At 34.4% G+C, this 72,089-nt stretch overlaps 1 protein-coding gene and 1 pseudogene across 1 annotated transcript; one reads left to right on the plus strand and one right to left on the minus strand.

The window, feature by feature from the left end:
- Window positions 1-24,969: 24,969 nt before the first annotated feature.
- LOC132316567 (ribonucleoside-diphosphate reductase small chain-like) lies at window positions 24,970-25,699 on the minus strand (annotated as a pseudogene).
- A 30,428-nt stretch (window positions 25,700-56,127) lies between these two features.
- On the plus strand, window positions 56,128-60,450 carry LOC132267024 (AP2-like ethylene-responsive transcription factor ANT). The gene is made up of 9 exons (XM_059768055.1): window positions 56,128-56,802; window positions 57,179-57,875; window positions 58,274-58,356; window positions 58,513-58,521; window positions 58,690-58,778; window positions 58,864-58,937; window positions 59,026-59,076; window positions 59,175-59,251; window positions 59,634-60,450. The coding sequence occupies exons 1-9, from the start codon at window positions 56,469-56,471 to the stop codon at window positions 60,245-60,247; spliced, it is 2,028 nt and encodes a 675-aa protein (XP_059624038.1). The 5' UTR covers window positions 56,128-56,468; the 3' UTR covers window positions 60,248-60,450.
- Window positions 60,451-72,089: the final 11,639 nt, after the last annotated feature.

Below are 72,089 nucleotides of genomic sequence, written 5' to 3' on the forward strand. Positions count from 1 at the left end.
AGCATGCACAATAATAGGTAAAGAAATCCACACATAAATGAATTTAAATAAACTAAACTCTTTAATAAAATACGGGGTATTACATTCTCCCCCCCTAATAACGGAATTTCGTCCCCGAAATTCACTACATACCTGTAATAAAGAGCTCTGGATACTTGGCACGGATAATATCTTCCCGTTCCCAAGTAGACTCTGTAGCACTATGATGACTCCACTGTACACGTACTAATGGAATAGTCTTCGTGCGCAGTATCTGATTCCTACGATCGAGAATACAGTAAGGTTGTTCCAAATAGGTTGCATCAGGTTGCAACTCAATCTCACCCACATCAATGTGTTGATATCGATCTTCTTCCCGTAGAAATTTTCGCAGCATAGATACATGAAAAACATTATGTACCCTATGAAGATTATCTGGTAGAGCCAGACGATAAGCTACTGCCCCAATCCGATCTGTAATCATAAAAGGACCCACAAAACGAGGCGATAACTTACCCTTTGACCCAAACCGCATTACTCCCTTCATGGGAGAAACCTTAAGCAAAACCTGATCACCAACCTTAAACTCCAAAACACGAGTTCGACGGTCAGCATAACTTTTCTGTCTGCTTTGAGCTGTACGCATCCGATCCCTAATGATAGCGATCTTTTCTGACGTGTCCTTAATAAATTCAGGACCCAGAAAGCTGTTCTCACCAACTCCAAGCCAACAGACAGGGGACCTACACGGTCTACCGTACAAAGCCTCAAATGGTGCCATACCAATAGTTTTCTGATAACTATTGTTATAAGCAAACTCTGAAAGCGGCAAATATTCCTCCCAATTGCCCTTAAAATCAAGAACACATGCCCGCAACATGTCTTCTAAAATATGATTAACTCGCTCAGTCTGTCCATCTGTTTGAGGATGATAAGCAGTGCTAAGATAAAGTTCTGTACCCAAAGCCTGCTGAAAGCTCCTCCAAAATCCTGATACAAACTTCGGATCTCTATCTGATACGATGGACAATGGTACGCCATGAAGTTTCACCATTTCTGCAATATACAGCTTAGCATACTTTTCTGACGTAAAGTTTGACCGAACAGGCAGAAAGTGAGCGGACTTGGTCAATCTATCAACAATGACCCAAATAGAGTTGTGATTTTGCTGTGAAGTAGGTAATCCCTCTATGAAGTCCATGGAAATACTCTCCCATTTCCACTCTGGTATGGGAAGTGGCTGTAACGATCCTGGCGGTCTCTGATGATCAATCTTAATCATCTGACAGGTGCTACATTTAGAGACAAAGATAGCTATATCTCTTTTCATGCCGGCCCACCAAAACTGGCGTTTCATGTCCTGATACATCTTGTCTCCCCCTGGATGTACAGAGAACTGAGAAGTGTGTGTCTCTCTCATCACAACATTTCTCAAATTGTCAGCTGAAGGCACAATTAAACGTCCCTTGTACCTCAATCCTCCATCAGTCCCTATAGAATAAAAAGGAACATCTCCGGAGGCTAACTTCGAAACCCGATCAATACACTGTTGATCTGAGAGTTGCTCTTGAATGACCTGATGAATGATAGAAGGAGTTACTACCACACATGCTATAAAAGCGTCTGCTAACTCATCAATAGTCTTCAAAGTATCCCACTCTGTTGCAAACAAAGCCGAAAGGCTGACATAGGGTCGGCGGCTGAGTGCGTCTGCTACAACATTCGCTTTCCCTGGATGATACTGAATAGAGAAATGATAGTCTTTCACGAACTCCAACCATCTGCGCTGTCTCATATTCAGTTCCCTCTGTGTGAACAAATACTGTAGACTTTTATGATCGCTAAACAATCGAAAAGTCTCCCCCAAAAGATAATGTCTCCAAATACGCAAGGCAAAAACCACTGCTGCGAGCTCTAGATCGTGAGTCGGGTAATTAAGCTCATGAGGCTTAAGCTTCCTAGACCCATAAGAAACTGGTCGCTCTTCTTGCATTAACACACAACCCAAACCCTTCAGAGAAGCGTCAGTAAATACTAAATACTCGATTCCACTCTGAGGTGTGGCTAAGACAGGTGCAGAAGTTAACTTACTCTTCAATTCAGCAAAAGCAGTCTGACAAGAATCATCCCATACAAATGGTACATTCTTCTTAGTCAGATGAGTAAGTGGACCCGTAATTTTGGAAAATCCCTGGATGAACCTGCGATAATACCCCGCCAATCCCAGAAAACTGCGAATCTCTGTCGGTGAGGTAGGCTGTCCCCACTCCATAACGGCCGCAACCTTGGCTGGATCTACTGCTAACCCTTCTTCTGACACTACATGTCCCAGAAATTTGACCTCTTTCTGCCAAAATTCACACTTCTCAAACTTCGCAAACAACTGATGTTCTCGAAGTGTCTGCAATACTGTGCGTAAATGTCTGGCATGGTCCTTCTCTGACTTAGAGTAAACCAAAATATCATCAATGAAAACAATGACAAACTGATCTAAGTATTCTCTGAATACTCTATTCATCAAGTCCATAAAGACAGCTGGAGCGTTCGTTAAACCGAAGGGCATAACACGAAACTCATAAGATCCGTACCTTGTGAGAAATGCTGTCTTTGGAACATCTTGTTCTCTGACTCGTAGCTGATGATAACCAGACCTCAAATCAATCTTTGAGAAGTAAGTAGCTCCCTTCAACTGATCAAACAGGTCATCAATTCTGGGCAACGGGTACTTGTTGCGAATAGTGACCTTGTTCAGTTCTCTGTAATCAATACAAAGACGAAGAGATCCATCCTTCTTCTTTACAAACAGTACTGGTGCTCCCCATGGTGAAGTACTCCTGCGAATAAATCCCTGGCTGAGCAACTGCTGAATTTGATCCTTCAACTCTCGCATCTCCACTGGTGCCATTCTGTACGGCGCCTTAGCAATAGGCGTAGTGCCTGGAGCTAAATCAATGACGAAGTCTATCTCTTGACTCGGTGGCAAGCCTGGAATTTTCTGGAATACATCCTGGAATTCCTGTACTACCGGGATACTGTCCCGAGATACCGCAGCCGCTTCCTGTGAGTCCTCCTCAAGAACGAATAAATAAGTGCTAGGCCCTCTATCAGGTTGTGGTACAACAAGAAGATACATCTCCTGTCTTGGTATAGCAAATACAATAGACTTTTCGTAACAGTTAACCTGAGCATGATACTGAGATAACCAGTCCATCCCGAGTATAACATCATACGAATGCATATCTAACACTAACAAATTTGCAAGAAATCGAAGCCGGCCCATATCTATAAGGATATCACCGCTACGCTCTCGTAAAATTGCGCCAACTCCCAATGGTGTATAAATATTAAGAGGTTGGTCACATAACTGAGTCGTCATACCAGATAAGATAACAAAAGATCTAGACACAAAAGAATGTGATGCACCAGTGTCAAACAGTATACGAGCAGTTCTACCATGTATAGAAAACATACCCTCAATAGCCTGAGGAGCCTGCGCATTATGTGGCATGAAGTTATAAACTCTGCCGTGATGCAACTGCTGTGGAGGTTATCCCGGAGGAAATGGTGGTGCTGGAAGTGCCGGAAAATTCTGAACTTGCCCACGTGGCATCGGTGGGGCCGGTAGAGGTAACGGCTGATTAGGTCTCGGCTGCCCATACTGTCCCTGCTTAGCTTTGGGACACATCTTGGCCGGATGCCCAATTTCTCTACAGTGATAACAACGTCCCGTAAAAGGACCTGCCTGCCTCCTCTGTTGACTTCCCGACCACTATTCCTGTCCGGTCTGAGGTATCCCACCTTGTCTACCCTGATTAGGGACTCCATCCCTCTGCACATCTGGGTTTCCTTTGTTTTTCTTCCAAGGTTGATGTCCTTGAAATCTGCCCCGATCATTGGACTTGGTACCACTGCTGCTTCCTTTCTCCACTGTCTGGTAGTCTCGGTTAGCCCGCTTATCTCCCTTGGACTTCCGGTAATCACTCCTCATCTGGCAGTGCTGTAAGGCGGCATTAACCACCTGGATATAAGTAGTATATGCAGGACTACCTATGATCACCACTTTAATCGGCCATATCAACCCTTTCACAAAGCGGTCTCTCTTCTTTTCTTCCGTATTGACCTCCTCTGGTGCAAATAATGACAAATTAATGAACTTCTGTTCATACTCAGCCACAGTCATATCTTCCTGTTGCAGATCCAGAAATTCAGTCTTCATCGCTGATCTTACTGACATAGGAAAATACTTGTCGTCAAAGCGAGTCTGAAATTCAGCATAAGTCAATCTGGTCCTCTCTTCGACAGTAGTAATAGACTCCCACCACTGCAATGCATTGCCTATCAGCATAAACATAGCTAGCATCTGTTTCTGCACTTCGGTACAGATTACCATCCGAAGATGACGCTCGCTCTCCTGTTTCCACTGATATGCTAACAAGACATCTGTGGACCCCGCAAATGTCGGTGGATTCCCTCTGATAAACGAGTGACGAGTTTTGTCCCATGACATTGGATGTGCCACTGGTTCAGGAACAGGTACTATCGGAGGAGGTTTCTGGTTTCGTAGAGCAGATGCTACTACTGCTGCTACAGCTCGTGCAATAATATCAGCAACTTGAGGGGAAAATTCATGATTCTCATTTTGAGTTGGGGAAATACTGCGATGACGGTTCGCATTCCTTGTCCCACGCCAAGACATCCTTCTTTTGAATTCAAAAAAATCTAACGTCAGTACATTATAATGGACCGACTAAAAGAATACAAAGAACCCTAATACTTAGGCTCTAATTATCAGAATACACAACGCGGAAGTATAGTAATCACAGATCCCTAAGACACTCGAACCTGGAATGCTCTGATACCAACTGTAACACCCCCACATTTTCCACGCATAAGTTGATCAGGCTTATACATGAAAAACGAGGGATATCAAAAACAATTGGCAATATACAAGCATGGAATACAAAATGATGATAATAAAAGAATTTAGACAGGAAAGGAACACTAAATAATACAACATCCATCCATCCTTTATTTAAATACAGTACTCCATTACAACTTGGAAATCCTATGTCAAGGATCCCTAAATATAAACCTGAGAGTTCAACGTCAAAAGTAAATAAAACTGAAACTGAAGTAATACGTAAAACTTCTACCCTGAACTGGATTGTAAGAGTAGATGAGTTCGGATGGTGGTCCCTCACTGCTAACCTCAACCTTGCAACGGGTACTGACCGTATCCTGAAATAACAACAATGGTGGGTCAACCCCACGAGCAAGTCCTCTCTACTATGACCCAAATCAGAGAATCAAATAAATTAATCATTTATATCCGGATGAGTACTATATCTGTATACATCCTAAGGGAACCATCCAATGTATAACATGACCTCAACCAGAATAGACGGTGATCACTTAGACTCATACTAGGTGGTTAAGTGTCCCCTTTCCCTACCCGGGAAATCAGCTATTATACATGGTGCACGATACTGACAACACAGACTATAACGAACTACACAGTGATAACACCTCTCAAAGTACTGATGAATATACTGAGCATACAAATTAGGCAACACATGCCAATAATATTACTAAATATACTGAGCATGTCCATTAGGCAACACATGCCAATAATATTAAACCACATACCCCGACAGCCACACATCTGTCTATAGCAACGAATGCATAAGGTATAAATGAGTCTAAACTTATTAGCCAGCTCACATGGTTCTATATGGTAACACATCCATATAATATAAATGCGACATAATAAACAGTCCATTTATTCCCTGAAATGCACACAGCATAATAATCATGGTTGATATATGATTAACAGTATAAATATCCCATAATATAATGGATAATTTATATGACGATAACCGTGACATTATTATATTTGAACAGTAATAATGAATACCATTTAATAACATAATAATACCATCTATAGTAATGTGGTCAAATGAGTCACATTCATATACGTACGGTAAACGGGCCAATTAAGGTTTAGAAATATTAATCGGCCATAATAATACTTAACGGGTATTAAAATAATAATTTCGTGGCCCGTTAAACCCGTAAATACCAACGCAGTACCTAAAAATCCAAGTTTAAGGTTCTGGAATTTACAAAACAGGCCTTAGGGGTATTCTGGTAATTTCCAGCAGCTGTAGAGACCCCACACGCGCCCTCACGCGCCTCCCAGAGCCTCCCCACGCGCAGCCCAACCTTCCCCACTCTCCCACGCGCCTCCACGCGCGTCTGGCATCAGCCACGCGCGCGCACGCGCTCCCACGCGCGTCTGGAGAGTTCCACGCGCGCGCACGCGCTCCCACGCGCGCGTTGATGGCTTCCTGCTGACGTGGCGTCCTCCAGTTGGTTGGCTGCATCAGCTTTCCTACATGCGCGCCACACAGGATCAATCCACCTACCTTCCCTCCATCCAACGCTCACGGATCCGGGTGTACAGCGGTAACATGGACCGCGGTGCACCGGATCAATCGCTGCTGTTTAATGGTCCAGATGCGCGCGCATACCCTCCTATGGTGCGCCGCATCACACCGGATCACTCCGGTCATCTCCCCCATTGCCGGCGACCGGAAAACTCGCCGGAAGGTCGCCGGAAATTGCAGAAAAGCCCCGGAAAAATCTAAAAAATTCTAGAAAAATCCCTAAAGCTTTATTTATTTATTTTCGGCCATTATTAATTTCATAGGATATTAAATAAATATATACCATCCTATATAATTAAAATTTCATTAATTTAATAAGATAAAATTTATAATTTAATAATCTACTAACCTTGGCTCTATGCATACAAATAAACTAAACAATTAATTTATTAATTCAAAGGGGAAAAGTAGATAATAACTTGCCTTTTTGGATTTAAAATAAATCCGCCGGTTGCGCGTAGTCGGGTAAATTTCTCCTACACCGGTCCAAACTCCTTTCTTTCTCTCTCACCTTTCTTCTCTTTCTTTCCTCTAACAACAACTCTCTACTATTTTAAATTGGTTTCTAACTTACCTTCTCATCAAACTAACTAATATTTATACAAATTAAAATAATATAAATATTACAAATATCTAAATTTACATTAAACTCACCACATTCCCAACCATATGGCTTCAAGTCCTACCTATAAATATTAATGAAATCCTATCCTAATCTCTAATTTCATCATGACTTATGATTTAATACTATTATTATTATTATAACTATTAATAAACTATTATAATTAATATTATTATATTATTATTATTATTAATAACTATTATAATTATTATTATTATTACATAAGAATACATTATATCATCATAATACTTTATAACATAAATATAATATTTTAATTAACTAATAATGCTTAATTAAACATAATCAACAAATAAAATTATTAATAATAATACATGCACAATTAAATGAATAAATTTACTATTTTAACATATACAATTAATTTACATGCACCATTAAATGAACTTAATATAACAATGTAGCATGCACAATAATAGGTAAAGAAATCCACACATAAATGAATTTAAATAAACTAAACTCTTTAATAAAATACGGGGTATTACAGTAATGACCGGGCTTTCCACAGTGAAAGCAGGTTGGATTTTCCCTTTTGTTTTGTCCATTTAAGGATTCACCTTTTCTGATTGGATTATATTGTTGAAGTTTTCATGCTTAAAGGATTCTTTTAAATGCTTGGGTGATAAGAGCAATATCCTCTTCTTCCTTTTCAGTTGCTTCATCTGTATCGTCATAGTTTGACTGCTTGCAAAGCTAAATTCTTCTTTTGAGTGTGTTCACCTTCTCTGCTTTTCAAAGTTATTTCCCAGGTGAGTAAAGATCCTAGAAGTTCATCTATCCCAAGAGTGTTGAGATTATGTGCTTCTTTGATTACGATTGCCTTGGCATCCCATTTTGCAAGTAGATTTCAGAGAATTTTCCTTGCAATATCAGAGTTAAAGATATTTCTGCCAAGATGCTTCAGATTGTTAATAATATCAGTGAATCGAATAAACATATCATTAACAGATTCATTTTCTTTCATAAGAAATAATTTGTATTGATGCATCAGTAAGTCAATTCTAGATTCACAGACTTCGGAGGTACCTTCATAGGTGACCTCTAGTTTATTCCAAATTTCTTTGGCAGTGCTGCTCGTAGAAACTGTGTTGTATTCAATTGGACTAAGGGTACAATTTAGATTTACTTTTGCCCTAGCATTAATGGATATGAGTTTGTAATCAGCCTCGTTTCACTCACTCATTTCTTTAGGCTTGTTTACTTTGTCAACTTCTTTCATGGGTACATAGGGTCCATTCATGATGACATGCCAGATTTGATAGTCTACGACTTGAAGGAAATCCTTCATTCTATTTTTCCAACAATTGTAGTTAGTTCCATCAAACCAAGGAGGTCTGTGGTTGGACTAACCTTCCTGAAATGCAGTACCGTTAACATTTTCCATGATCGATTCTCTAAGATGATTAAATCTTTAGACTAGATATTAGGCACTGATACCAATTGTTACCCAATAAATGACTCTAGAGGGGGGTGAATAGAGTCTAAGTAGAACGATACCAAATAATTTGATCCAAAGATTATATAAGATAGACAATAAATGATTAATTGAAAACATGTCAATAGATAGGCAGCATAGGCAATAATATTTTAATAACAAAGTAAAAAAGGTAGAGAGAGAAAGCAAACTCAGAACACCAAGATTTAGTGAGGTTCGAAAACTCCTATTCCTCGACTCAAGATCCCTCTTGAGACTTCCCAAAAACCCAATAAGGCTTCTTCTTAAAGGTGGAGAGTAAACCGGTAAAAGAAGCACACCGCTTCTAAATCTTCTTGCTAAGAGAACAATCTTCTCTTAGACTTCTGCTGGGTTACACCAACCCTTACAAAGATGTTTGAACAATGGTAAAAGAAAACTCTCAGAAAAGATGCGCAAATCAAGGCTCACAACTTATAGCAAATATAGAATATAACACAAAGGTTAAAGCTCAAATGATATGAATGAAACAATGATCTATGTAAGTTCCTTTTTCGATCACAAGGCTTTTCTCTTTAGATATATATCGCTGTGTTAAAATGAAAACCTTGAAGATATTATATAGAGGTTTAAACAGCATTGAATTAGGTTTCAAAGCTTGCCAAAAATACTATTTCAACAAAAAACTATCCTGAATTTTTGCCCATCTGATTGAACATATGGTTCATATGTGCAGTCATTTAAAGTCAAGTGATCGAACACATGCTTCATCTGTTCGGACAGTTGGAGTATCTGACCGGTAATATTGACGATGTGATCGGTAGGATGAGATCCTAATTCCACGCACTTTTAAGATTTGAACCCATCTGACCCATTATATAAATGATCTGATCGGTCATATGAAAACTTTCAATTTTTCCAGACGTACTGTTTTCTTCATCTTATCGTTAATATGAAGTGATCTGTTCAATCACTTGAGATAATCTGATTGGTTATATGAACGAAGTGATCGGTTATATGATAATTTTTGAAAACTTCAAAACTCACTGTCATATGCATCTTATAGATAATATGAGGTTGTCTGTTCAGTCATATGAATCAATCTGATCGATCACATATCTGAAGTGTTCGTTCACATCGTATAAAATTTGTCATTTTAATAAGGTTATTTGATTGGTCATATTGAGCATCTGTTTGGTCAATTCAAATGACAAAAGTTATAGTTTATATGATGAATGAAATGCAATTTGAGCTTTGAACCAAAGTGCTATAATATATTTGTCTTACATTTAATCTACTCTCACCATTTCTAAGCTACCCTTGTTGATGGAAGAGAGGCTTTCCATTTTTCATCCATTCTTTGATGAGTCCATGCCATTGTTCTTTATTTGTGCTAGTTCTTAACTGCATCGCAAATGGAGATATGTTAAAAGTACTTATCATCTTTGTTTGTTATCATCAAAATAGTAAGAGGTGATTTAAGGCCATTTGTGCCAACAACCTTGACATAATGCTTAAGCCTTGGGACTTCTACTCAAGCTTTCTGAATTATGCTCGAGTCTTTTGGTCTCTGCTCAAGGTTTGGCAACATGGATCTTCCGAAACATTTTTTTATATTCCGAGGGAGTTTGTGTTCGATCCTTTTTGCATAGGCTCGAGCATCTTAAGTCTCTGCTCGAGCAGAAAGATCTATACTTGAGCTTTTTGGCCTTGATTGTTTTTCTTGCTTCAGTTGACTTTGTGCTTAAGCCAAGGAACTTGTGCTCGAGCTTGGGCAGTTGACCTTCTCCAAAATCACCATTTTGACTCCAAGCTTGCTTCAGATGATCGACGACAACTCTGTAAGCTTTGATATCAGTCTTTCCTCTGATTTTATCCATTTCTCTGAAAAAGTACCTACAAAAGCAAAGTAAACTCAAATCAGTCTAAAACTGGATAGAAGTGCAATGACACGGTCATTTTCCTTCCTTTCTTTATCGGTAATTTCTTTTTTCGTCGTTTTCCCTATTTTGTCTTTTTCCCGTTATCGTTTTTCCTTACATAACCTCACTTTTCGTGCTCGGATTTGATTCGGCTTTGCATGCATCCATGATATTTGATTTCTATGATATATTTATTTTTATTTTAGTAGAAAAACATGTTAGTTGCTTACTTTTTTCGTAAAGGGCATGGATGCATACTTTCTTAGAAACATTCTTGATTTTGGGGTTTTAGTGTAATTATATAAAATAATTATTTTTTATCTTAGGGACCATCTTGCAATTTAATTTGGAAGATATTTTTAAAAAGGACATTTTTGTAATTTTTAGAAAGTGTGACAAGTGTCATACTCTCATGGAGCCACTTATCGGCATTGGGGTGGAGTCACTTGGAAGCATTATCTTGTGACATGTGGAGGGTGGAGATTCACCCACTTGTTGGCCTAGGATTGGTGCACTTGTTGGCTTGGATGGTTGACAAGTGTAGGCTTAGGATTAAGCCTAGGAAGGAGCCATGGATTGGTGACAAATGTAGGCACCTAATTGAGTCTTGCATTGTGTGTGTGTGTGAGGTAGTGTAAGAACACCTACTGAGTGGAGGAATACTAGATCCTCTACCCACCACTTTTCATTTTATCTCATCTTCATTCCCTTTGCTCTCATCCGAACCTAGCCTCCATTGGAGGAAAAGCTTGGCTTAGAGATTTTGACTTCATTTTGGCCTCCTTCCACTCACCTTAGACCATAAAGCTTAGAATACAAAAGTTTTGCCTCACCTTCCTCTTCAAAACCCTAGTTTGGTTTTCCATTTTAAGTTTGGTTGCTTTGGATTATAGAGATTCAATTCTCTATTGAGGTAGTGGTAGTTGAATGTTTATCCTCTTTGGGTTTTATAAATATTGGAGCTATATATATATTGATTACATGCTTCTTCAATTCTTGTAATTGCATATAAATAGAGATTTGATATGTTTAACTTTGGATTTGTAGCTTTAAAACATGTATTTGACTATTAAGTTCTATATGTAGATTATTGTTTAATGATTTGCCTAATACTTGTGATCTTATTGAGGGTTTATAATGAATATCTTGGAACTGTACATATGTTATTAAGTAATATAGATTTAAATGAAGGTTTCATGCATTGAGATGAGATAAATGTCATGGACTTGTTGATTTTCAAAAGCTTGTAAGGATATGAAATGTTTGATGGCTAAGGTTTTGCTCTAATACGGAGGATAAGAATTCTCATAAGTCATAGTGCGCACTAGGTAGTACCTTGTGGGTCGTAATTATGAAATAATTTGTATGGTCTCGTGGCCACATATCCTAGTCTTTCCATTACTTGATTTCGCATTATATTCCAAGTTGAAAATCATGGATGTCTTGTAGCTTGTGATTTGGTGATTTTAGTTTCAATGTCGGTTAGTGTACTTGTTTATATATACTTGGATGTTATGTATTTATCATTTCAAATATTTGTATAGCTTGAGATGATCCTTTAGAGTACCATGAGAACATAGACGTTAGGTGGAATGCACCCTTGTGATGATCTATGTTTAGTTCGCATTATACTTGAAAATATAAGGTATACGTATGCACCACATCCTACAAGTAACTTGATTACTCACCCCAGTTGTTTGGGTTATTTTGCAGGTAAAGAAACTTTATTTTGGGATGCATCACATCCCTAAGTTGCTTTAATACCTTGAAGTATTTTGTTGCATTTTGGAAGACATGCAAGTGTTAGCATGCAGCAACATTTTTGTGTAAAATACTATTTTGCCTAGAAATATGTAATGTGCACTTAAGTGCACCTTTTGTCACTCATTGGATGTGTATGTAATGAGACCATGGGCCAAAGACGTTTATATAACATGTATGCTAATTTACTTTCATAGTTGTTTATGGAATTTCATGCAAAACTCATGCATTGGATTTAGATTTAAAGTTTCCTCTTGATTTAGCATGTTGTGTATGCTTGAATGAGGCAAGGAAATTTTTTTAAACTTGTTTCGGATCATTGGGAATGCATGTATAGCCTTAGGTTGGACCAAAAACTTCCCCAAGCATTGCTTACAGCAACAGCTTCTAATGCATTCTGTTTTGACGTTCAGCAGATTTTTTTTGCATTCTGTTTTGTCATTCGGCAGTCAGAATGCTTGACCATGTAGGTCAAAATGCCTGAACGCCTAACTATGTAGGTCAGAATGCGTGACCATATAGGTCAGAATGACCGACCCTATAAGAGTGCTCTCAAAGTGGAAGAGCGCCGAACACGCTCTCAATGTCGAAAACCGCCGAACGCGTGCTCAATGTGGAAGAGCACTGAACGTGCTCTCAATGTGAAAGAGCGCCGAACGCGTGCTCTATGTGGAAGAGTGTCGAGCGGGCACTCGGTGCTTTGGCTTTGGACAAACGCTCGTCCCTGCCTCAGAACCTTTCTTTTCTTTTACTTTGATCATCTTTCGCTTCCGCATTTCGGATCCATTTTTGGGTCATCTTTTGGTCATCACTGACACACCAGGTTTAGAAAACTTGGGCCTAGGGGTGCACAAAAAAACCCAAACCGTGGAACCGGAACCGTTTTTTCTGGTTCTTATGGTTCCGATTCCAGCCCGTGCGAACCGGTAAGAACCGGAACCGTATATATATATATATATAATTAGTTATTCTAAACTAAAGGCCTAGAAGTAACCACGTGGGTGAAGACTCATCTAAGCATCTAAACCACTCGCCTCCATCTCTATTCTCTCAACTCTGAAACAGACTCAAAATCTTACTTTTATATAATTATTTTTGTTTATCTATACCTTTTAATTCATGAGGTATGCTTAAGAATTCATGTTGGTTCCACTAGTTGCCGATCCATACCCTGCAATTTTGATGATTAGTGATACACTCACATCTATGTCTTGTTGATCTATTTTAATAAATGTTATTTTGGAGCGAGCAGTCAAAGTTGGTCTGACCACGCCGTCGCTGTCACCGGAGGAGCAAACCGTTGAAATTAGATGCAAAGCTTCTCGCTGGGCTTTTGGACGTCTCTCTTCACTGGACAAAGGCTTGGTCGGAATCATGAAGTGGGTCTCATCACCGTTGGAACCGCAGCATTGAACCTCTCTCTATTTTCGTTCTCAGATTTGAACTTCCCTCTCTCTTTCTCTTTCTGCAACTGCAAACACCAAAATCTACAAGAATCAGAAGTTCAAAACCCTTATATTTCAGATCCAAGAATCAAAAGTTTGAAACCTATATCGGCATATCATTTCAGATTGTTCAAAAAATCAAGACCCATATCTTTCAGTTTCCATTGCTGCTTTTCCAGTTCGGTCCAATGCTTCAGCTGCTGTCTCTCAACTCGTGGTTAACGGTTCTCATGGAACCAACGGTTCGGTTTCGGTTCGGTTCCATACTATACGGTTCCGGTTCCAGTTCCATTTTCAAGGAACCATCGTGAATAGTTCTGGTTCCGGTTCCGACCAGAACCACGAGAACCAGGACTATGTGCACCCTTACTTGGGCCGTCACTAGTGGTATCAGAGCTCCTAGGTTCGAAAATATTAGGACGACGGGTTTTAGGTGCATAACATACTTATGTTGCCATGCTCTATGTGCTTAGTTGCTTCTTGATAACATATTTACGTGCTTATGTGGGCGTATGTTTAGAAGTTTACTTTAATTATCTCAGCATGATATTTGTGCTTGTTTATTTTAGTATATTGTATATGCTTGTAGGCCTTAGCATGTGTAGATGCTTGTCTGGCGTTAGCATGTCATATATGCTTGTATATTTTAGCATAACTGTATGTTGCATACATTTCTTGCTTCCATTATATGCTACTTGTTTTGTGCATTCATGGCGTGAGTTGCATTAGGTCCTAACGACTTGCGTTGTTGTTGACCTTGTCCTTTGTATGTGTAGCACCATGGTTTTGACTCGCAGAGAGTCTTCGAGTCACGTCCGAGTGGATGAGCAGGTCGAGGACACAGAGCTTGTCGGGGATTTTCCTAGTAGGGTCAGTGTGACGGCCCAAGTTTTGCAACCTAATGCCTCAGTGATGACCCAAAAGATGACCCGTTGACGGATCCGAAATGCGGAAGCGAAAGTGATCAAAGCAGAAAAAAAAAAAAAAAGGAAAGGTTCTGAGGCATGGACGAGCACTTGTCCAAAGCCAAAGCACCGAGCGCCCGTTCAGCACTCTTCAGTGCCGAGCACTCGTTCGGCACTCATCAAGGCTGAGCACTGGTTCAGCACTCATCAAGGCTGAGCACCAGTTCGGCACTCATAAAGGCTAAGCACCTGTTCAGCACTCATCAATGTTAAAGGTTCAAGCACTCATCAAGGCTCATGCATTCTATTTTGACGTTTGGCTGATTTTTTTTGCATTCTGTTTCGTCGTTCGACAGTCAGAACGCTTGACCATGTAGGTCAGAACGCCTGAACGCCTAACTGTGTAGGTCAGAATGCCTGACCATGTAGGTCAGAACGACCGACCTTGTAAGAGCGCTCTCAATGTGGAAGAGCGCCGAACACGCTCTCAATGTGGAAGAGCTCTGAACGCGCGCTTAATATAGAAGAGTGTCGACGCGCTCTCAATGTGGAAGAGCACCGAACGCACGCTCAATGTGGAAGAGCGCCGAACGGGCGCTCGGCGCTTTGGCTTTGGACAAGCGCTCGTCAATGCCTCAGAACCTTTCTTTTCTTTTGCTTTGATCATCTTTCGCTTCCGCATTTTGGATCTGTTTTCGGGTCATCTTTTGGTCATCACTAACGCACCGGGTTTAGAAAACTTGGGCCGTTACAAGAAGTACTACTTAAAGTCTTGACATGCGCACGTTTAGGGGCTCGAATATGCAATATTCAGCACCTATTACACCCCCAAACTTACATATTGCTAGTCCCTTAACAATACAGAACAAAAAAGCTGCTTTCATGAAAATCACGGTTGCATTTAGGTTATGCAACAAGCCTTTAAACCCCTAGGTAACCCCTAGTACACAAGTTATAGTCTCGTGAGGGTTCCAGTGATGGTACCCACAAACATCTCAAATCAGTGCCTTACTTGCACAATAAGCTCATTCAAACCTGTTTTCACATCATAATATCCCAGCAATGCATCAATAGTCAAATACGACAAGTATAACGAACTATATTACTCAAAAAAATTCTCAAACTCTCGATATCATATCAGCAGCCGTGGTCCCCACATGTCAGTCTAATCACATATTCAACAATCCTAATCCCTAAAATCCTTTTTATAAGTGAACCTATAGTTTTAAACATTTGGCTTCTTATCCATACTCATATATGTTCCATGCTATCCCTCAACTCACAAGTAAACTTTTCAAATCCCGATTCCCAAGGTATTTTTCTTATTTTGACAGGTATGCTTTTATTTCATTCATCACTCATTTTTTTCAATTTTTTTTTCAAACAGGGTACTATGTAATGCTCGAATCTCTTAAACTCTCTAAATCACTTGTATAACGAGTTTTTAGCTAATGACTCTCAAACCAGATGGTTTTAGGGCACTAGGTATTGAAATACCCCTAAGGACTTAATTGTTCTAGCAATCTAAGCTACAGACCCAAAATTGACCCTTTGTTTCCTTTTATTTTTTCTCTTTCACTTTTCTGTGTGAGTCTTCAATGCTTAATGAGGCAAGAGTCCCAATTACTCAGTGAAAAAACTCTTTTCATTTTTATTACATACATACCAAATTTTATTTTTTTATACCTCGGTTCTCAGAATTATCAAATTCACCTACTCATCTCAGTTTAACACAAAACAAAATAAGATTTCAAGTTTATACCCCACAGAATGCACGTAAGTGTGACCATATGTAAAGTGAAGTATTCGAGGAATCAAAATAATCATACCGCAACTATCCTGACAAAGTGGACCACAGGCCACCAACTGATATAAAAAAAATTTCAAAAATTCTCATTTAAGATGAATTCAGCATACAAGCCATCTTTAACCAATATCAGTATGACTCCCCAAATTCTAAGAACTAGTGCATCAACTGAAAAACCAAAACCCGACTCGACATTAAGTCCGAAACGCGGAAATAGGAAATGAAATGAGGTCTCTAGAGATGGAAACTACCTCTAAGACAACAAAGTGACCTTCTAAGAAGTTAGCCTCAAATAGAATATGAATGCAGAAGCTAAGGTTGAAAAGAGACAAAAACAAGAATATGGGTAAAATGGTCATTTTACCTAAAGAGAAGGAAATTTAACTCCCAACAAGTCAAATGAGATCAAATGAATCCAATGTAATCCCTTGGTAACCTTATTAGAAGTCCTAAGGCCATTAGAAGTGATGTCCCACGGAAACCCTATTCCGATGCAAAAGAAGTTCCGACAATGTCCCACTAAAATGGTACATTGATTCGGGAGATACCTTTCGATTCCTCTATCACTGCTTAAAAAAAAATAAAAAATAAAAAAAAAAAAAAAAATGGTTTCATTTATTTTGAAACTCCACACTTTTTTTTCAGTAACTACCAAAATGGACATGTGCAATGCAAGTAACTAAAAATTAAAACTTAATTTTAAATCTACTATTTAAGCTAAACACACTTAGTAACTATATACTACATTCATATATCTATACTACACATAAAAAATGTCCAAAATTATGAAACTCTTCACTTCATTTATCTTATAAAATTTCTCCTTGTTAGGACCCCACCAAAGCAAACGCATATGTAGTTCTGATTAGGACCGACCCAGAATATTGAGTGACAGGGACCAAAAGTGATTTTTTTTTATATATAGTTTCAGAGAGGGGCAATGGTAAAATTTTAAAGGTATATAACTGAAAATAAGAAAAATTACAACTACTTAATGCTAAAAAAAAAAAAAAAATTAATTAAAGGGGCAATTGCACTCCTCATTCCTCTTTAGGTCCATCCCACAATGAAGTAATAAATAAAACACTTAAAAAAAAAAATAAAAAAAGGAAGCAACAACAACACGATATTATACACTGACTGTGGGGCCGGGTCGAATAACTGAGAATTTACTTGGTAGCTACAAGTCGAAAGGACTGGACAAATAATAATTAAAGGTCATTTTTTTTCCCGTTTCGTCACTTTCTGAAGAAAAAATATTAAGGCAGTAAAACAACACAAAATATAAAGGAAAATAAACTACAAAAGGTTACAATCAGTAAAATAACTATTGGAGATGCATAGAATCTTAATTGAATATGACGTGACATGCATGGGGAATGGGACATTTCATGGAGAGAAAAAAAAAAAGTTAAAGAGATCGAAGTAGGAGTTGCAGAAAACAAGCCAGAAAGAGTTTTGAACAAGGGGGAACTAATGCACGTCAAGATTTATGATTTTCTCGCCCTCTCCAAGAAAAAAAAGAAGTCAATCTAAGAAAAGGAAAGAGTTTAAAGACATTTTGGGCTCATGTGTAAGATTGTTTATTAATTGTATGGCCCACATGATTTGAACATGTGATATATTTCATTAATTAGTGGTGAAGTAAATAGATATCAGATTAACATTTTATTATTTGGTCAACTTATTAAATTACCTTTTTGGTAATTAATTATTGGAAAAGTGTTTTTCTATTTATTCCTTATTTTGATAGAAAGTGGAATTAAAGTTACTAAAAAGAAAATTGGTCCTCTTTCTGCCTTTATAAAAGTGCATATTCCCATTAATTATGTACGCGAATGAAAACAACACGTATAATGTTTATGTGCGCAAAAGGTCAAGAAAGAGAAATCAGTTTCCACACGTTTTGGCTATTGTTTGTACTTACAGTTTATCACGTTGTTCTTCCACACAAAGGATCTCAATATTTGGCTTGATCTAAACAAGATTTGCAATTATAGATTGTGGTATTTATATCTAACTATTTATTTATACATTATAGGTATATGAAAATAATGAAGTTCTAAATTTGGGATTCATGTTTATTTATGATTAATGCTTAACACGAATTAATTAAAGTTTACACGTGGTATCAAAGCTTAAGGTTTAGGGACTCATTATTTTTCTTTAACATTGCATAAATAATATTTAATATATAATGATGATTGCATGATTGAATAATGTATTGTTTTAAATCCGTATTGTGGATATGTTTTGATCGGTATTTTCCGTGGGTTTGTTTGGATCAAGTTTTGTGCGCTAATTTTGGTTTTCATACATAGATTTCCAAATTTTATGTAATTGCATGAAAGTCAATTACAAAAGTGGCCCAATCACAATGATTGATGAATATTAATTCTTATAGTAGACATAATTAATCATAAGTTTTTTACTAACTAATTTAATATTCATATTATGTAAAGGTTGGTAGCAACCAAAATGGCTCAACTATAATGGTTGATGGATATTAATTTTAGTAGTAAATATAATTGCAATATTTCATGAATTATGATGCTTATGATTTTTTTGTGATATTCATGAATATTGAGTTTATTTAATTGTGAGAAATAATTTCCCAAAGGGAATTGATTTTCAAATGACTAAATGAAAATTAAGGGATTGCGTGTATTTTTTAATTAGGTAGATATAGAATATTCAAAGGTATCTTATCTATTTAATTAAATAATGCATCACCAATAAAAGTATATATATATATACAAATAAGCATCATTATTAGTATTTTATAGTTGTCACCCAAATGGGTACTATAGTTATACATTGTATTTAAATTTTAAGTTATATATACGTGTTATGAACTCAAAGCATTATTGTTGTGAGTATTTTATCTTATTATATTTGTTTTATTACATCCCTTAATTCGCATGCTACATATGTTCTGCTTCTCACTATGACTAACTTCTCATAATGGAATGAGTAAGTTGAGTTCAAAATTTAGGAGAGATCGAATAGATTAAGCATTATAGTTATGCGAATAATTATTTCCCATAGTGATAGTGCTAAGAAATATTTGACTAGAAGAATGTTTTCATATTGTAGATAAATATCTAAAACGAAAATTATTAATTTATATCACTACTATGCAATTTTGTTGGTACTCTTACCATGTATGGGTATGTTCTTAAGATGACTAATGTTGTTACAAAATTGAGAACCTTAAGAATGATTGTGGATGAGAAATTTCTCATTAAATTTATTCTCAATTTCTTGTCCACTCAATATAGGTCGTTTCGAATTAAGACAAGCGGAAGTGAATAAATTGATCATTATGTTAATTTAGGAGGAAACAAGGCTTAAGCAGCAAGGTAATCATTATGTTCATCTGATGACTTAAGAAGTTAGAAATAAATTTAAGAATAAACCTGAAAAAGCACTAAGTGAGTAACACTCAAAATTAAAAAATTTAGGTCAACTACTAAAAGAAAGGAATGTAATAATATAAAAGTGTCATTTATGTATTGAACACTTTTAGAAAATTTATATGAAACATAAAGAATGATTCGAAAAAGAATAGTAAACCTTTGGTTTTTATATATTTCAAATTACTTATTGAAATTCTTTCTAATACAAGATAGGTTGACTTAAGTACTAATGTTTATATTTCTAATAGATGCAAGGATTACTTATAGCTTAAATCACAAATTCAAATGAGAATTTCTTATTTATGAGAATTGGGAAAAAGTTTTGTTGAAACCATTGAGATATTTTGCTTGGTCTTAGATAATGGATTTTATTTAAATTGTTTTAAACTCTTTATATTTCTTTAATTTCCCATAATTTGATTTTATTTCAAAACTTTATGTTAATGGTTTTTCATTTAAATTTAATAATGAAGTTTATTTAAGAAATTCTAATTTGTGAGTTATAGTATTGTTGTTAATGATTTCTGCAAATTCAAACTTGATAGTTTATTTATTAAAAACCTTTTGATCTTGAATCATAATGTTAGAATTAAATATAGAAAATTTAAAATTTATCTTTCTTGTGGCATAAAAAACTAGGTCAATGCCTGGTGAAGGTTAGAAAAATTAGTAAATGATGTGATTCTTCTGAATCTAAATTTTATTGATTTTGGTGTGTATATGGATTGTATTAAAGGTAAACAAACCAAACACACAAAAAAATAAGCCGCAATAAGTACATAGCTTCTTGAAATTATTCATCCAGACATTTGTAAACCTTTTGATGTTCTATCTTTTGGAGGAGAAAATTATTTTATCGTCTTTATAGTTGATTTTTCACGTTATGGATATATTTATTTGGTGCATGAAAAATCTCAAGCAATGGGTACTTTTGAAGTATGCATAAATGAGGTTGAAAAACAACTGGATAAAAAAGTGAAAATCATAAGGTCATATAAAGGTGATGAATATTATGGAAAGTATGATAAAACGGGCTAATACTTTAACCATTTGCTAAACTCCCTAAAATGTATAACATTTGTGCTCAATACACTATATCAGGCATGCCACAACAGAAGTGTGTAGCTGAAAGGCGTAATCGTACTCTTACAGATACAGTTAGGAGTATGTTAAGTAATTTCTTGTTACCTATAACGTTGTGGATGTTAAGTAATCTAAAGAGTACAAGTTTTACTATGCTAAACATAGTACGAGAATTGTTGAAACCGAAAATGTCAGATTCATTGAGAATGGTGAAATCAGTGGGAGTGATAAAAATAAAAATTTGATCATTCCAGAAGTTAGGGTACAAATCTTTTTACTTATAACTTATAAGGAAATAATTATTCATTCAGTTGTTAAACCGTATAATAATGAAGAACAATTGAATGATTAACAACTCCATAATGAGATTGTCACCAATGAATAGATTATAGAAGAATCATAAGGAATAATATTAAGACGATCTCAAAGAGAAAGGAGATCTGCCATTCCGGATGACTATGTGAAATATTTGCAAGAATTTGATTTTGATATATAGTGAGATATATACGGATCCAGTTACATATTCACAAGCCATTAACAGTAATAATTTTACTAAATGGATTAGTGTCATAAATAAAGAGATTATAAAGCAACCTTCTCTCCAATATCTAAGAAGAAATCTTTTAAAATATCATGGTATTAGTAGCTTATTATAATTTAGAATTTTATGAATAGGAATTTATAAGAGAGAGTCCATATAAAACAACCTGAAGGCTTCACATTAGAAGGTATAGAATTCATGGTCTGTAAACTTAAAATGTCAATATATAGATTTAAATAAGCTTCCTAACAATGGTATATTAAGTTTAATGATACTATTATTTCTTTTGGTTTTAAGAAAAACACTGTTGATCAATGTATATACTAGAAGGTTAGTGGGAGTAAGTTTATACTTCTGATTCTATATATTGATGATATTTTGTTTGCTAGTAGTAATCTCAGTTTATTATATGAAAGTAAAAGTTATTTATAAGAACTTTGAAATAAAATATATGAATGAGGCATCCTACGTGATAGGAATAGAAATATTCCATGATATATCACGTGAATTTTTAAGATTGTCTCAGAAAATATATATTGAAAGAGTTCTAGAAAGATTTAGTATGGAAAATTCTTCAACCAATATTGTTCTATACATAAAAGGGGATAAATTCAGCCTAATTCAATCCCAAAGAATGAGTTAGCCAGAAGGTAAAGAAACGAAAAGTATTCCTTTTGCATGTATTATAGAGTTTGATGTATATATATATAAGTTGGTATGGGATAAAAGATTATATGCTCATACGTAGGAAGACATTTTTTAATTGGTTATTTGTTCCTTTTGCCTAGAGGAACAATATTATGAAAAAAGTGTAAAGTAATTTATTATTACTTTATCTATTATGAATTTTTTTAATTTGTAGCATGGTTTAAGGTTCCAATTTATGGTTGCAGAATTTATTTCAGGATATAAAGTTATGGATACCATTTTTTTCAGATTGTTGAAAATTTATGCTACAATTGTTGATCTTCTTGTATTAAAAATAATAAGTATCATAAAGTTAAAATACTTTATCATTAAAGAAGATATTTAGAAATAATGAATGTCTATCGAACATATAAGCACACAACTTATGATTGAAATCCATTAACGAATGGACTACCACCCAAGACATTTATAGGACATGTTGAAAGAATGGGTTTTGAATGTAGTCAATGTTGATTATTTTTTAATTGTGGATTTCTTAACAGTTCTTATATATATTTGACATTTTGTGCTTATTAAATATGTTTCTGATATTTCCTATTAATTAATGTATATGTACGTATTGTTTTAATAACTAGTAATATGAATAGTCTTGGAAAAGACATTATTGTTAGATCATCATTAATACTTCTCATTTATAGATTATATTGAATATGTTACTAGTGTTGTGGTACATGGAAGGGACTGTATCATTTAGTGATATATAACCATGATGACCAACTTAAGGACTCAATCTGATTTATGGTGCACACTGATGACTATTTTACTAAACGACTATAAAAGTTATCATATGGGCCAAGTGGGAGAATGTATGATTATTTATTAATTGTGTGACCCACATGATTTGGACATGTGATATATTTCATACATTAGTGGTTGAGTAAATAGATATCATATTAACATTTTACTATTTGGTCAACTTATTAAATTACCTTTTTGGTAATTAATTATTGAAGAAGTGTTTTCCTATTTATTCCTTACTTTGATGGAAAGTGGAATTAAAGTTACTAAAAGGAAACCTGGTCCTCTCTCTGCCTTTATAAAAGTGCATATTCCTATCAATTATGTACGCGAATGAAAACAATATGTATAATGTTTATGTGTGCAAAAGGCCAAGAGAGAGAAATCAGTTTCTACACGTTTTGGCTATTGTTTGTACTTACAGTTTATCACTTTTTTCTTTCGCAAAAAGGATCTTGATATTTGGCTTAATCTCAATAAGATTTACAATTACATATCGAGATATTTATATCTAACTATTTATTTATACATTATAGATATGTGAAAATCATGAAGTTTTGGAATTCATGTTTATTTATAATTAATGCTTAACACGAATTAATTAAAGTTTACATTATGGACATAGATGAAGAAACCCTCTTTCTTCCAGTTGAATTGCTATTTGTAAATAGGCAGCAAGTTGGGCAGTCCCAACCCAGCCCACTCCCAACCCAATCTCAATCCAAAATCGGATTAAGTTGGGCCAGTCCGAATTCTACTTAAAATGGGTTATATCTAAAACCCAACTCGAATATTTTGAATGGATCGAACCGGTTTCACAAGTCAATTTTTTATTTTTTTTAAAAATATGCAAATTAAAAATAGTAAAATAATAATAATATAAGAAGAAAAATAGTAAATAATAATAATAATAATAATAATAATAAAAAGTTTAATTACAATAGGAAAAGGAAAAAGAACATTTGTTATGTTTCAAAACCACATTATCATAATTTCATTTCTTTAGACCATCTCAAATGCAAATTGCCATTTCGGGTTGCCAAATCTATATTTTAGGAGGAGTTACAGTATCAAAATGCTATATTTTAACAATTCTGCTCCAATGGTACATTTCATCCAAAATGCTATATTTTAGAAATTCTCAGCCTCCATTGAACTAAGCCCAACCCACTTCTAGTTTCCCCAATCCTACTTTAACTTTAACTCTTGAGTACCGTTGATTTCGAAATTACCTTTCCATCTTAACCATTCATTGCATTCTGTCCCACATAATATTTTTAGGGCAAATCATTTCAGCCTCCCCAATCGCCTCCATCTTTATTCTCATTCTCGACTCTGAACTTGCCCTCTCTCTCTCTCTGCAACTGCAAACTACAAAATCTACAAGAATGAGAAGTTCAAAGCCCATATATTTCAGTTTATCTATCTGTTTGCAAGAATCAAAAGTTCAAAACCCATATCGACATATCATTTCAAATTGTTCAAAAAATCAAAACCCATATTTTTCAATTTCCATTGCCCACTGTTCCAGTTCAGGTTCACCGTTCACAAGCTTCAGCCGCTATCTCTTAACTCTCAAGCTTGCCTCCCTCTCTCTCTGCAACTGCTAACTTGTATGTATGGGTTTTTTAAAATAATTTTGAGGTAATCACCGTAATCTAATTTTGAAAATTGTGAATAATTAAGATACATATACATATATTGTATACATAACAACACCTACATGACTGATTTCAAATTGAGGGTTTCAAGAAATGGGAAATTCAAGGATTGAAGAAAACTAGATTTGTAAATGCCATCTTCGACCATTGAGAAATTGGCAGGTGGAACTAGAAAGACGTCGTCTCGTTCTTCTTCTTCATCAACAATCAAACCCATTTGGGTTTGGTGCTCTGTTTTCTAGAGAGGTTTCGATTAGTGCAGGGAGGGTCAAGAAAAACAATAAGACATTGTGGTGCTAGGTACAAAAATAGGGCTTTGTATTGAGAGTTAGATACACAAACATATATATATAGAGAGAGAGAGATTGAAGTTAGATTTTGGAAATAGTAACAAACTTGTCGTTGCAGATGAGAGGGAGAGAGAGACGACAGGGTAACGCAATGAAAGGAACAAAGATAAAATGGAACGAAAGGTAGAGGAGAGACGGATATTGAGGGAGATAGAGATGACAGAGGAATTAAGAGACTTGTCAAAAAAATTGACAGCTGCTAGATTTGAGAGTGGATTTGAAAATCTCAAATTTTGAGAGTTCAAATGAAAACCCATTGGAGTTGCTCTTAATAGGTTTAAAAAATATTACAAATAAGTACTGGTTAAAACAATACACAAACATTAAAAAAAAAAAAATCAAAATCTTTATCAAGCTTGAACATATGGGAGTCTCCACCATCCACATTCAAACTACTCATCACAAAAGCCATACTCTCCAACCCTCTTCTCAAAGAAATTAGTCTTCCCCTAAAGACTGATCAGCTCCATCCAATCAAATGGGTTGTGAGCATTGTACATCTTGCCGGTACCCTAGCGCACCCAACAGCCTATCAGCCACATACTTGATGTACTGGCTCACCAGATCACCGTTCATTCCCACCAGGGCGCATGGCAACGCGTTGCACACGAACTCCCTCTCTATCTCCACCACGTCCGACAGAATTCCCTTGACTCGCTCCTCACTCAGCTTCTGAGCCCCTCGTACAGCAACACGTGAAGTCACAGTGCAGCCCCTCGTCTCGGGAGATCAACTCGTTCGAGAAGGTGAGTCCCGACATCAACCCGCACTTTTTCAGCCAGAAGATAGCGCAGAAGCTGCCGGAGAAGAAGATCCCCTCGACGCACATAAAAGCGACGATTATCTCGGCGAACGATTCCGAGCCGTCGATCCATTTGAGGAGAGAGAGGAGAGAGAAGGGAGACAAAAAAAAAAAAAAAAAAAAAAAAAAAATTTGGGTTCGGTTCGGTTCGGGTTGACCCGGTTGTTATATAGCCTTTGTTGCGATCTTATGAGTACATTTTGTTGGATTTTTTGTTTTCATGTGAAATATCAAACTAATTCCTTATTCAATTAGGTGCATTTATGTTTGTTTAATGCATTAGTAAAAGAGCTGGGCTATTTGCATTCTTGATTGTCACAATTGCACAATATCAGCCGTTAGATCTTGTGAGATTCACACTAAAACCTATAGATTCAATGACCGACAATGTGCCATCGTGATTGCACTTGGCATTTTCATCGGCAATGTTAGACCAAGCGGCTGTAGGAAAAACAGGGGAAATGTGTTTAAGGGTATAGGGGAGAATTTTGTAATGGGAGGAGTCCAAATGATTGAATCCTCTGTGTTGGGGAAAATGGGCGATAGGGATTGGGGAGTATTGAGCTGCGGAATGAGTCTGAGTAAAGAGGATGGAAAGCTCCAATTGGATTCCTCAATGAAAGAGTATTATAGCATTATGTGAGTAGACTTGCATTGCAGGACGGCTGATTCTCGCTGCTCTAGAGGACCCGATGGCTGCCAAGAATCAAACCAAAACATTGTAGATGTCATGATGTTTCCGATTAACGGGCGATTGTGTTGCATTAATGATTATTTTATAGATGTGGTGGGAGAAAGAAAAGTTTGGAAATGTTCTAATTACATATGTTGCCCCTAATTTCTAATTTGTAGGGAAGGAGTGAATTCGTGTTTTGTTAGATTCACTTAACAAATCAACAACTGGAGGCACATAACAGTAAAATATTTCAGGTTTGGAATAAAGAATAAAAAGTAATACTCCATTTGAAATTCTAAATGTTAAAACGTGTAAAGTTTTTTATTTTATATATATATATATATATATATATATATATATATATATATATTGTTGGGAAACGTGCTAGTTTTAAAAACTTTTTGAGGGATTTAAATTTATAGATCTTGATTCATTACATAGAGACAAGTTTTATGCAAAAATAAAACATGATGTGTCATTCAATTAAAAGATTGAATACTTACATTAAGGTTTGAGTAAACCTTAGATCTCTCCTCTAAAGTGAATGTTCTCACTTATTGTAAATCCCTTAGTAAGATGCATTCTTCTTGGATCTCCTTCTTCTTGATAATTGTTTTGCCTTTAGGAATCACTCATATGCCTCCATGAATGACCTTAGAAAACTAGGCTTGTGGGAGCCTCCATTAGATGAGAACATAAATCCTAATTTTCTAGAGAGAAAAAATAAATTTCTTTTTCCTTCTCATTAAAAATCATCCCCTAAAATATACATAGACCATGTATATTTATAGGCAACATAAAAATAAAGAAAAGGAAACAACAAATCCTTCTCCATCTCTAATTCATATGTCTCAAATCTAATATGATATCAATATCAAGTTGGGTTATGAGTGAGAATCCATTGGGCCTATTATTTTATTGGCTACAATGAATTAATAATTGGCCCGATCCATGGACCCAATTCAATTAATTCATAAATTAATTTCTACTCCACTAAAAGAAATTAATTGAACTCCAATGAAATAATAAATAACCTCTAAGTCAATATTGCACTTTGACCCCTCTATGCATAATTAGTTATCGGATAAATAAAGCCATCAATCCGACTACTTAATTAATATATATATTTTGGTACCTCTGATTATTTCTGGCTCGATCACAATAAAACATTTGTTTGACAAAAATAATAATTTAAATAACTAAATATATAATAAATCATTTTGTCTAAAAACACACGAAGGCCTTCGAATTTACTTTGTGATCAATCATAATCAATACAAAATAAATACAAGTAGCAATGATGCAAATATTGAAAATATAACCCTCTAACTATTAATTACATAACTACCCAAAGTGTCGGTCTAAGGATTCCGAAGAATCCGCCGAACAAATCAAAGTAATTATTAATTAATAAAAGAGTCTATATTTTTCTCATGCTTAAGAGTCAAATGCCATGACGGTGATAGGGAGTAATTGCATACGACGGCTCTCGCAATATATCTCAACCTAACGCGGATCCAGTTCAAGTCTTAATTAATTATGAGTCCATCCATAATTACCGACTATGAACAATTTATAATTACTATTTATATATCATGCATTGATTGCCATCACATACATATATATAAATATTTCTTGTAATTACATGGACACTATCAATTTCATAGTAAATCGAAACATAATACATTGAATTCACCAATTATATAAATCATAAATATTTCAGATATGTCAGGAACATATATCATTATAATCCAGATAGGAATTTGCTATGCCAGGGCATATAAATCCCAACAGCTCCCACTTGCCCTCATAGCCAATTCAAATTGCACCTAACTCCAATGTTATCCAGATGATGATCAAAATTATTGATCAATGACACCTTTGATAATGGATCAACAAAGTTGTGTTCCAATGCAATGTTCTAACTACAAGTGCATTTTCTTGCCGGACAATATCATGTAGAACATGATACTTCCTCTAAGTGTATCTTGTTCCTCTATGGAACCTTGGGTCATTGGTTTGGACTACTTCTGCACTATTGTCACAACATAGCTCAATAGGCAGGCTAGTATACTCCACAACCTCTAAATCAGTGAGATCAAACTAATAGGCTTCCTTTGCCGCCTTTAAGGCTGCAATATATTCCACCTGCAGGTTTGAGTCAGCAGTTGAAATCTGCTTAACAATCTACCAACTGATCTCCCTTCCATTAAGTGAACATACACTAAGTCATGAACCTCATAGTATCTACTTCTGATTGAATATCAGAACTAGCATACCTGACTAGGACCATATCATCGCATCCATAAATGAATATGATATCATTGGTTCTCCTTAGGTACTTAATGATATTTTTCACAATAAACCAGTTGTCCAGTCCAGTATTGGACTGATCTCTACTGATTATCCCTACTATATAGCGGATGTCCTGTTTGGTATAGACCATGGCATATATGAGACTCTCATATGCCGAAACATATTATTCCAGTCTCATTTGCTCAATCTCCTTTGATAATCTTGAAAAACTACTTACTAGAGAGAGTCATCCATATCAATAAAGCAAGAACTCATTCTTTGAGTTATGCATACCAAACCTGGTCAAAACTTTATCAATGTAGGATTATTAAGATAAGCCTATTTCCTTTTAACCTGATCTTGCAAAAGCTTGATCCTAGGAATCTAGCTTACATCCTGAAAATCCTTCATTTAAAAGTAATTGAACAACTACCTATTTATTGATGACAAAACTTCCACATCATTCTAAATGAGTAGGATGTCATCAATATATATAGAATTAGAAAAATAATGACATTCCCTTGTACACTCATGATTTATTCACTAAGAAATCTTCTGGTATCTTTTTGTAGATTAACTTGCCTTCCATAGGAATCACCCTACTAGAAAGTTCTACAAGATCCCAGAATTTATTAGAATACATAGATTCCAACTCTGATTTCATAGTAACTCACCAAAACGATCTGTATCTACATCGGTTCACGCTTCCGTGTAGCTTACTGGGTCCAACTCATGTTTAACAGGGATGTCCATAATGGTCTCACCTAAAAACATGATTCTGTCGAATTGGATGATAATCCTCCCACTACATCAATGTACCGATGCAAGAATCTGTGTAGTAGATGATGCTAACGCATCAATAGGGAATTCATATATTATTCTCAATCTCTATAATAAGTGTGTTCACATGTGGTACATCTGGTACTCATACCAAATTCTCTAACATTATGCTACTAGGTATGTGATTCATAATATGATTCTCCTATAGATAAACATTGAGTGAAAACAATCAACTTTTATCTTTGAGATCATAAAATAATCCATCCTAGTGACATTTAGAGTAGCTATCAAATCTAGCATGCCTATGATCTGCTTCCAACTTACTTGTCCATATCAAGCGCACATGTGCAAGACTACCCCATATGTGCATATGATTCAAACTAATATTTAGTAAAACAACACAGCTCAACGGTATCCTTGAGACATACTAAGATGGAATGCAGTTCATAATGCGCATCGATGTTATTAACGCTAAACTCTTAAATGAAAGAGATAATGTAGCATAGCTGATCATAGATCTAACTATGTTAAGTGGAATTCTGTTATTCCTATTTGACACCTAAATACATTTAGCGTCAATTGCGGAAAACTGGTACATAATACCCTCATTGACCATATAGTCTTTGCACTATCCCAAGAAATACTCATATCCTCGATCAGATCGAAGTGTCTTGATACGTTTACCTAATATGTGTTCCACATCAGTCTTAACCTTCTCAGAAAATACCAAGAGTTTAAGACTTGTGTTGCATCAGATAAACTTATCCAAAACGTGAGTAATCTTGCTTGGATGTTCATAAGACCACACGTGTCAGTGTGTACCCTTCAATTGTCCTTTATGTCTATTTCATCTGGCTGATTAAGCCCTAAGAGTTATCTATCCTTCAAAACAGGGTTCACAAGTTTGGTTTAGGCTCCCCTGCCTCACTAGGTAATTAACCTTCTTTGACCAATCTTTGAATCTTATTTTAATTGATAACAACCCAAAAATAGACATTAAAAATACAATGAGTCAAGAATAACAATTTTTCTCTTAACATTCAATCTAGAAGATGCAACATTAGTTTCTACATCCTGCAAATCTTAAGAGTTTGTGATTATAGTATATTAACCATCTTTCAATGCACCAGAAGCAATCGTATATCTATTCAATTTTATAAAACCAGTTTTACAAAATAACAACACAGTTTTTATAAACCAAAAGTGAAATAAGAATGAGATTGTGTTTCACTTCTGTGCATAAAGATAGTTCTCTAATACTAATATCCTCATACTCTCTAATTTCAGATGTAATACTCCCACTGACTTAACTACAACATTGGCATCAGGTCAAAAGATAAATATATATCCATATCATCAAGGCTTCTGGATTCCTGAAATCCTTACAATAAATTGCAAACATGTTTAGTGGCTCCAGAATCTATCCATCAGGAATTAATAGACACAACCACATAACATGGCTCAATGATTAAATATATATTTTCCTATGCCACGTCATTGCTTAAACAGTTCGTCCTTTAGTGTTTTAGTTAGCGACAAAAGAAACAGTTTTCTTCGCCCTCAACATACACTGCCTTATTCCCTTTAACCTTTTTGAATACCCATGTTTTGTGCTAGTCTAGTCCTATTATCATCCTTCTTCTGTGCTTTGCCCTTCCACTTGGGCCTAGAAGAAGATGGTATGAACTAGGTTAGATTGATAGGAACGCCCATACTCTTGATTATCCCTTCATCTGTTACCAATTCTATAAGAATATCAGCGAGTGTGAACTCAAACTGATTCCTTATTTAGTTCACTCTAAAAGAGTCGAACGAGTTTGGTAACAAGGCAATAATCATGTCAACTTGAAACTTACCACCCAAGTCAGCTCTATTGATCTCCAACTAATTTTTAAATAATAAACAATCATTTTTCAAAATTCGATTTCATACTGGAGTTCCTTAGGCTATCTTGATGGTGTTCAAGTCTGACATAATACGCAGGCATACGCCCTATCTAATCTCACCAAAACATCATATTGACATTTAACATGATGCTTAAAGAAAATAAAATAATGTAAATGTTAGCTTTGGAGCGTATTCGAGATAAACTCTAGAATATTGCACCAAGTCATCTCATTTGCCTTATTTCACTTATTCAAAGCATTAATGTTCTCTTGGGTATCTTAAAGTAAAAGGATTAGGTTTAGGAGTAGTAAATACGTTTGTACCCTTACGTTGTGAATAAAATATCTAAATTCCTTTCCCAGTCAATATTAATGAGGTCCAGTTACATTGAATATGTAAGCAAGCAGATAAACTGGATTAGACATAATTAAATTGAATATAAATGCATTCATACAATATGCAAGGTGAACTGTCATGCATATTTAAAATTAAAATGAGCTTGTTAACCACATAATACAATAAATCTCAATCGAACAAGAGAACATTATCATTATTGGTAAAAAATCCCTTTTAATTAATGTGGGTCCCTCACCTCTGTAGCATAATAAATCAACCAATCAATATGTCAATAACTTATCCTGTTGGAGGAGTTCATTATTATTATTATTGAGATTCATTTGCTATTAGGCGAGCACTTCCATTAAAATAATAATATGTGGGTCCCTTAACCACTGCATGAAAAATCGAATAACCAATACGCCAATAATTTATTCGGTTGGCGAAATTCATTATTACTATTGGCAGGCAAATCCCATCATTTCCATATCTCTTAAGACAATGCCTTGTCTATCTATATGAAATGATTTCTGATTATGTTTAGCCTTTCTAAAATCACCTAGTATAGACCACTCCGTTGGGGAGCTAACACTATTGATTTTAGATTGAGTGTATAACGTTATTAATATTCTAATGAAAAATAAAATATTAAATATCTTGTCATTATAATCTAGACTCTTTAAATCATGCGTAGGGCCTTATTTTTAAATATCTAATTACAATGAACATTTAATATTATTATTTTTATGAGATAACCATTCTTGTAATATTAAGACTCTTCAAATCATGCGTGGGGCCTTATTTTTGAAGATCTAATTACAATGGTATTAATAACGAAGGCCATGGGGCAATGTATAAAAATCCCCGCTCCCACTCAATTTTTTAATCATTCATAATTAGGGTTTTCATTTTATTCATTTACATGATATAATGCATGCAAAACGTCTTAATTTTAATCCAATTAAATTTAGAAAATATTTGGACTTTAAACGATTCACTAATATTTAATTTGAAGCACACTTAAAAACAAATAATTTACAAAATATAATTTTGCGTTTCCCAATAAGTGCCCTCAAATTAACTAGTAATCAGATCCAATTAATTTTCATAACTTAATTAATATAAATCAAGTCATTTAATTAAATATCATGGATCCAATGCATGAATAATAATAATAAACAATTAATTATTCCATGCATCAGTTAAATAAATAAATAACAGACAGAAGTAATTTAAATGGCCAATGGATTCAGCTTTTAACATTTATCTGCTCTAAGTAATGCGCGAGGGTCTATCATTAGCCGCGTCACATGGGATTATTTCCCATCAATTCCTCTTGATCTCCGGCCAAGACCTTGCCGCCGACAACTCTCCGGTCGCCGGAAAATCGCCGAAAAATTCCAGAAATTAAATAAAAATTCCAGAAATTAAATTAGGCCTTAAAAAATTCCAGAAAATTCCTGAAGCCTAATTTAACCCTCTTGGACCTTCTTGAAGCTTCATAGCATCCTTGAACGAAGATTACATGGCTTTAAAAATATTTACAATTTGAAATACAATGGAAAAAATTAAATTACATCACTGAACTTTCAAACGGCTAAATCAAAGCCTTAATTACATTCATCCAAAGATAAAATTACATTAATTTAACCTATAAGCTTCATCCATGGCCCAACCATACATCATCATTCATTCACAATTATTCATACATCATCATGTATCAATATATATCAACATATTAAATCATACATCAACATACATCAATAAAAATATATATGAATATAATTTTGGATCCATGAATGATGATTTTCATAAAATCATGATCTCTAGTAATGAATCAAACCATGCTCTGATACCACTGTTGGGAAACGTGCTAGTTTTAAAAACTTTTTGAGGGATTTAAATTTATAGATCTTGATTCATTACATAGAGACAAGTTTTATGCAAAAATAAAACATGATGTGTCATTCAATTAAAAGATTGAATACTTACATTAAGGTTTGAGTAAACCTTAGATCTCTCCTCTAAAGTGAATGTTCTCACTTATTGTAGATCCCTTAGTAAGATGCATTCTTCTTGGATCTCCTTCTTCTTGATAATTGTTTTGCCTTTAGGAATCACTCATATGCCTCCATGAATGACCTTAGAAAACTAGGCTTGTGGGAGCCTCCATTAGATGAGAACATAAATCCTAATTTTCTAGAGAGAAAAAATAAATTTCTTTTTCCTTCTCATTAAAAATCATCCCCTAAAATATACATAGACCATGTATATTTATAGGCAACATAAAAATAAAGAAAAGGAAACAACAAATCCTTCTCCATCTCTAATTCATATGTCTCAAATCTAATATGATATCAATATCAAGTTGGGCTATGAGTGAGAATCCATTGGGCCTATTATTTTATTGGCTACAATGAATTAATAATTGGCCCGATCCATGGACCCAATTCAATTAATTCATAAATTAATTTCTACTCCACTAAAAGAAATTAATTGAACTCCAATGAAATAATAAATAACCTCTAAGTCAATATTGCACTTTGACCCCTCTATGCATAATTAGTTATCGGATAAATAAAGCCATCAATCCGACTACTTAATAAATATATATATTTTGGTACCTCTGATTATTTCTGGCTCGATCACAATAAAACATTTGTTTGACAAAAATAATAATTTAAATAAATAAATATATAATAAATCATTTTGTCTAAAAACACACGAAGGCCTTCGAATTTACTTTGTGATCAATCATAATCAATACAAAATAAATACAAGTAGCAATGATGCAAATATTGAAAATATAACCCTCTAACTATTAATTACATAACTACCCAAAGTGTCGGTCTAAGGATTCCGAAGAATCCGCCGAACAAATCAAAGTAATTATTAATTAATAAAAGAGTCTATATTTTTCTCATGCTTAAGAGTCAAATGCCATGACGGTGATAGGGAGTAATTGCATACGACGGCTCTCGCAATATATCTCAACCTAACGCGGATCCAGTTCAAGTCTTAATTAATTATGAGTCCATCCATAATTACCGACTATGAACAATTTATAATTACTATTTATATATCATGCATTGATTGCCATCACATACATATATATAAATATTTCTTGTAATTACATGGACACTATCAATTTCATAGTAAATCGAAACATAATACATTGAATTCACCAATTATATAAATCATAAATATTTCAGATATGTCAGGAACATATATCATTATAATCCAGATAGGAATTTGCTATGCCAGGGCATATAAATCCCAACATATATACCATTCAAAAAAATAATAATAGAATCAGATACTAGACTAATTTTGATAAAGTAACATTTGATTTGGCCTCCTATGTCCTGTTCGTCTCTATCTCAGTTGTAAGGTGAGCGACTCATCAATAGTTCTTGGATCCCTTGAATGAATTCACCAGTGAGCATTCTAAGCCTTCTGATAGAAGGTCAGCAGCTTTCAACCTCTTTCTTTATGAATGTCAGCCAGCTAATGGAACTGGGTCTTTGACCCCTAGCCCCAGAGGAATATCCGTTTTACTCCGCAACCTTACTCGTTGCCCCCGAAGGGTAATAATAAGCCTTCTTCCCTGTCAGTAATTCAAGTTGATCGGAATTGAATTCTTGATCCTTCCGAAGACTAGCTGTCCCGCTCCAACCTTATTATAGAAGAGAAAACGCAAGCTCATCCAAGCATTTTCACTCATTTGACCCCTATAAGAGAATGAAGTTTTTCTAAAAGAGACCTCGGCTAAAGGCAGAAATGGTCTGTAAGCCAAAAATGCGGGTTTTTCAAACAATTTCCATTTTCGAGCCCTCAACTAGAGCTAAAACCTAGTCAATGCTCCTTTCTGCCGCTGGAATTCGTCAGCTTCAGAGAAAAGCCAAGAGCGTGGCGACCTAAGACAGAGCCGGAGGCAGGGGACTCGCTGAAGTAGCCCCCCGTTTGTCAGGAATAGGCTAAGCAACAGAAAATGAAGCGGTCCCATTTCGTTCGGGCGTTTAAGCTATAGGACCACAATCTTGAATAAGGGGTGAGTGCCTGACCTAGGAATGAGCGTAGCTCCGTCACCTTGGAGGGTGGCTCCTATTCTTGAATGGCCCTCACCTTTGCCTCGTCCATCATCCGCTTCCCATCCCGTATCTTATGCCCTAAGAATAACACCTCCTCTTTGGCAAAGGAGCATTTCTCTTCGATAGAAAGTAGTCTGTTCACTCCTATTAGAATCTCTTTGATATTCCACTAAACGAGAAGCGAGACCCGCTTTGATAGTCAACTGGATCTCCTAGGCTATTGACTTTCTTTCTTTTTCTTAATCTCTCCTTTGCCCCAAAAGATGGATTTACGGAAGTTTGTCCCCTTGTACCACATCCATTCCATTCATATTTGAGTGAGAGGGGTTTAACAGAATTGAGCAAATGAGGTTTGCTAGGTGGACAGAAGACGGGAAAACTGGACTTTTGCGAGCATTGTGTCTTTTGCAAGCAGAATAGATTCAAGTTCAGTACAGCTGTTCACAAAACCAAGTGCAGCCCGGACTGCTGCTCCTTTTTTCCTTCTTTTCTGTTCTATAGACCTGGTTCGAAATACATATGAAAAAGCTTATACCATACCTAGAAAGAAAGTTTGAACTTCTGCGTCCCACCTTACCGACGTCCAAAGCAAGCAAGCCTATAATAATGATGAAACTTTCTGTCGGGAAATGCAAAGAAAGAGCTTTGGAAAACATAGGTTTGCTCTGGTTGTACGTTTGAGATGATCTTCTGAAGCCAGCTTCCTTGAACCTTGCATCTCCCACTCCCCCTTCATTTGTTCGATAAGGAATGAAAAGTAGGCACTTAGAAAATAGGGGGCTGACTTCAGGTTCCAGTGGGTGGTGAAGATAGGGTAGTCATCTATCGGTTACTTTGAGCACGAAGCAAGTCTTTCTTTTCATTGCATATTTGACTTGGTTAACAATGAGGCTTGGTTCTTTGTACTCGAAAGATGAAGCCGGACTAAGGTCAAGCAATTATTTAACCTTCGTCCATACAAGGCACAACCTCATACACAGTTCAGTTAGGAATCTCCTATTATAGTATTAGGATGTTGAACATCTCTCCCAGCCTAGCCTCCCTTTCTGTAGTTGTAGCCTAGCCCGAATAGGCTGTAGTAGTAAGGAGTGGGACAAAAGAAGTCCGAGGAGACTTCGCTTAAGAAAGCAGGGGCGGAAAGCGCAAAGACCCATTACATTAGGAAGTGACGGCGGGACAGAGAAAACCGCAGCTCTTGGATCCCACGCAAGCCTTGGGAAAAGGTAAGCTCTGAGCTAGCTTGTGCAATCCACCATAAAAAAAGGTAGCTTGGGTGATCAAATAGAATCTGCCACATTTACGGCTCGAGATAACACCTCTTAAAGAACCTCTATCAAAGTTCCACCCACCTCTCTTCACCTGATGTAACAATCGCATATGTAACGTGAGTGATGGATTTGGTTGAGAAAGAGATGGTTAAATCAAAATAATTTCGTTTAAAGTTTGATTTCTGTCAGAGGGTAATATGAATGCTCTATCAACACACTAAAAGGTTTATACGATATATCCGGTGTGGAAGTAAGCCAACATTTCTATTAGAAAATAGGGGGTTTCCAAGTTCATGGCCAAGTACTTATTACTTCTTGGGTTGTAATGGTTATCTTATTAGGTTCAGCCACTATAGCTGTTTGGAACCTACAAAGTTCGGACTCACAAGCTTAGTTCGCTCAGGAGTCGCTCGGTAAGTCTTGGGGATTGATCTTCTATGCCCCCTTTCCTTTAGTTGTAAGGCCTGTTATACCCTTCTCACTAGTGATTCCCTATAGATGATGTTCAAATCGGTTTTGCTCTATTGCAACCTGATCAAAGAAGCGAAGTTGGAGCCGCTTTAAAAGCTGGCTCTGACCGAACCCATGTTGCCGATCCGTAATGGGAACTGCTTATCTGGCAATTCTGGCTGTATGGTAGCTTAAATCTTTTGTGGGCTTGGTTGATGGAAGCGAGAAGGGTTGAAGTTGGGCTAAAAACCCTGTCAAATCGGCTTAACTTGTGTGATACCCCTCGGATCCAAGACACGGGTTGATCAGGCCCAGGCCCAGGCCCAAACCTGAGGGATATCAGACAATTAATATTTAACGAACACAGATTACAAAACGAATTAAGAAAATAAATAAATAAAAGCGGAAAGAATTCTAAAATAAAATCCTTAACCATATAATGATTAAAATTCATTAGTCCAAAACCACTGAAAGTTTAAACAACTCGGGAATCCATCTCTAGTGGACCCCTAGTAAGAATAACCAAACTGAAATGTTAACTACAGAAATCCCTATCTAAATCATGAAGAGAGATCCTACGTCGTCGGAAGAATGAGTGACCGTCTCTACTCAGCACGAATAAGCTCTAGCCTGTAACTAACGTACACCTGAAAAATAGAAGTGGATCAGGCCCACGAACAAGTTCTATCCTACTACAATCCAAGCAGAGACTCGATACGCATATACATGCTAAACAACTCAACAATAACTAAATAGTCTGTAGATATATATATATATATATATATATATATATATTCACACTACAGGACTTTCGCTGGACTATAAGCCCGTCTCTACCTGACTAGTAGGCACCATGCAAAGTGCACCTGAGGTGGGCTTGACTACCTAGACCTAACAGGGTACACATCCAACCATCATAGCCAGCTATGCATCCCAATGCATAAATGCTCCCTAACCAACGATTCTGAGACTCAGGCTCATATCGTGGTACCTTAAAAATATATTTAAAATCCTATCATATCCATCCATAAGAAATCCAGTTGGCCATTCAGCTTGTGCAGATTCTTTGACTCAACATAAATAACAAGTAATCCAGCTAGTCATTCAGCTTGTGCAGCTTCTTTGACTTAGCATAAATATAAGTAGAATTTATTTATAATCCATTCCCTTATTCCAATACAGGCTGGATTTAGTATTTTGAAACTAAACCATTCCTGGTATGTCACCGTCTCATACCGGTGCATATAATCCAATCCATCCAGCAGTTGATAGAATAAATACAAATTATAACTATCAACTAATCCATACAATCCACAATTGATAATAAAACATTAAGTACAAACATCAATTGTTCCAAATTAAGCATGATAAAAAGATTGTCAGTTAACAGGCTTAATCCATACTACTCTGTAATGTCCAATAATTGATACAACAGGTCATATATGTAAACCAATTATTTCAAAACAACCATAATAGAATATAGACGTTCACAGCCTTATTTTTATAACACTGGAACTTAATTTAAAACAAATCAACCATGAGAATTGCTATCATAAAAGTAAGCAATATAAAATCATTTCTTTCCGGAAACCGTAAACCAACTATGTTCCAAATAAGCATACTATATTATATATATCCACATGCTTATTTTTATAACACTGGGATAGATTTAACTGTAAATTTTATTACTAAGAATTACTATCCTAAATTTTAAGCAATTCGAAATCCTTCCATCCAGAAAAGTAAATTAATTTACTTAGCCTTTGCTTACCGTTGCATTAAACAAAGTCGCTCTATTTTACATAAATCTTCTCTCAAGGATTTTAATCAAGCTTAGACCACCTCTAAACACCTCAATATAGCTTCCAACAGAAACTGAAAATTCCAAAATCCAAGTTCCGTAGCCCATACAGTCGCAGAAAAACTGAAAAACGCACACCCAAGGGAAGAGCCTACTCTACCAAAAGAAGAGCCTGCTTTTCCCATCTTAGAGCTGGTTCTACTAGAAGAAGAGCCTGCTCCGAGACCCCTAGAGCTGGCTCTACTTAAAAGAAAAGCCTGTTCTTTGTCCGGAAGAGCCTGCTCTTTGTCCGGAAGAGCCTGCTCTATTAAATCTTGAGCCGTCTCTTCTCTGTTCTTCATCTCTTTCACGTCCGACGTGTTTCTAATGAACTGTCTTTCTATCCTAGGGTTCTTAGATGTGTAAACTAAGTTTTAACATGTTCTAAAATCCATTATATTCATTTTTCAACTTCCGGCATCGATTAAAACATGGATTATTGCAAGAAGATTTCAAGAAGAGCAAGTTAAAAAATCAGGAACATCACTGTTTCAAGTAAATTCACCATGCCAGACAGATTAATTTTTAATTGTTCCCAATGTGTTTTAGATCTAATAAACTCTTCATACACCAATTTACATGAATTTAAAACACAAGATACGCAAGGAAACATTAAAACAAGCAGTACACAACGTTACAACTACAATCAGTTTTAAATCAATAGAGGTACAAAAAATCCAGTTTAATTTTAATCTTTAATGGCTCCCTGGAGTTGTGTTAGACATGCAAAGAACACAAGGCAAAGGGAAGGAGTTAGGATTAGAACTTGCATTTAGGTCTTAGTTTGAAACCTTGCACCGTCACTTCCTAAATTCTCCGGCGAACTCCGACTAGTGGAAACCTTCCTCTGCTCTCTCTCTCTCTGCCTCCACAGACATGTTTAGGTTCTAAAAACCCTAGGTAGAACCTTTTTACATATTTCATAGGTTTATATAAAACCTAAATTCAATCGAAACCCTACAATGAATCCTAATCGGCCCAAGAAAACCTAAGTTATACTTTCCGTCGGCTACCAATACGTGACTTCAAAACCAACCCTAAGTAATGAACGTATTTTAAAACTTATTAAACTTAACTACCTAATTAAACAATTATTATCATAAACCACGTAAAAACATACAATCACACAATTTAATTAAACAAAACAATTAAATAGACAAATAAACAATTAAATAAATTTTAATCAAGTAATACACAATTAAGTCAACTATCAGGCAAATAAACAATAAACTCAAATATTCATATAAACAAGTAATTTAAAATATTAAAAATGCAATTAAATAATTAACCAAAATATCAGGACTATCCTTTTAAAATTAGGGGTATTATAACTTGCCTTTGTCAAGGCTAAGGTGAGGGCCATTTCGTTTTTCCAGTTGTTTGTGACTTCGATCTAGAGAAAAACAAGGTTCGACTCTCATGTGTTAAGCATTGCGATGGACATATTTACGAGAGAGTATAGAAGCACAGGATCGGACTGATATAGAAGAGCTTTTCGGATTGATAGCGCGAGAATAGAATCAAATAACTTGGAAAACTTGAACACTAACTCGATTCCTCTTTGGAACATGAAATTCGTGGGGTGAGGCGTGTAAAGGGGGAATGGAATCTCACTGACTTACCAAGGAGAAAAAAGAAATTTGGTTTTTATTTCTTGAAGAATTGCACAAGATCGGATGTTGCTAGTTTGGTTTTTTTTTATTTTATCATTGTACACACAAATTTTGTAGTCTACAATAAAAACAAAACAGGGGCAAATAAAATAATTTTATTAAATTGGAAAAATAATTGGAGTACAATCCTTTGTAATATCTTTTACTAAAAGAAAGGTCCTCTGATTCGATCTCCTTTTTTTTGTTGGTTGGATTCAAGGGCTGCACGAGCTTGATCTTGAATCACCGTGAAATTTGATGAAGAACGGCACGATTTGATGTACTTGTTGTTCTTTGATTTTGGATTTGGATGTTGGGGATGAGATTTCTCTCTAGAATTCTAGATTTCTGAATTTGAGGATTTCTGAGTCTCTGAATTTCTGAACCTTCTGGATTTCTGAATTTGTGGATTCTGAATTCTGAATTTGTGTCTGAATTTTTGAACCCTCTAAATTTCTAACTTTTTGAATTTCTGGACTCTGAATTTGTGTATCTGACTTCTGAGTCTTTGGATTTCTGGACCTCTAAATTCTGAATTTGTGTCCGAATTTCTTGACCTTCTGGATTTCTAAATTTCTGAGTCTCTAGATTTCTGGACTTCTGAATTATGAATTTGTGTCCTCTGGATTTCTGAGTCTACTTCTTTTGGATTTTTGAGTCTCTAGATTTCTAGACTTCTGAATTCTGTATTTGTGTCCTCTGGATTTCTAAGTCTCTGGATTTCTGGACTCTGAATTTTTGTCTCTTCTTCCTCCAAACCTCTATTTATAAGCTTCTTAGGTTGATAGGATGATGACACGTGTCATCTCCTGATAAGAATAAAATTATAACTAGACCGAGCCGGTTATATTATAATAATTATCCTTAAAAATAATTATTTTAAATATATTTTATTAAGAATAATTATCTGTTTATTTAATCATCTGGCTGAGCTAATTAAATAATTTAAGTGGACCAAGTTTGAGCCAATTAAATAACTTAATTAAACATTAGGCTCATATTTAATGGGTCCATTTGTCAAAACCAAAGCCCACTAAAATTTTAGTGTCTACAATCATTTTTTATTATTTACACCATTCTAAATATTCTAGAATTTTAGTACAAAATTAGTGGCATGCAAATTTTTAGAAGAATTAAGGTCTTTATAAAAGATCTATATTTCTCATATCTTCTCCAGTAGGAATATTCTAGGATAATGTATCAAATTTCAGCACTCCACCTTGTAGATGCCACTAACCTTAGCCTTTTCAATACACGCCTTAAAATTGCTTTTGTTTTAAAAACTTACATTAAAATAAAGCTTTTAAATAAAGTTAAAATTCTTAAAATTGCATTGTGGTAGAAGTTCTATATTTGAGGTGATTATTTTTCCTAAACTTAACTTTTTATTTTATATAAAGACAATTTCACTTGACTTGTTATTAATTTTAAAGAAAACTTCTCATGTCTTTTTTTTTTTTAGGTTGATTTTTTTTGTCTTTTCCTTGTGCTAGTGGTGTATTGTTTTCCCCTCAAGTTTCTTCATATTCGTTTCTACTAATATATATTTCATATTTTTAATATTATATATACTTAATAGGAATTCACATAAATTGTAAATAAACTTGTTATTTATTTATTTTGTGAGAATGAGATGAAGATGGTTTTGTAAAAAAGGGAGAGAGTTATCTATATCTATATACACACATTCGTAAAGAGTCTTTGACTAATAGAAAAAAAAAAAGAAAAAAAAAAAAAAGAAAAAGGGAAAAAGAAAAATGGAACCGAAAATAATGGAAGAAACTAGAAAATAATACATATGGAAAGATTTAGCTATATATATGTACACAGTACACACAGAGAAGCATGTGATCCAAATAAGAGAAGTATATAAGATATAAAATTGGATAATTTTCTCTCAAAAGATTAAATATTTAATGTTGCATAAAAATAGAAAACAATGTAATTAATTATTATAATGAATGAAAACAGCGTGAATGGACCGTCGTCTTAGCGACTGCCCTTAGCACTCTTCATTTCTAAAACATATTGATACAGTCGCCTAATAACTATCCTTAGCACTCTTCATTTTTTAAACTTATTGATTTTATACCAAATACCCCACAATGATGTATTGAATATTGATTTCAATACTTTAGAAAGAGTTGGGAGTAAAAAGCCTTATGCTGATCAGCGTATTGGTTTTCAAAAGTGGAATGATTTTATTTTATTTTTTATTTATTTCTTAGATAAAAAGCACATTCACAATTTCGGATATTCACTTTTGTCCTCATGAGGCTTCAACTCTTACGTGTTTATATTTTAAAACGTGTGTAAGTACCATTTGGTCACAACCATTGGTGGTGGAAGAATCTATTTATCAAATTAGTTCATGAATTGAAAGATAGTTATTCCTTTTATATAATTCATCATTAAAGAAAAAGAATAGTATAAAGAATATAAAAAATAAAAAAATTTATTTACAAATTCCTCCTTACTTCCCAAATAGAATGAAATGAAAAATTGGAATGTGATAAGTAATATTAATATTTTTGACATAAAAGTCGGAAACGCATATAAAAATAAAAATTAAATTAAATTACCGACATTTATATAAAAGTATGTAGATTGGTTAATAATAGTTATACTGTAATTTAAATAATTGATTTAGAATATGAAAAACATGTTTTTAAATTATTTGAACAAGCTTTATTGATTAAATTTTATTTATTTATTAGACACATTGTGGTTATTAAAGTAATTAATAATCATTTCTTTATTGATAGCAATGTGTTTATTCATCTTAATTGGTCTTAATAACTAAGCAAAATTCATTTAGGTGATCTTCGGATTAAAATATGCTTACAAGTACATTTTAGAGAATCCAGTGACCAAAAAAACCCTCCACCAACTTCATCATCCCTGTTTTCCCTCCCTAATTTCCTTTCTTTTTCTTTTTCTTTTTCTTTCCTTCGTTCATTCTTTTCATTTTTTATTATAGATGCTCATTACACAGTGATGTCCACCACATAGCAGCACACAAAAACACCAGGTCCTTCAACATTAATAACTAATTCACACCACCATCACCACAAAATTAATAATTAAATTTATTTATTTTTCATCTAAAAATTAATTTTTTTAGTTATGCTCCGTTCGGTAAGAAAGAAAAAAATTAAATGGAAGGAAGAGAATAAATGATGACTGAGACATCCCTAGGGAATAGATTAAGCATTTTCCTCTTTTTGTTCGGTTGGATAGAAGATAATGGAAAAAACTGACAATTTAAATTGATCGGTAGGATAAAAGGAAAAATAAATTTTTAAGTTATTTTTACAATTAAACTGATAAATTTTTAAGTTATTTTTACAATTAAACCTATCCCTTACTTTATTTATGAAATTTATTAAATATTTATAAAGGGTGATATAGTAATTTAAAACTTCTATAATAGGTTTATTTGTCTTCTCTCCTATCTCCCGCCCAGAGTTGATGAAAATTTGTGAGGGAGGAAGGATGACTCATCCTTCATATTATCCCTTCTTTCCTTGTATTATTTCTAGCAAATGAAGAAAATTTGTTCCTTTTGAACCATTGGGTTTTTGCAACTTATCTCCTAAGTTTTAGATTGCTGCAATTACCTCCCTTCCGTCATATATCTGTTAAATGAATGACACAAAATGTTGTACATGACATATAAGAAGCACAATATGACGATTTTACCATTAATCAACTTTAACCTATATGCTAACATTTTTATGAAGTACTAGATTAAACTAACCCTTACATAACTAAGGCTTAGATACATACAACATTCAAAAAAAATTAGGGTTATAAATTTTCATTCACAATGAAGATATATTGGATCTTCGAGAAAATTAGTATAATCACATTTTGCATTTCTAGCTAATAAGGACATTTTAGTAATTTTATGTGTCTTGAACGGTATTGACAAATTGACCTTATTTGTTGATTTCTAGTTGAATAATAAGGATGTCGAACAAACTCTCATATTTCTTGGAATATCATAGCGAATGAATAAGAGCATTTTTAATGGCATTGTCAAATTTTGACAATCCAACAAATCCACGTAAGCATTTTTCAAAGATTTGCATTTTTAATAAAGTCTAGAGTCAGCATCAATTTTTTTTAAGAGCCACGTCAGCATTTTGGATGGTTCAAATTTTAGTTATTACATATGTTCCAATAGTGCATTTTAGCTTTCCAAATATTTTAGTATTTTTAAAAATTTTAATAAATTGTTTTTTTTAACGGTTCAATTTCTAAAGGCTATAATATACAAAAAATAATAATAATAATAAAAATCAATTTTCTCCTCTCTTTTTTTAACTTGTTTTGTCCATAAAAATCTTAAGGCATCAGTCAAACAGTGTCTCTTTGGTTCAGTTGTGTTTCATTGGTGCAGTTGTGTTGAGGAAAAAAAAAAAAAAAATGAAAAGAAAAGGTCAAAAAAAAAAACTTCAAAAACTAGTTTTTGGAAATTTTTACAGTCAAATACACCCTTAACCCAATTCTGGGCTAAGGGCTACAATGGTTTGGGCTAAAAAGATAAAGCAGTCAGGCTTGCAATTGCTAATTGGGTTGTCGTTTTTGGCAACCCATTCCTTGATTACAAACTCCTGAGACGTACCCAAATCTTTATTTTGGGCCCAAAATCATTAAAAAGTGGATCGTTGTAGATACTCCAAGTAAGGTAACAATTCGTGTTCGTGGGTCGGGTCGGGTCAATGTAAGAATATTATTATACTAAATAAGTAAATCCAAACCCAATGCATTTAACAATCGTGTCAAGAATTCTCAACACTAACCCAACCCATTTATTAAACAGGTAAACGTGTTAACCCATTTAATGACCTGACATTTAATATTTAATCAAATATTAAATAATAAAAAAAATTATCATAATTAACCCAAATATTCAAAATGAAAAGAAAAATCATAAGATATAAGTAAGGTTTATGTTAAAATGATTTAAACATTCATAGTAATTGGTTTAAATAGGTAACATATTACATATGTCATATTCACGATTATAACATATTGAGTTAAATGGGTCATAAACGGGTTACACGGGTTGAACCCTTAATCCTCAACCCATCACGGTTAAGTAAACAGATTAATCGTGTCGACTCTTTCATGACCCAAACCCTTTTATGCGAAACCCAAATCCTTTTAACTTGTGTCGTGTTATTGTGTCGTGTGGTAATTTGTCACCCCTAATTTCGAGACATGTAACTTAATGATTTAAAAAATAAATTAATTAATTGATTAACTATCATTTTTTTCATCTCATAAGTTGAGGAAAAAAGATTCAGTGTGTGAAATAATACAAAATAAAAGGAAAATAAAATACAAAAGGCTACGTTCTCTAAAATAGTTCTTGGAGATACATAGAATCTCAATTGAATGTGACGTGACATGCATGGGGAATGGGACATTTCATTGAGAGAAAAAAGTTAAAGAGGGTGAAGTAGGAGTTGCAGAAAACAAGCCAGAAAGAGTTTTGAACAAGGGGGGCACTAATGCACTCCAAGGTTTAGGATTTTCTCGCCCTTTCCGAAAAGGAAGGAGTTTTGGGTTCATGGACATAGATGAACAAGCCCTCTCTTTCAGGTGGGTTGCTATCTATAATTACTTTCTCTGTTGACCCTGTTGTTATAGAGCCTGTGTGATCTTATGAGTACATTTTGTTGGATTTTTTGTTTTCCTGTGAAATACCAAACTATTGGGACTAAGTGTAAAGAATACCAATAAAAAATACTGGCTGGCACTTTTACACTCCATTTGAATAAATGTGCAAAAAAACATTTCTAATATTTTCACATTGTACATAGTTACCTCTTAATTAGAAATTTAACATAAATTAATATTATAATATCCCGTTTTGCCTTTTTACTCTTTTGAAAATACCCAAAAGGATATATATACCACTAATCTCATATTATTTGAGTGTTATGTTCACATTACCTTATATATATATATATATATATATATATATATATATATATATATATAAACCCTTTTTTTAAAAAAACTTTGAAAATTTGTAGAACAAGTATTTGAATTTTTTTAAATTTCAATTTACTGTTTTCTACTCATATTTTTTTTCTTTATTTTATTTTTTTCGTATCAACACTGTTAAAAAAAAAAATACAATATCAATGTGCACTAATTTTCGGAGTTTGGAGCAGATTGGTTTTCTTTAGTTTACACTTTATTTTCTATTTTTATCTTTATTTTTATTTTTATTTTTATTTTCTATTTTTATCTTTACGTGTTCATTGCCGATGTCCTCCAATAATGTCTTTTCGGTCATTTTATAAAATTATTTATTTTTATATATTTTATAAAATAGTTCAGCATGAGTAATTTAGTCAACTTGTTGTGTAAATTTGTCAGAGAGATCTATTTGCACCAAATAGAATCTTTAAGGGTGTTTTTTTGCACTTGTGTGAGACGTCCTCCGATATTGTCATTTTTGATCATTTTACAAAACTGTTTATTTTTATATATTTTATAAAATAGTTCAGTAAGGGTAATTTTGTCAATTTAGAGTTTAAATTTGTCAGAGGGACCTATTTGTACCAAATTGAAACTTTAGAGGTGTTTTTTACACATGAGGATATGATATGCACTGTAAACATACTTTAGGGATGTTTTATAAAATAGTTCAGTAAGAATAACAACACCAAACAACTTTAATTTCAGATTAATTTTAGTCATTTACATTTAAGATTAATTTTAGTTATGTAAATAACTTGTGCTTGTCTGCTAAGATTTGGTTGCCTCCAAGGACCTACTCATCTGGGATATTTCTGAATCATTCATTAAAACTATGTCCAAGTAATTGTTAGTACCTTCCAAACCCCTCGTGATTAATTGTACCAAGATTCATTAGGAACATTTCCACACTTGTAGTATTGAGTCTGTTTCTAAAGCCGTATATTTGGAAACCAAAATTTATCTTTTGCCATACCTAAATGTACTCTAAAAGCTCCCAAAAAAAAAAAAAATGGATCTTATCTTGTGCATCGACGAGTGCAAAACGTAGGGAAGAATGTAGATCACCCTACAAGAGGTGGGGTCTACTTTGCTAGTTGGATTTAGACTTCTTATCTCAAACCCCTTCTATGCGTTGAACGGTCAACTGCACAAAAAATATGATCCTAATAAAAGTTTAAAATGTTTAATGTTACATATAGAAGCCCTGAATCGACATTTCTGAACGTATCATAAGGGTTTGTTTCAAACGAAATAAGTTAAATCAAACGATGAGTTTGGTCTTCTTAAATGTACTTTTCAAAATTTGGCAGAATTTTACTTATGTTATGGTTGGCGGTGTCAAATCGGTGTCTTAAATTTGATATTAATAAAAATTTAATATAAATTTTAAACTAAATTTCTTTGATTTCAAATCTAAAACATAACATCAGTTCATTTAGGGCCAGTTGTGTTTTAGGTGTTATGTTTTTTGTTAATATCAAAATAACTATTTTGCTGTAAGAGTATTTTGGATAGAAATCGTAACTATGTTTGATAACGATTTTTTTTTAATTTAAAAATTTTATTTTAGTTTCTCCATTACATTACCAAAACATATAAAATCATTAATTTGGTGATATGAATTTTAACAAAAAAAAATTTAAAATGTTACGAACTATTTTAAATTAATATCAACTATACCAAACATAATACAAGTTCAAATTCGAACACCAATATCAAAATAATATCATAACACTATTCAAAAATGTGTCAATGTGCAACCCGTAACATTCCATTTCCATCTACAAATTCCATTAAGTTGAGCATGTGTAGCTGTGAGGTTGTAGACTGTTTTACTTACAGGTGCTACCGGTGAAATAGTAGTGTAGGGTCTTGCAACATATGCTAGGTGTCTACTTTGGCTGTGAGTCATGGTCTCTCTCAATGGGTGGGTCTCTTAATGGTCCTGGTTTGGTAAAGGCACTTGGACTGACCACATTAGTTATGGAAGGTGGTGATTGACAGACAAGATGGTGAAATGAAAGAAAGCAATATTTTTTTTTTGCTGGGACAGCAGTGAAGACCCTTTTGCTAGGCAACGCCACTATTTTAGGCAAAACACAATTGGCCTCCAGTGGATTGAGTGGATTTATTCATCATTACTTCAATCAAATTAAGGTCTATTCCCATTGCATTCTCCCCATTCCTAGTGCATTTCTTTTCCCTCCAATAATTTCCCTTCCCTTTTTCAAATGAAATCATTTCCACTGGAAAATCTGTCTCCATGGAACTTTGTCATGCAACATTTCCATGCAAACACACTGACATTTTTACATAAATTTTGAAGCTTTTAAACATAAAAGTGAGATCTACTTCTAACTTAATGCCAATGTCCTGGTCTAATTGCACAGTCGTGAAGTGCACAGTTGTGACTTTGCAATCTCAACTCTTAAATCTTATAGGTCTGACAACGGGTAAACAAATCAGGATTAAGCGAGATCTACCTCTAACTTAATGCCAATGTCCTGGTCTAATTGTCGAGTTGTGACGTGCACAGTCGTGACTTTGCATTAAGGATTAAGCGGAGTGAGCCGCCCACACTAATTTTTTTTTATTTACAAAATTACCTATACGTTTTGTGAGAATCTTAAAAATATCTTTATTTTTGTGAAAATTTTAAAAATGCCCCACTCAATTTCTAATGATATCCTACTATATATTATTATTGTTCAAAGCCGCCCTTCTCATACAATTCTCTGGATTCATCACTGTTACAAAATTCAAAGACTGAAATTGTACATCTACAATTGCACTTAGCATCTCTTATATTTCAAAAATGTTTGAAAGTTTTACACGGTATTATACTAAATCAATGATATGATATGGGGGGATTAAATTGAATTGCTTAAAAGCCAAGAAAATAATTTGGCTATCAATCATTTCAACTGTTTGAGATTAATAACCTAACAAAAAATTTGAAAATTCTATATTATATAGGCATGAAAGATTGGCAACAACTCCAAAAATTAAAGCCTACCTAATTTGAGTGCAAATTTGTGAAGGGAAACTATGCCCATTGCATGAGGCATAAGCAGCAAACCATAGCCACCAAAACAATTCTTAGCCCCACCCATGAAGGAGCTTCAAATCAAATAAAGCAGGCCACTTAAGGGCCCTTCACTCACCATTCCTACAACATTTCGAGTCAAGCGAAGGTGTGTGTCCCTAATGTGGGCTCAACCTATCATGTCACATCGATTTGTTCAACCAGTTCAACCAAATCGAATCTCAAACTCAAGCGTTGCCCAAATTTAGCGTGCAATTCGAACGGGTTGGATGGTCAACCCTCTCGTTCTTCAAGCATTGCTTTCCAAATTTAGGACACAACCTCGATTTAGGAAGAGTAGCACATGTTGATCACGGTCGGGTTGGCTTGGTTGATATCTGATCAAATCAAATTGAATCAATTTTTCACAGCCTGCACGTAGACATATGTACGTTTTTTTCTTTTGTACAAAGAATGTGAGAGATGTAAGAGTCGAGAGAACAAAGAAACTTAACATGAATTTCTATAAAATTACAAACAATTTCTTAGGGAATTAATTCTCCAAATTATTGATATACACTAAATTAAGATTTAAACAAAAGAGAGATGAAACATATATATATAATATTAAAATAATTTGAAACATATATATAAAATATTAGAGTTAAAAAATATATAAAATTAAAATTGGAGTTGTGATGGAGAGTAGGGTTAACTTCATTAAAGTCACATGGTGTGACCCTGTCATCACCATTTGCCAAAAGTAGATATCTAGACAAACTCTGAGACCCAGACACAGGACAAAGCAAATATATGAATAAAGATATCGTAGGCTCTTCTTCCATTAGCAAATGTAGCTCCCAACCCAAGTCCCCACACTTTGACCTTCAATATGTACCCTGTTCTGCAATTTATACATGCTGTGTCTTACGAGGAAAGTGGAAAGAAGGGTATGGAAAACTTCACATGTTTTGTTTTACCTCTTCGATGGAAAACTTCACATGTTTATGTTGTTTTGAAACCTAAGATGTGTTTGTATACCAAATGGCTTCGTAATGATCTCCATTTTCGAAAGAGATACATGAAGGACATGTTTGGTTGTAACTCTAAAATATTCAGAAAAAAGAAAATTATTTTCGAGAATGATAAAATTCAGTTGTATGAAAATTTATATTTTTATAACTGAGTCTTTTTAAAAAATAAAAAATCACAAAATTAAACCAAGTATAGTTTTAATACACTATTAGAGTTTTCTATTTTCAATTCTACAAAATAAGCTGACCCTAATTTTTCAAAAATAATCAGTGTATGTTTATTTTAATTTTTCAAAAATAAAATAAAATAAAACTATCTTTGAATTCTTAAAAATAATGGGTATATGTTTATTTTAATTTTTCAAAAATAAAATAAAATAAAACTATCTTTGAGTTCTTTCTTGGTTGCATGATTATCCCTTTGAATGACAACATCAAATTCATCAGCATTATTTTGTGGGAAGATAACTAACTTTTTTTTTCCCTTCACAACTCCGAACCAGTACTACCATAAGGTACCAATAGAACAAATATTCTAAATTGGCATAATAAAAAGGGTAAAGTACACTTAACCCTCTTGACTTTTGCCGTTTTGTAATAAACTCCCTTGTACTAATTTTCATTTTTACCCCCCGACCCCCCCTGACTTTTACCATTTTACTAATTTTCATTTTTACCCCCCCTGACTTTTACCGTTTTGTAATAAACTCGTTTTACTAATTTTCATTTTTACCCCCCCTGACTTTTACCGTTTTGTAATAAACTCGCTTTTACTAATTTTCATTTTTACCAACCCCCTCCCTCCCTCAAATAACCGATGCGGGTTGCTTTTTAAATTTTTACCCAAAATACCCCCACTAACCAAGTCAGGAGGGGGTTTATGTAATTTGCCCAATTTGGTGAATTTAGTTAAAAGTTCTTTTTTTTATTTTTCCTTTCTCGTATAATAATATTTCAACTTATATTTTTTGTCACATCCAATCACCATACTTTTAATTAAAGAGAAGTATAAAAAAACTTAACAGTAAAATTTAAAGTTATGAGTGCAATTATATACAAGTTCAAATCTTTTATGTTTACTCATATTATATATTATTATATTATTTATACTATATTTTTTATTTTATTTAATTTGTATATATATATATATATATAGATAAAGTACATAGTATATGAGATGGACATTTGATAAAAAATAAAAAAATTAGATCGACAAAAAAGAACTTTAATTACAAAAAGCAATTGAATGTTGTGGATGTTAACAACCAATCGCTGACATGGCATGTTGACAAGTCAACATAACCCTCTAACCAGGACTTCTGGCAAGTTGAAAAGTCAAAATTACACTAAGTTTTGAAGGCTCAATCTTTCGAGCACTGTAAGCCCTGATATCTCATCAGGCTATCAAGCCTCGAGAGTTTAGCCTTCGAGCACCACAAGCCCTGACATTACATCAGGCTATCAAGCTTTGAGAGCTTAGCCCTTGAGTAACACAAGCCCTAACATTACATCAGGCCACCAAGTCTCGAAGACTTAACCTTTGAGCACTTCAAGTCTTAGCATCGCATCAGGCTACCAAGCCTCGAGGACCCAACCTTCAAGCACCTCAAACCCTGGTAGCGCACCAGGTCAGCAAGCCTCTAGGAATCAACCCTCGAGCGACTCAAACCCTGGCAGCACACCAGGTCAACAAGCCTCTATGAATCAACCCTCGAGCGACTGAAACCCTAGTAGCGCACTAGGTCAACAAGCCTTGATGAATCAACCCTCGAGTGACTCAAACCCTGGCAGCGCATTAAGTCAACAAGCCTTGAGGAATTAACCCTCGAGTGACTCAAACCCTGGCAGCGCACCAAGTCAACAAGCCCCGATGAGCCAATCTTTGAGCAACTCAAGCCCTGACATCGTACCAGGCCAATAAGCCTTAAGAGCTCAAGCCTCGAGCATTCCAAACCCTAGCAACATACCAAGTTGCTAAGATCTAGAAGCTCACGCTCTTTCGAGCCTTGCAATGCCTTGAGACATTAGAGCCCTAGAAAGCTCGCTTACAAACTGCTACACAGGTGCAAACATAGCACGAAACGAAGGTAGGGCCTTCGCAGCTACAAAGGACTTCACCTTAGGAAACTTAGAAGGATCTTGGGCTGGTGGATAAGAAGTAAAGAAGCGTATCTGCTCCCAGCGAGGGCCGATCAACGAGATGATGGAAATATGTACATTATGACAGCAAACCATAAAATCACATTTTATGCTATCAAAAGTTTGGCTAACCGACTGCCAAGCAAAAACAAAAAGCATTTAATGCCCCAAATGGGGGAAACGCACTATAATACACGGTTCGATGAGAGGATTGGACTTCTTAGGCTCTTAGACTCATCAGGACTACCCATGTGATCATGGTTAAGAGTCAGACACGTGAGGGATTGCTGGTTAATAACCAGTATAATCCAGGCTTATAAATGGCACTATCGCATGAAAAAATGCCAAGCCAGAAAAAGCTGTCATAAATACTGTATATTTGCCTTACCTCTATCGAGGATCTTCTTTGTTTTCTTCACATTTGCATCATTGATATCACCTTTATACACTTGTTTATTGTATTATTAAAAAAGAACTCCTACAAATGTCATAAAATAGTAGGTTTTTTTCTATTTTTTTTAATAGAAAAATGAAAAAAAAAATTATATGATGTAACTATGCTAAACACATGCTAAAGAAATAGCATTTAATTACACTCATAACTATAAATATAATTTTTTTTAATTTTTTTTATTTTATTTCAAACTATGGAGATCATGCAATGAAAAAAATGAGTTCTAATATTATTATTCAAAAAAAGAAAAGAAAAAAAAAAACTGTCAACTAAACTCACATAATTGAGCAAATTGCATAAAACCGCATTGACTTGGTTGGTGGGGGTGTTTTAGGCAAAAATTTAAAAAATAATTCCCCTAGATAAGTTGAGGAGAGTTTCTTTACCATAAAAAAAAAATAGAAAAACGTAAATAAGGATTTACTGCACAACTATGGAAGTCAATCACATTCCACCTTTATACACTTGAACTCCTTTATTAATGAAAAAATTGACACAATTATCTTTCTAGAGCATTATCGCTCTTCATAATTAACACAAAAAGTACTTTGATTCATTTAAAATAACAAGCAACACTTATTCATTCCGTTGCATGATTAGAGGTGACTAAGACGACGGAAACATAATATCTTTGATTGAGATATTTTACTAAGGAATTAATATCCTTTCATACAAAAAGTTCAGACTCCAAAATTTGTAATCTCCTAATTTTAATAAAATTATTTCCCAAATTTTTAGTATGAAAATAAGGTTTTATTGATTTTTTAATTACGTCTTGAACAGTTTATTTGCCATAGCATAATCTTTAAAGACAAAAAGTCAATATTACTACACAATTATTTCAAAGGTACTAACACTTTGCATGTAAAATGTAATTGTATTACTTTCTTTTTAGAAAAATTCAAATGAAGTAAGTTACTATATTTTTTTGTAGAGAGCTACATATTCTCCTTCATTAATTTTGTAACGACTTTGTTTTTGGTTCTTTCGAATTCAAGATCAGAGACCATAATGTCGGAGTTTTAGTAAAATTATGGCCGGCTTTAAAATGCGTTATGTCGTATAAGAGTGTTGAATTTATATATAACACTTATTTTTTTCATACCTAGGCAATGTAGGATTGTACACCGGTAGCTAACTCAGTGCACCTGTATGGCTCACCTAGTGTGGTAGCATATTAGTATCACCTGCACACGCTCACACACACCCGTTCACAAGATCACCACAAATTTGATTTTTTTTTTAATTTTTTTTTATTTAAAAAAAGGTTTTCAATTAAAATTTATATTATAATACTATGAGGGTATTTTGGTAAGATGATATTATTCAAGTTTTTTTTTTTTTGTGCTTTTGTTTAAGAAAGGCATCTCCAGTCAAAGATTGTCATAACAGCTGCCTAGGCAATAGGATTGAATTGTCTGTCTGGCTGGTATGCAGTTTCGGAACGGCGTCGTGTAGTCCTGTCGACAGACTTTCCAGCAGTAGCCCTGTATGGAGGAGGGTAGATACCCTACTCAAGAATTGCAAAATTAAGTAGGTCCAGTACAGTAGTCTATGTCACTGCCTGTGAAGTGACTAGATGTACAGTTTCTCATCTGACCCGTGAAATCTATCTACTACTACATCCATATCTATCCTTCCTTTTAATAACTTCCTCTAAATCGGAAAAAGTAAAATCTCATTAGATCATGATGCTTACTATTTACCATTTCATATTAAAATGCCCATCCTACCCTTACCATATCCAATAAACCCACCAGTAACCCTCATGGGTTAGTTTGTCTCAATGAAAATGAAAGTTAAACTCTGTCTTTGTTTTAGTGACCATGAATTCGTCTAAACTCGAGATCAGTAGAGAAAAGAAATAGAAAAAAAAAAATGTAGGGAAAAAAAAGAAACAATTCAGGATAAAAAAAATTATATATTGTATTTGTTTTGAGAAAGTGGATAGAAATGAAAGAATTTGGGGATTACGAATACTTTGACAAGGACTTTATCCTTCCAAAAGTGAACTACCACGTAGAAAATAATAGGAGAGTTGGTGTTCAATTATGTGTTTTGTTCATATAAAAGAGAAATTCCATTTTAATGTATAAAGTATAGATTATATCATTTAGATTAATGTTTATAAATTTTGACCTTGTTAATAAACAAAACAAATTTTATTTTTTTAATCAATCCAAACACGGTGGAAAATTAAATACATTATCTTTGTTTCCCTTATACCATACGGCGTAAATTTCAAGAGAGATGTTTGGCACATTGATAACAGGATATTTCCTGGGTGTTGAGCAGTCATCGAGGATCTCTCTTTTATCTTGCTTCCTGTTTTGATCTCTGTATTGCATCTATGTTTTTAGTCCTAGTTTAATTTAAGACAAGGGTACGAAGGAATATACTTACCACTATGCACATAAATTCTACTATATCTCTATATTTATATATGTGTGTATATATATCCATCTATCTATCTATATATACGTTTGAAAGGGAAAAGAGAAAAGAAAGAGAAGGCAGAGAGAGGAGGAGCGCGTAGGAAAAGCAAAAGAAGAGGTCTTTCTTGAACACAGATCCCCATGGTGTGCAGGAAAAAATTACCCATAAATCCATAACTCGTTCCTTTCTTTATTTTAAAGAGACTTGCTTTGTTATTTTTAGAAAAAAATTGAGTGTGTGTGTGTGTGTGATTAGTTTTAAATAAAGAGCTAGCTTGGTTAGTGTTTCTTCCAATGAGTTCTGCAGCTAAAAAACAAAACACTTCCTTTCAAATGGAGTGAAGCATAGGAATGAAATTTTTGGGATATATGATTAGTTTACTTGTTGCCCAATGATTGAGCTTGCCTAGCACCAACCAAGGGAGAAAAAAAAAAAAAAAAACCTTGTAAGTGAGAGAGAGAGGAGATTCATAGAGGGAGAGAACATGAAGTCCATGAGTAATGATGATGATACCAACAACAGCAATAGCAATAGTAGTGGTAGTAACTGGTTGGGCTTTTCTCTCTCTCCTCATGACATGAACAACAAAGAGCTTCCTCTAGACCCCCATCAAACTCATCATCATCACCATCATCCATCTAACGCTGTTTCTGGTTCAGTAGTCCCACCAAGCTTTTTCCATTCCTCACCTCATTTCAGCTACTATGGTGATCATCAAAATGGTGGTGTCTATGGCTCTCCTTTGACAGTCATGCCTCTCAAGTCTGATGGCTCCCTCTGCATTATGGAAGCTCTCACCAGGTCACAACCACCACTAGGTTTGCTCATACTTTCCTCACTATTTCTACCCTTTTCGGTATTTTCTTTATTATTATTTTTTACCACTTGTCAGAAATAAATATGGTCACAACCCACTACGTTAGCTTAAAAATGTGCTCACTATTTCTACCCTTTTCGGGATTTTAATTTATTATTATTATTTTTTCACTGGTTGAAAATAATATGATGATATGCAAGCTAGGAATGAACATGGTCACAACAACTAGGTTAGCTTGATCTTTGCTCCTTATTTCTAACCTTTAGGGATTTTTTTTATTTTTTAATTTTTTAATTTTTACTGTTTGGTGGTAATAATAGGATATGCAATTTTTGGAATAGTTGTGGTAATTTTCCCTTGATTTTTTTACTGTGAAGGGATGATAACAACTTCAAGTGCTCCAAAGCTGGAGGACTTCTTTGGTGGTGCAACAATGGGGACCCATGAATATGAAAGCAGTGACAGAGAAGCAATGGCTCTGAGCTTAGACAGCATGTACTACCACCACCATCAAAACCCAGATCATGAAACAAACAGTACCAGTCAAGATTTGCTACACCATCTCCAACAAAACTCTAGGCAACAACACCACCAGCAACAACAGCAGCAGCAGATTCAAGTGCAACAATACTCGAATTATTCGGCATTTAGAGGCCATGAGGTGTACCAAACACCGCCGCTAGAGGGCGAGGCTAAAGAAGCCCAAAATCTCCAGCTCCCAACAATGTCGGCTGATGAAATCTCTGGCATGAAGAACTGGATCTCGAGGAACTACCCAACTGGTCTTGCGTTGGAGCAGAAGATGGTTGGTTTTGTGGGTGACAATGGTGGTGAATCTAGGTCTGTTGGTGCATTGGGTTATGGGGATTTGCATTCTCTGAGCTTGTCCATGAGCCCTGGTTCTCATTCAAGCTGTGTTACTGGTTCGCACCAAGTCTCACCTACTGTGACTGGGTGTGTAGCCATGGAAGCCAAGAAAAGAGGGTCTGAAAAAGTGGATCAGAAGCAAATTGTTCACAGGAAGTCCATTGATACATTTGGGCAGAGAACCTCACAATACAGAGGTGTTACAAGGTTAGTGCTTTACCTATTTAGTCCCTGTTTGGCAAGCATTTTTTTAGTGTACTCTAGGGAAGCAAAACACGAAAAGGTGTTTGGTATCGTTTGCTTCATGTTTGAACACACTCGACAGCAAAAACATTGTTTTGGATGAAAACAGACACTTGGGGTTTTAATTGCCAAACAGACCCTTAGTTACCATTGTGCTTCCTATAATGGGGCATGTTATTGTTTATTAAAAATCTTACCTTTCTTCACGCAACAGATATTATAATTTCCTGGTATTTTCATATATTTTATTATTTTCTCTGCCAGTGATTTTCTTATTTTTTATTATCAATATTTTGCTAATTAAATAAATTTTTTTTTTTGTGCCTGTTTTATGGTCTCATTTATGGGTCAATGACCATCAGGCATAGATGGACTGGTAGATATGAAGCTCATCTATGGGACAATAGTTGCAAGAAAGAAGGTCAAAGCAGGAAAGGAAGGCAAGGTTAGTGTGAAAACACAGTTCATTCTACATTATGCCTTACACTACAATTTTTGGTCCTTTTTTTTTTTTTGGCCTCACTAATGGTGTACATGTTATCAAATTTTCTTGATCTTGCTTGCTCTGGATTTGCCATTCCAATCAAATCAATGCTTTCAGTTTATCTGGGTAAGCCTTTTCTTTTCTTTATTTTCAATTTTTACCAATTTAGAAATTATTAAGTAATGAGTATATTACTTATCAAAAAAAAAAAAAAAAAAGAGTAATGAATATATTCTGTTAATTTTTATTTTTATTTTTTATGTCATAAAATAATTCATAGTTATTAATTCTCAGGGGGTTATGATATGGAAGAAAAAGCTGCAAGAGCTTATGATTTAGCTGCACTCAAGTATTGGGGACCTTCGACGCATACCAATTTCCCGGTAATGATTGGATTATCATTGCAAACAGTTATCTATGAGTTCTTGAGTAAAAAACTGGTATGAACCTTTGTTAATGTTTTCACAGTTGGAAAATTACCAACAAGAACTAGAAGAAATGAAGAACATGACCAGACAGGAATATGTAGCTCACTTGAGAAGGTAAATTTTTGCCTCTGTTATACTCTGTATAAGAACTGCATTTCCATTTACTTTGATACACTTCAATCTTATTAATCTCATTTTGCAGAAAAAGCAGTGGTTTCTCAAGGGGAGCTTCAATCTACCGCGGCGTAACAAGGTCTTCGAATCTTGTTTTGACATGAACTATAGCTGTATACACATTGCTCTCTCTTTAAGTTTAGAATAAGATTTTTGTTCTGTTTTAATCTTTAGCAGACACCATCAACATGGAAGATGGCAAGCTCGGATTGGCCGCGTTGCAGGAAACAAGGATCTTTATCTAGGGACATTCAGTGAGTTCTTCGAATCTTGAAAAAAAAATTGTCTTAATTTTTTTTTTTTAGTTGATTAATTTGTTTGTATTTTTTCAGCATTTTCTGTTATGCAAATTCTAATCTTGAAAAAAGGCTTCTCTTTAAGGCATGCAGTCTTGTCTTTTTCAGCCACTAGGATGGTAAAAAAGTTGATCATGGGACACTTCGAGATTGTGCACTTCTAGTTGTCAGCAAGACCAAGCTTTTATAAATAAGGCTGTTCTTTACTGATCTTTTTGACTGTACTGCATAATTTAAGGCTAATGTTGGGCTTTTTAAGTCCTTTTTATGTGTTTGTGTTTGACAATAATCGAATGTGTGATCAATGTTGTTATGTGTTCTCATTGAACTGCAATTTCAGGCACTCAAGAGGAGGCTGCTGAGGCCTATGATGTGGCGGCAATAAAATTTCGTGGGGTGAATGCAGTAACAAACTTTGACATAACAAGGTACGACGTGGATAGAATCATGGCAAGCAGCACTCTTCTTGCCGGAGATCTGGCTAGGCGAAACACCGGCATAGAATCCAGTAATGAGGTCCCTAATCACAACCCTTTGGCTAATGACCATAATGGGGAAGCCATTCTCCCAAAGGAGAGCAATGGGATTGAATCAGATTGGAAAATGAGCCTCTACAATTCGTCTCAACCTGATCAGAAACTAGACGGTCTTGACTCGAGTTACAAGAGCCCGTTGTACTCAATGGCTGCACATGATCTGATTGGGATCCATACAATGGGGTCAGGTCAGCCAGAGGTGGCTCACATGTCGAACACTTCTTCGATAGTGACTAGCTTGAGCAGCTCAAGAGAAGGCAGCCCTGAGAAAAACAACAGCTTGTCACTGCCTTTTGCAATGCCTCCACCAGCTAGCTCCACAGATAGTATGAGTTCTTGGATCTCATCAGCCCAGCTGAGGCCTCCCATGTCCATACCTCATATGCCAGTTTTTGCTGCATGGACAGATGGACCATGACATGTTTCGGTAAATCAATTGGGAAACAAACAGCCTCTCCACCTGCGGAGAGATAAAGCCGTGTACATCAAAACCTCCCAAACCTTGCAGCGATGGCGGGAGAGTCTGGTGCATTAAGTTGGCTTTTTTATTTAAGCTATTTTCTATGAGCAAAACAACATAGTAGACAAATTGGTTTCATGTGGGGTTTTTTTTTTATTTTTTTTTTAATTTTCTGAATTAGTGGCTGAAATTGGGGTTCTGGGAGGGTCTAGGGTGGGACCTGTAAACTGTTTGTCAACAAGGTGCATGGTTCAGAATTTTCAAACTCAATCTATCTTATTAAGATCTTGAAAGAATTGGAGGGAAATCCTTAAGGGGCTGATGATTGCAGTTCATGGAATTATTTTTGACTACATGAAATGACCCAAATTCATCATGATGAGATTTAGCTTTATTTGTCTTGTTAAGTACACACAACCAGCTCAGTGTTTCACAATAATGCAAAAGATGGTCTTTACTTTTGAGGATATGACCAATATCTATATTTTATGAATGGATCTGGTGTGGTAATAGCACCGTGTTTTACTGCACTAGACAATTGTGATGGTTTACAAGTTTTGAAGTATATACACAAGTGATTAGTCATAATCGTTCCATTTGATATAATATCATACAATCTATCAAATTGATAAATTATAATCACTCACGTGTAGATTATCTATAGGTGTACGCGATCACAATCGATCTAAGACAGTAAAACACTATACTGTGTATCCCAGAGGATCCGGACTTGAGTGTTCACCCACTTAGTTATGTATCTCCATGTCATCATTGCTATATTTCTTTCTCCAAAGGTAAAAGTTATTCCATCTCCATTGTCTATCAAAAGGTAGGGAGGATGTAAATTGGATTCTCACGTGAAGGCTATAGGTGGTTCACTTTATGATTTAATGGCCCATTTAATAGTTGGAACTTGTTTACTAGTAACTTTTTGTGTAAAATTTTATTGTTTATTACCTTTTGATCATTGCTTTCGATCTCCACTAACTGTATGGAAATGATGGTAATTAAACACAAAAGCAATCCCATGTCTGATATGGGCTTCAATTATGAGTCAATTTCTCATTCTCACGTGTCAGCTCTTCAATTATGAATCAATTTATCTTTGTCACGTGTCAACTCCATGTCATTCTTTGAGGTGTGAATTCAGCCCTAAAATAAATATAGTGTCAATCACAGTGCACAGTATAACGAATTCGTACGAATATCAATGTAAATTAATCGAATTAGTTAATTATTAAAAATGTATAATAATATCGGACTCTTAAAAAAGATACGAACATAATCATGAGTAATAAAAACTAGTTACATTTTTTAATTTTTATTTTATTTATTTAATTTTTATTTATTTATTTTATCCTGACAAATTAAGAGAGGAGATTTGAACACGAGTATAACCGCTCGATAAGCTAGACACTCTATCTACTAGATTACTGGGTAGTACTCAACAAACAAATTATGTTTGATAGTGCCATATTAACGCTTACCAGATAGAAAGATGCTTCATCCTTTGTTGATTCCTCCCTCTCTTCCTTTCCTTCCAACCTTCCAACCAGATAAAGGATGTGTGTCAAAAGTTTTAGTAGTGTTTCCCATCTAGCCATAATTAAAATTATATTTCACCTCCAACAAATTAAATATCAAAGTGGTAACATTGGTATCAGACTATAACATGGGAAATGTAATTTTTTTAATTGGCATATTTTGGTATCAAAATGAGTTCGTTGTAATTTTTGTTTTAGTTTTGAGTCCTGAGATTGAAAACGGAACAACAAATGCTAACTCACCCTTAGGGGTGGCAAATGGGCGAGTTGAGCTAGGTTTGGATTGAATTGAAAATGAGCAGGTCAATATGGGGTCAAGACCCATATTTAACCCGTTTTGAAAATGGGCAGGGTCAACCTATTATGACCCGTGAACCCATTAATTATTATTTTTATTATTTAAAATTTTAATTTTTTTTATACTTTCAGAAAAATAATAAAAATTTAGTAATGGAGAGATAGGAGTTATGAATACGAACCATCAACTAATTATTGTATGTGTATATATTAATATATGAAAGCAATAAATTAAAGTAAATATATCAAATGAAATATTTAAAATATCCTTAAAACAGAACAAAAATAGAAAAACACTAAAAGAGAGAGATTATAAGGGTGTTTTGAGGTTTCTATAAAAAAAATTTAGTGTCAACAAATATTAGACAATAATTTACACATTTTCAAATATCAAAAATTCATGTGCACATACTAAACTTCATGAATGTTTTTTTTTTTTTATTTTTTTATTATTTTTTTTTTTATAAAACATGATTTTTTTTTTTTTTTTTTTTTTTTTTTTTTTTTTTTTCTCTTAAGAAATATGAATTGCAGATTGAGGAAAATAACTTTTGACCAATTCTTATTTGGATTAAAAATATGATTAAAATAAAAATTGCTTATAGCAGAACAATTTAAGTTTTACTAACAGTATATTGCTGTGAACTTTGTTAGACAAATTAAAGAAAGTTGCTGGGACATGGTCGGGCAGGTAAAAATTAATTATAAACTTAAGCAATAGGTACATTCAACTTTCTTTAATAGGTTAAAATAGTTTTTTGTCTTTCTTTAATTAAGCACCTCGATTTTCATCCAAGCCATCAAGAAAGCTGATGCATGGGGAGTTATATAAAATAAATAGGATAAAAAGCCATCAACATTTTTTATTATTTAATTTTTTGAAATTTTTTTTTGAATTTTTTTTTCTTTTTAAATTATTTTTTTCAAAAAGTTTTTAAATTTTTTACTTTTTATAATTTTTTATAATTATTTTTTTAATTATTATTTAAAATTATTATTTTTTTTTTTAGAAGAAATTTCTAGAAAGAAGGGATTGATGAGAGAGAAATTTTGAGAGGGAGGATTGTGAGTGAGAGAATTTTAGAGAGAGAAATGAGTTGAGTGCAATATAGAATAGATGGGTGTTGTGTGTTTATTATATGATGGGTGAAATATGGGTTGAATATGAATTACATTCAAACCCTCAAATTAAGTGGTTAAAAATTATCCACCCATCTTGACCCTCAAATTAAATATGATTCATCCATAGCCATTAAAAAGCAGGCGGATATGGGCGGGTTGATGCGTCCTGACCCATTTTGCCACCCCAGTCAGTCTGTAGTCAACGAGAATACACTTAGACAGGTAAGAGAGTGAGGACAAGTTATATTTAACTTAAGTTTTTTAATTGAGAACTAGGTATTTTAGAGTCAAAATATAAGTACTTTTTACTCTCAGACAAAGTACAACCGGTTACACTTCATTAGTTGTATTTGCTCGAACCAAAAAGGAAATTTTTTTAAAGACAAATCCAATTACCTTTTTTATCAGGGTTTAGAGAGAAGTTTTTGGACAAAATTACTAAATTTTCCAAGGGTTTCTAGGTCTCTCTAAATGCCTATATATGCATTCCTTACTATCTCAAAATCATTACGGTTTTGCAGTCAAGTTTTCCAAAGTCCTAAGGAAGTCATTGAGTGATTATCAAAGATTTATTTATTTATATTTTTTTTTCGCGCTTTGAAAACATATATACTACACACGAGTGATTTATGATGTGTTTCTCTTATTGATTGGAGTTGTTCGCAATCGAAGATTCATTGCTACCAGTCACCAAAACAGATTTGTCTTTCAACTTTAAAAATTCAGATTTGATGAAAATGAGGGAGAGATCATACCGGTTACTAAAGCATTCGCGGAGTGCTTGTTAATCTACTAGCAATCCTTGTATAGGAGTCAAGTAAGTAATCCCGAAGTCAAGTGCGTTGGGACTAGGGTGTCGTAAAGCCGAATGCATTCAACAATTGATTCTTAATAGAGTAAAAGGGTGTGAGCCTGAGTCAGAGTACATTGTACTTTTATTTCACCTATAACAAATTGTTTTAATCGAGACTGCATAACAGTCTCCAAGGTTTTCCCCCGCAATTGGATGATTTTCATCAATTAGAGTTTTCTCGCTAGAAACATGGTGTTACTTTCTAAATCTTTTACTTTATTTTTACTTGTGTGTTGTTTGATTTTTAGTTTTATGCCGGTAAAATTAAAAAGAAAATGATTCTTGTACCGAATAATTACAATAAATTACTAAACTTACTATTTTAATTGGTCAATTATGCAAAGGCAATTAGTGCATCTGTAGCAAAAAAAATGACAAAGGGGCAACTAAATCCAATTCACCACTTCAGATTGATTCTCCGAATTTATTTCACAACAATTCCACTCACATCAAATATTTTAAACCATAAATAATTCTAAACATTTATTTATTTTGTTAAGGAATTAAATTTTTTTTTTTCCCCTGAGGATCAAAAAGTAATTCTAACATCTTTACTAGATTGGACCATGCAACCACAGATCTTTAAAAACCCAAACAATGGAAATCTGAACAACCCGTTTGGGTAATTGAAATCAGAACAACACATTTGGGAAAGATTGAGATACAAGGAAAGAATATCCTACCAAGTTCAAACACATTATATATATATATATCTATACACACACACACACACATATATATATCATCCTACTAAACCCCATTTTATGTGATGTGACAACCAAGGACTCTGGATTCAGATGCCCTTGACCAAATGGGAGTAAGATTAACATCACCTTTGTTATTTATTTATTTTTATACTCACCTTTGTTAGCTAATAAGAAAAGAAATGATAAAAAATAAAAATAAAAAAATAAAAAGCGAATAAGAAAAGAAACTTCAGTAGTGGCAAAAGTTAACAAGACATGCATTAGAGAAAAGAACATCAAGGCAAAAAATAAAAATAATAATAAAATAAAGAGAGATGCAGATTGGTTAGGTCAAAAAGAAGGCCCCGGCATCCAGCATTTTGTGGAAAAAATTGCAAAAATAGGAGAAGATTGTCAATTATTACAGAAAAAATTAAAAAAGCATGAATAGAAGCTGTTCAAAATTTCAAGTGTCTTATCACATAAATTTGCAATTATGGTGTTCTCAAGTCTTCTTACAAAAGGACTTGTCAATCCATAAATGTGAAATTCGTGTGACACCACCTTGTGGAATATGAGATTTTCTTGGTTCATTATGGATGGTTAATGTGCTCGAGCTGTCAAAAACAACAAGAATAGGTTTCTTTAATTGATAAAGATATATGGTTATGATTATGTCGGTGGAAATTTTTCTGGGCGGTCGTATGATTGCCCATTTTCTAATAGAATAACTTCCAGTGGACAGCAGCAAAGTTTGTTACAATTTGTATTTCTCACACACCGGAAGTAGTGTCTAGTTTTTTGCGCGAGTGTGTTCGTTATTTAGTAAAAAAAAAAATAAAAATTCAAATGTGGACTAATCTCTAACAATGGATATAGCCACACATGCTCGTATATTATTGTGCCGGTGCACGTGGCAAAAAAATTACCCATTCAAAATAAAAAAGAAGATGTACAAATCTCTCGAACCCTAATTCTCAATATACCATTTGCCTTTCTCTATTTTAAAATTTTAAAAAGGAACGATGTTCTTCAAGTGAATAGTCGGTTTGAATAGTCATTGTTATCGTTCAATATTTTAAAGTAGATCCTACTATAGATTAACTTTAATGCATATGAAAGTTATAAATAAATCGGTCAGACTCTTCGGTCCGACGATTCACTTTGAAAATTATTTTCGTTTTAAGAATTCAATTGGAGAATACAAAAGTTGGGAGCAAAAGGGAAAGACTCAAATTTATTTATTTATTTATTTTTATTATTATTATTTTTTCAATACAAATTCTTAACCTAATTTTGCTTTGTTTTCGTTTGGTATGGGTTTTATTTCTATTGTTTTTGTTTTTGGGTTACCACGATGTCGATTTTGACAAAAAAAACATGTTTGATGCGGCTTTATTCTATTTTACACGGTGTTAAAACACTTCGTGAACAGTGGCCCAAAACCAAAACACCAAAAAGATGTGTTTTTTTTTGTTTTGACAATTGTTTATAACCCAAAACCATCGTACCCAAACGTGCATATTTCTATTTCTGACATTTTCACAGCAAAATATTGTACTTAAACGTGTTTTCAATTTTTTTTTTTTTCAAAATAGTCGTACAACAAAAATACTATTTTTATTTTAATCAAAAATAAAACGCCCTTAAAACAAAGTGCACCCAAAATGGCCGGTTCATGTTGTTTCTTGCATGGTTGACTTTTGTGCAGTTCATGTACATTGATGCCTCATTATAGTACTAACTACTATGCGTGCATATATGTTTGTATTAACACACTACATCAAAGCAACCATCTATTTGGTTGTCAAGTTCCTTTATGTAAAGACTCCACAAATCTTGCAGAATTCTATGTATGAAAATACCCAAATATATATATATATATATATATATATATATATATATATATATATCTCGACGAAGTCGGTGCTCTCAATTCGAAAGCTCGACCATGGCTTTTCCCTACTGAACAAGTCATGTAACAATAAAACACCGTCTATAACAATGATATTGTTTTGATAAAGATTGAATTTATGATGGTATATATTGTGGATCAACAGTGAGAGCAACTGGTGATTAAATCATGACAATGATTGAAGCTGATGGTAATCAATTCATTACAGCATCTTAACAACTGGTGGTGCATTGTGATTTCTGAACCTAAGTATTGATTTGCATGCAATCGATACATTTTTTTCAACTTTATATATAGTCCATCTAATTAATAGCCTTAATTAATCATATATAAACTGTGCTCTTCTAAGCTACTTTTGGCTCTAAGATCAATAAATCTTGCTTTTCTTTTTTCTTTTTTCAACATAAAATGTTTTGTTATAATGATGTTAAAACACATAACTACCAAAAATGATTAATATTCCAGTTGATGTCCATGATGTACCTAGCATTAGTCCTTAAAAATCGATTTAATTAGTGGTAACTAGGGAATTGCAATCCTGGTTGAACAACGAGTTGAGTTTGGGCTCTTTAAATAAATATGTAAGTTATTGTTGAGAGATATGAGTGGAGAGACGTGTAATCCGTAAGGATAATCTTGTGAAGATGTGAGTACAATGGGTATACATAGTGTTATCATATCTTTAGATGTTTATAGTAGAATATCCTCATTCATGGATGTAGCGATGTAGCCTCCTTGAGTTTGGGTGAACCAAGCAACGTAGTCTTCTTTGAGTTTGGGTGAACCAAGTGAAGTAGCCTCCCGAGTTTGGGTAAACCAAGCGACGTAGTCTTCTTTGAATTTGGGTGAATAAAGTAAATTTCGTGTTGTGATTTAGAATTACTTTTCTAGTAAGTTGCAAGTCTGCATGGTTTTATGTAGGGGTGGCAATTCGTGTTGATGGAGTCGTGTTCGTGTCGACACGATTATGACACGAATACGAGGGTCCATACGAACACGACATGAAGACCCTAACTTGATACGAACACGACGCGATTATTAGATGTGTAACACGACACGATACGCGTAACCCGTTTAATAAATGAGTCAAGACTTGATACGACACGGAATGACACGTTTAAGTCATTTTTAATACGAATACAACACGTTTATTCTACACATTTAGCTAAATGGGTAATTTTTTACACGAATACGACACGTTTAGTTAATCGGGTTAATCGTGTCATAATCGTGTTAACATGATCAAACACGAACACGACACGTTTAGTTAACTGGTCAATCTGTTTCGACACGATTGTGACACAAACACAATTAGCTCAGACCCAAACTCTTTTATCGATCTCGTGTCGTGTTAGCCAGACTGTGTTTCATGTAATATATCAACATTGAAGGTTAATGATGAAAATGTAGCATCATTAATTATTTAGTTCTTTGGTATCATTTCAATATTGCTCTTTTCCCATTTCTATGTGAATTTCTTGCGAGGATTTTAAAGATCGATCTTAGCCAATAAAAAAACTTTGAAAAAGGAGTCATTCTTACTTTCGAACGTACTAAAGATTGTCCTTCGATCTATAATTGACTTTTATTTATTTATTTTTAAATCACACCGAGCTTGTTAGGATTTTGGCACGCAGACAATAACTTTAACCGAAAGCATTTTCGTGACCTTGTGATAATTCCAAAAAAACATTTCTATGCTTAGCTGTGAGATGCTTAGACTGTGTAGTAAGGTAATCCTCTTTATAAAGTCATTAACCTAGATACTACTTGTCTACTTTCTTAGATTATTAGGATTCCGATTAGGATTGAATTGGCTGGCCACATAAGATAAGATGGTAAACGTATTCTCTTATTTCTTGCTTTTAAATTTAATCCCATGTTTTTATATTATTTTGTGCTACATATGGCAACATGACAATCATGTTTTGAAATTAAAATTAGAGAAATTTTCAACGGATAATCTAATTTCAAAATGTGAATTTTATATACCATTGTCATATAGTGCCCAAAGTTGTTAGAACGACGACTGTGGTTTGGAACTCTGCTCGTTGAAAAATTAATCATCAATTACAAAAATTCACCGACTATTATGTTAAATCAATAATCACATGAGGTGAAGTCACCATATTCATCTGCGGTTACCACTCCTCAACGTAACTACTCTCATCTTCAGTTTTTTATCAGTGAGCCCATCATCTTGCCAGTGTGACATTCAGCCTCTGCTTCAATATTTTCTTAGAAGGGAAAAACAAAAAGGTAAAGGATTGTTGCTTTGGGTTTTGGCCTATTTATTAGAAGCATTTCGGTAATATTTAAATCACGTTTCGTGTTGTTGTATGTTTTGCTACAGTTCACTGTCTGAATCAAAAAGTATGAACAGCAGCGGTAGCCCAACAGTCCCACAAGAAACAAAGAGACTAATTGATAACTCATTTCTACGTGGATCAAACTCATAATTCCAAGGGTATAGAATCTTTAGTCAAATACCAAACCTAACATTTGACTGACGGCGTCGCCTCTATTGTGGTCAGGTATTTGAGGGTTCTTGTCCTAATCACGGGTAGATATCTTCACTTAACAGTTTGAGTTTTTCGGTTAGATAACAAATGCTTTCACTTGAGGAAGAAAATTTGTCGCAAAAGAGAACAATGGTGCTCAACAAGAACACATGAAAAAACAATCCTAAAAGGATATTATGATTGTGGGGCTGAATTTAACTAGTCCAATGGTTAAAGGTTTGTGGCACTGGCCCAACACACTGCTATGACGAGTCATTAGGACCAAGGATTTATTGGGCCTAGGCTCAATTTGAAAGTATAGCCCATTTGTAATTCAATTAGAATCAAACCATTTGTCCTTAGTTCAGCAAAAGAAGCATGGGCCTAACTAATAGAAGAACTATTATTATTGTTATTATTGTTTTTTTGTCTTGGGCCCAATTCAATACTAAACAAGTCCGAACTAATAGAACTTATGTCAAAAATTCTCCAAATTGCTTTGCCAATTTCCATAAGAACAAGGCTTGCCTCAGGCCCTATAAGTAGAAATGTGTTTCTAATATTGATATGGATTAATAAAAATATGACATGTGTTAAATTTTTTTAAATAATTAATAAAAATTGTTTGGATCTTTTTACGGATCATCCAAAAAGAAATATTTCTTTTCCCTCACGCGTTTAAGATTTTCTAGCTCAAACATGGTAAATTAACCACAATTGTAAGATTCCAATTATTAATGGAGTGTAAGGAATTCAATTTGGCTTCATATTGCAACAGGTGATGATAAATCTCAAAATTTTGGATACTACTAGAGTTATGGGTATTTATTAATTAGAGGCTTGAATCACTAATGGGCCAGTGGTCTATCGGTATCAGCCTTTTACTTCTCAAAAGGAGGTCAGGGTTCAAGTCCCAGAAGAGACAAGTGTGTGTGAATACCAATTAGGAAAAAAAAAAATAATAACTGGAGGCTCGAATCATCTCTAAAGATTGGATGTAAAAGATAATGGTTTGGGAATGGAGGAAGTTGCAAGCGGTGGAGGTCGGTTGACAAAAGAGAGGATTAATATTTAGGTTTCAAGAATTGGGGAGATGGTGTGCATCAATGGATATTTGGTGGGAAGAGAGAATGAATAGTAAGTTAAAGAGAGGGAAAGCTTGCTACTAGATCTCAAACGCGTGAGAGAAAATCCCATTCAGGTTTAATTTATATTATTTTGCGCTACATATGGCAATATGACAATCAACGTTTTGAAATTAAAAATGGAGAAAATTTTAACTGATAATCTAATTTCAAAATGTGAATTTTATATACCATTGTCATACTGTGGCCAGAGTCGCAAAAACGACTACTGTAGTTCGAGACTCTCCTCTTGTGATTGGTTGAAAAATTAATCATCAATCACAAAAATCCACCGACTATTACGTAACTACTCTCATCTTCAGTTTTTGATCAGTGAGCCCATCATCTTGTCAGTGTGACATGCAGCCTCTACTTCAATATTTTCTTAGATTGGTTCTGAGATTTAGTAAATAAATAGAAGGGAAAAAGAAAAAGGTAAAGGATTGTTGCCTTCGATTTTGGCCTCTTTGTTAGAAGTTTCGTTTTGTTGCACGTTTTGCTACAGTTCGCTGTTGGAATCGAAAAGCATGAAGCAGCAGCTGTTGTCAAACAGGCCCACAAAAAATGAAAAGACTAACTGATAATTCATTTCTACTTGGATCAAACTCATAATTCCAAGGATATAGAATCTTTATTCAAATACCCAACCTAACATTTGACTGAGGGCCCCACCTCTATTGTGGTCAGCTATTTGAGGGTTCTTGTGGTAGACAGCTTCACTTAACCGTATAAGTTTTTTTTGGGTTAGATGGCGAACGCTTTCCCTTGAGGAAGAAAATTTGTAGAATGGTGCTCAACAAGAACACAAGAAAAAACAATCTATGATTGTGGGGCTGAATTTAACTAGTCCAAAGGGTAAAGGTTTGTGGTACTGGCCCAACACACTGCTATGACAAGTCATTAGGCCCATTTGTAATTCAATTAGAATCAAACCATTTGTCCTTTTTTGAACAAAATATGCATGGGCCTAACTAATAGAAGAACTCTTTTTTTTATCTTGGCCCCAATTCAATATTGCTTCGTGGACTTTTAATATGAGATACAGGTAGTACTAAACAAGTCGGAACTAATGGAAATTATGAAATTTTTTTTCATAAATGATAACAGCTCGAAATTGCACAATATTTCTTTCTTGCAACGCTGAGAAGTGTTTTTAAATTTATACAGTTTGTTATTTCAAATGTCAGATCGAACCAAAACAAAATATTTTTTCTTGCTGAATCATTTTTTTTTGTCTTGCATCTCTCTCATCTTCTTTATTTATTTATTTTATTTTATTTATTTTTCTAACGTTGTCACCCTAAATCATAGCAAACTCTCCAGGGGACCAAGAAAAGTCATTTTAGAGAGAGATAGTGGTGATGTGTGAATTATTGAATTCATGCAAATCACAACAAATATATATTAATGTTTTCTGATTTCAAAACTTGCATGGCCTCATTGGTTTGTTCTCACAAGAATATGCCACTCCCAATAAAGGACGTTTATATATGCCACACATCAAATGGTCCCAATTGTACTCTCAAAACTTTCATCTCAAACTGTGCCCAACATATATATACATATATATATATACACACACACATAGGTATATATATAACATATATGTATGATGTCCTAGAAGAGATGTGTGACAGATAGCAGCCTTAGGATTTGTTTGAATTTGATGTTCTTCATGTTTAAATTAATATTTTTGGCAATAAAAGTCTCTAGTCTTGAATAGGAAAATTTCAAAAATAAGTGATTTTCACTATGTTT

Source organism: Cornus florida, unplaced genomic scaffold (assembly GCF_030987335.1).
Source record: "Cornus florida cultivar Cherokee Brave unplaced genomic scaffold, ASM3098733v1 CherokeeBrave_3.0.0_Hap2_Chr07, whole genome shotgun sequence".
Classification (NCBI taxonomy): Eukaryota; Viridiplantae; Streptophyta; class Magnoliopsida; order Cornales; family Cornaceae; genus Cornus; species Cornus florida.

Bases quoted from the DNA above. Each gene is read 5' to 3' on its own strand.
- LOC132267024 (XM_059768055.1), top strand. From the start codon at position 56,469: ATGAAGTCCATGAGTAATGATGATGATACCAACAACAGCAATAGCAAT. The intron at 56,803-57,178 runs GTTTGCTCATAC...TTTACTGTGAAG, and splicing joins CAGGTCACAACCACCACTAG to GGATGATAACAACTTCAAGT. The intron at 57,876-58,273 runs GTTAGTGCTTTA...AATGACCATCAG, and splicing joins CAATACAGAGGTGTTACAAG to GCATAGATGGACTGGTAGAT.